At 46.0% G+C, this 63,131-nt stretch overlaps 1 protein-coding gene across 4 annotated transcripts; it reads right to left on the bottom strand.

The window, feature by feature from the left end:
* Positions 1-3,851: 3,851 nt before the first annotated feature.
* ZFYVE1 (zinc finger FYVE-type containing 1) lies at positions 3,852-62,315 on the bottom strand. Of its 4 annotated transcripts, none has more exons than XM_047736065.1 (12): positions 62,067-62,315; positions 59,735-60,680; positions 33,120-33,624; positions 28,376-28,590; positions 14,558-14,664; positions 12,502-12,610; positions 11,875-11,972; positions 11,661-11,778; positions 8,718-8,888; positions 7,785-7,965; positions 7,189-7,302; positions 3,852-5,431 (listed from the first exon to the last, which is right to left on the bottom strand). In XM_047736065.1, the coding sequence occupies exons 2-12, from the start codon at positions 60,245-60,247 to the stop codon at positions 5,199-5,201; spliced, it is 2,364 nt and encodes a 787-aa protein (XP_047592021.1). In that variant the 5' UTR covers positions 60,248-60,680; positions 62,067-62,315; the 3' UTR covers positions 3,852-5,198. The 4 variants fall into 4 exon arrangements, with proteins under 4 accessions (XP_047592021.1, XP_047592022.1, XP_047592024.1 ...); XM_047736066.1 differs by lacking the exon at positions 62,067-62,315 and adding an exon at positions 61,775-61,914; XM_047736068.1 differs by lacking the exons at positions 28,376-28,590; positions 33,120-33,624; positions 59,735-60,680; positions 62,067-62,315 and adding an exon at positions 19,103-19,223.
* Positions 62,316-63,131: the final 816 nt, after the last annotated feature.

The raw sequence follows: 63,131 nt of genomic DNA, 5'->3' as shown, positions 1-63,131 counted from the left end.
AAACGGCAAAATTCTTGATCTCTGGTTAGCAGTCACTTCTAACATCTGGTCTAGGTTGTAAGAAAAGTCAAACTTCGCTAAGAAGCGAGGTTTGCTTTTTAACACAGTGTCCCAAAGATGAGTACGTTACACAGCCTGGATGAAACATTTCTCACCTGCACATCTGTTAGGGCGTTTCGCCCTGTTCACAGGTGACAACAAAATGCAAATGAGCAGGCGATGGGACAGCAGCGCTGACCTATGACGAACTCCTCCCTAAGTGGCCTGATGTTTGCTGGCTTGTAGCCATGTAAACGGCTGAGAGGACAGCAACACTGGTTATCACTGGTTATCACAAATGCCCACAAGATAAACACCCGCTTCACACCATCTTGCTGTGTAACCACCTTAGAATCAGCCGGCCTGACCTACAGAGGCCTCCAGAAGTGTCCCCCGACCAAGTTAGCCCCACTTATCTGTGAGCTCAGGATCTGTCCTGGTCAAAATTTCCCACAACCGTCTCTGGAAACACCTGTAGGCCAAATTCCATCTCTCCTTCCTTCTGTGTCTACTAATGTGTCTGGGCCCATTCCTGTCTGCCTCTTGAGGCTACCCATCGCATGGCCACTGCCATGAGAGCGATCTTCCTGGGTCCCTGTGTTCAGTAGATTGTGCCTCAGAATAAAATGTGTGGCCTCTTGAGATTGGATCATCTGTGCCTTGCCCCTTGTGGACCATTTCCTCCTCCTGCCTGGTCTCAGGACACAAATGTTTCGAGAGCCTTCCTCACCTGAGCCTCAAAGCAAGCCAGACTCTCCTCCTTTCCATCTGTCAAAGTCCCACTGTTAAGTCTGAGAAACCTCCCGAAAGCTTAGCTTTGCCAGCATCATTGCCTTTTCATTCTTACTACCCTGTGAAGTATGTGATGGTCACTCCAATATACTGAAGAAGAAAAAAGGAAAGGGACTGGCCCAGGTCTGCTAGTAAGTGGAAAAGCCAGCAGACTCTCCTGTTCAACTCTGGGATCTGTTAGGCCTTTTGTGCTTGGCAGAATGGGACTTATTTCACTCTGAACTTTAAGGTCTTGGGTTCAGTTTGACATGAATTCTCCCTTCTGTCCTCTTAAAACTAGCCAACTCTGTGTTCTACAAGTGACCTCTGGACTGGTTGGCCTGTCTTTGCTCCATCTCCTGGCTTGTTCCTGCCACCCACCCACGTGCACTCTTGGCTTCACTTGAATTAAAAGCAGCTATAGCAAAAAGGACTTTCTCTGCAGAACCTGTGATATGAGCAAAGGCACCCAGTTATAAACACTGCCAAGGGCCCGGGGCTGCCTGAACCCAGGTGACAGGGCATCTTGGAAATGGAAGCAAGATGTCCAGAGATGGAGGAGCCAGAGCCTTGAGAGCGATTCAGGCTGGAGTTAAGGGTAAGGTCGGGCGGCTGAACCCACAGCAATGCATGAAGTCCCCCAGGACTGGCATTACAGACCGGTGGGCTCCATCAAAGTCCACCAGACCTAGAAAGATACACTCATTGTCTATAAATGGCAGCTTCAAAGATGGCGTTGGTCATATGAGCAGATCCCTAAACTGCAGCTTCTCGAACCCCATGTACCCCCACACCACCTGTGCTTCAGTGCTCCTAAGTCTGAGTTTCCCAGGTATAAAAAAAAGGAAAAAGTTGCACTAGGTGTAATTTAACAGGCGGCCATATGGGTTCAGTCTTCTCCCCCTGGTTGATGGCAGTTCTGAAACTGAAAATGCAAACATGGTGGAAAACATTACCGTGTTTTAACAACCAGAAGCTGAGCTCCAGTGGTACAGGGGAGATCCGCTTGCTTTATCTGTAAGGCAGTCTGTCTGTGACGTTTTAGTGAAAGGGAAGTAGTACTCTACCAGGAGGAGCAGGTATAAAAGCTAAGCCCTCCTGATGTAACAGAGCAGGTACCTTTTCTCTTAGGATAAGGTAAGTGCCATATCTGGAAATGCAGAATTCACAACCCACAGAAATTTACAAGAAGTGCCACCTTGCACTGTCTGGGCAGGGGACAGTGCGGCTTTCAGGCTCACCTGCAGTCAAACCCCAGCTTCAAGTCTCACTGGCCAGGCAGCCCTGGGCTTCCAGAACTTCTCTGAGCCAGTGTCTTCAGCTGTAAAACATGGACACCACTCCCTCCCTTCCAGTGTGGTTGTGAGAATACCAAACATATTCAGTCCCAGCACTGTACCTGGCACCCATGTGTTGGAAGTCAATCCAGCAGAGTGAAACCCAACGGATACGTGAGGGTCCCCCTGGGTCCCATCACTCAGGAGACTGCTTGGTTCTCAGCCAGCTGAAGCCTTCCATCCTAGCCCCCCAAGCACTTCACCAGTGACCTCCTCCACCTTGGAGCAAGTCTTTCAAACTGCAATTTTTTTTTTTTTTTTTTTAAGTAATCTCTATGCCCAACATGGGGCTCAAACTCATGGCCCGGAGATCAAGAGTTGCACGCTCTTCTGAGCCAGCCAGGCGATTTATTAAAGCCTTTACACAGCCACCCCCTTAATCGGGGAGGGAATTAATCTGCACTATTAGATGTCAGAATAGAGGGCTCTCCGTGTGGGGGCCTGTGGGGCAGGCAGTTTCTGGGGTTGCAGTCGTATTCTGTTTCTTCATCTGGGCACTGGTTGATTATAGTTCAATTTCAGAAGATTCATCAAATGGAAATGTGTATTATCATTGTTCAATAGCTTAAGCCATTGTTCTCATCCTCAGTTTAGCTGGTTTTTAGCCCTTTAGTTGAGGCTGGGATTGGATGTGTAGGGCAAGAAAAGCGAACATTTTGTTACTTCCACCCTGGGTCGGTTCTCTTCCTTTACTCTCTTCTTGGTCAGCGTCGTGTCAAGGAAGGGCGTGCAGGCTATTCCGCATCATTCCTATGTGGCCCAGCCGACTCATGCTCAGGGGTGCCGCCACACGACAATGGGACAGACGGCCAGGTCTGACACAGGCCACCACCACGCATGCACCCCTCTGCTCCACTCACCCGAAGAGCAGTTGATAAAGATGAAAGGGATGGGAGCGGGACAGGAAAAGTCAGGGGGGGAAACAGCAAGGAGGAAGGGAAAGGACGAAGACGAGTGTCTGTGCCCACAAGGAGGAGGAGACCATGGAGGACAGTCAAATAGAGAAGGGGTTCAAACAGAAGGCAGAGCAAGGGAATGAAGAGGTCATGGGGGTCAAACAGAGAAGGCAGAGCAAGGGAATGAAGAGGGAACCAACAGATAAAAAGGTAGAGAACAGTTTTTCCAATGGTTCCTCTAGGTCAGTAGCAACACTTAACTCTTCTGTGAGGACTTCCCATGGACTGAGGCAACACAGCTACCCCAGTGACACCGAGCACACAAGTCACCAGGCAGCGGCCGTCTGACACAAGGCAGTCCTACTCAGGGCCAGGCTGACAGGGCTCCCCGGCCCCACAGCCAGTGGCCACACCTGCTGGGGAAAGCTCTGATGAGCCGAAGGGCAGGACCATGGCATGGCCAGGTCCCACTCCATGCATGGAGCCCTCACCACCAGAAAGTTCTGTGAACATCTGTTAGTACCCTCTAAAGGAACAGCCTCCAAGTTCCCAGTTAGCAAACAGCTGGAGTAGGCAATCTAAGAGCTGGGGGAAAACAGCCCAACATCGTGAGATGAAAACCCCATCACAGCTGCTTTTTTCCAAGCTCCTGTTAGGCTAACAGACTGAGGTATTAGAGGTCAAATATTACCACCCCAGAAACATCCCTCTCGCTTGGCTTCTGCTCTGAAAGCCACCAGCTACTTTCCTATTGACTAGAAAGAGGCACGGTCTACTGAGGAAGTTAAAGGAAAGAGCACAGTCTGTATTCAGCAGGAAGATTCCTTTATAATGGCGAATTTGAGAATACACAGTACTGGAGTAGGGCCTGAGTCCCTGGGCCACAGGAGGCAATACGGACGCAGGTCTGCGAGGGACCAATGCGTGCCAGGGCTCCCGACGCACGGACTCTCATGCCAGGACTGACTGCCACACCCCTCCCTGAAGCTCAGCCCACCCACCAGTTCTGCCAAGACCTAGGTCGCATTTAATTCTTCGTGTTTGGCCACTGAATATAAAATCCGCCCCGATGACAGGATCAGCACAACAGTCTCTTTCCAGTCACGAGAGATGGAAGTCCCGGCTCTTGGTGAGAAACCAAAGTTCACTTGACTTCTCTTGCAAGAACCAGAGAGAATTTTTTCTTAATGATCCGTTGAAGTATTTATATGCATTTGAAACAACTAACAGTCCATTCGGTGCGCTGTTTCCCTGGAAGATTCTCATATTGCCCCTCCCGACGGCCAGAGGGGGCGTATATCAGGGAACAAAGAATTAAGACACTTCAAAATAAGCAATAAAAATCCTAGTGCAACACTCAGAAGCAGATGGTGGGCTCGCAAGGGCAGAGAGGAAGGAAGCAGGTGCTCTACTTGGGGGCAGGGGGCGGCCTCCGGGAAAGCCACAGAAGCATCAAGAAATAGGAAACCCAGCTGGGGAAGGCCGGTTTCCTCCTGCGCGCTCCCCAGTACTCGGGGCCAAGGACCCTACCCCTCACCCTCCACCCACTCTGGTGACCTGCACACTAAGTTGGGTAGTCTCTGATATCGGCCTAGGCCTAGGATAGAGACCCTGCCCCAGGGGGCCCCCGGAGGTTCCTTTCCGGCCCTTCCAAGCAAGAGGTACCTGGGAAAAGGCAAGGAAAGGAGAGGCTTCAAAGGCTCACAGAGAAGAAGCAAAAGGTGACTAGCAACACAGTGGCTCTGCTCTGTGCCTGGCTCTGTTCTGTGGGGAAGACCTGCGGCCACGGCCACCTTGTCCCTGTGCTGGGGACAGACTGTGCTAAGTCGTCAGAGCCAGCAGCAGCCTGAATATGCTCCACGTTCCCTTCAGATGTATCTACACGTGTATTCAGATCTTTACTATTTCTAACTGAAATAAATGCAACGGATTCAGGTTCATTCCCCTTTGCTATAAGCTGCTCAGTTCCCCTGCCCTGAGGGGTTCACACCTCCCGCTGCCAGGCTCACCACCCCCTCCCCGAAGCTGGCCACCTGCCCCACCCCTCATGCCAGGAAGAGCAGAGGACACACACTGTGACAGGGGCCCGAGAGGACTTCTGTTTCTAACCCTGAGAACCTAAGGAATTGTGAAGGACGCGGAGAGGGAGCTGGGGTTAAAGGTCACCGGGCTTTTTATTGCAGTTAAAGCAGACTCGGACAGGATGGTCCCAGCCTCGAGAAGGGACAGCCCGGCGGTCATGGGAGCACTCGTCACAGAAGCCCTGTCCACAGGCCCGGCAGTGGTGCTTGGAAAGCTTGATGCTGAACTCCTTCCGGCAGCTGTGGCAGTGCAGGATCTCATGGTCGGGCACCCAGTACGCTGGCCTGGCTGCGTCCTTCACCAGCCCTGTGGTGGAGACAACACCAATGGGCGCACCGCGGGGAGCCGTGCATCCCGAGCCCCCAACCACCACTCCTCGGGCCAAGAAGGCGCCCTCAGACTCTTCACAGGCTCGCGGTCCTACTGCACACACGACTGCCTAAAGGGCTGGTTGGTTTGTGAAGATTCGAGAGCACGTGTGGGGGAAGGAGGCAAAGGGAGAGGGAGAAAGTCTTAAGGAGATGGCACCACCCAGGCACCCCTCACCTACTAAAGCTTTTAAAACATGCATACACCTGGCCTGCACCCCACGCCATGCAGGTCAGGAGATCTGGAGCCGGGGCCTACGTGCTGAGATCTGCGTGTCTATCGAGTTCACAGGCGATCCCAGAGCACAGCTGCATAAACACCACTGGAGTTGGGCCACCTGGCCCACTCAGTTGGTGAAGCAGCTGCCTGCGGCTCAGGTCCAGATCCCAAGGGCCTGGGCTCCCAGCTCCACAGAGGATATGCTTCTCCCTCTCCCTCTGGCACTCCCCCTGCTTGTGCTCACACTCACTCTCTCAAATAAACAAAATCTTAAAAAAAAAAAAAAAAAAAAAAACACTAGAATAATGATAAAGCAGCCCAGACTCTGGGAGTCAGGACATCTCTTCACGCAAATCACGGTTCCACTGAGCACATGCTGATTAGCAGCTACAGGATAGAGAGAGGTTATCTAACTTCTCTGGGCCTTGGCTTCCTCCTCTTCAACAGCTCATGTTCAAGAGCACTTACAGGGATTATAAGAAATAGCATGACAGGTCTAACACACTGACCTGGGACCCAACAGGCGCGAGCGTGGAGCAGGTGAGCCCTTGGTAAGCCCAGGAATCAGGCACCCCTGAGAGCAGATGCAACCTGCGCTTCAAGCCTGGGCAAATCTATTCCTGCACCCTTGAGTCCAAAGTTCATCATCTGTTCACCCTTAAGCCACAAGGATGGTAAATCGGATCCAAGTGATTTTCACCACCAGCCACCCAGGAGCCTCTGGTTGCTCCCCTGTAATGGGCAGAAACACCCCAGGCCCAGCCAACAGTGCCCAAGCCTTCCACAGACTGGTGGGTTTCCCCTCCCCTCCCTCGGGCCCTCCTAGTTACAAGCACCCTTCACATCTAGAGGTGAATAAGAATCGGTGAGTAACAGCGCGGCTGGTATGGTAGATTAAAGACAGCCACAAACTCTCTGACACTCCTGTCCCCTCCTTCAAATGCAGGCAGGCTTTGTGTCTCCGGGAGTCTATAGCATGAGTACCATTTCCAGGCCCAGATCTTCAAGACACTGGTGGCTTCTATTTCCTGTCTCCTGGGATATTAGCTTTTAAGAGTCCTGAGCCCCATGTACCAAATCCAACGACCCCTGGAGAAACCATGTAGAGAGGCCTGAACACATGGAGGGGTGCCCAGCATGTAAGCGAGGTTGGCTTGGCTCCTCGAGACAGGTCAGGCTGCCATACTGGAGTATCAGGTGGTTAACTCCAGCAATGCCCCCTAGACTGGAACAATTACCCTTCCTGACTCAAAGTTGTAAGACATGATAAAATGGCACTATTTCAAGCCTTTACATTTTCAGGAAGCTCCTTATGCAGCAATGGATAGTGTAACAGATGGCCTCCAGGATTAAACATGAAACCGCTAAGGTTTCCAGCAAAAGCAAGCAAATATAAATTTCTGGTCAGCAAGGCTCTGACACAAGGACAGCCCAGGGTACTCTGAAACCCCTCATCCCACATACGCTACACCCACCTAGCGGTATGTCAATGGCTGTCACCACGGCTCCCAAAGTGCTCTGCACGGCCTCGCCCACCTTCCGAGCGATCAGCGTCCCACCTTCATCATCAGCCTGTGCCTCAGTCACATCTGTAGACAGTGAGAAAGGAAAAGCCGTCACCTCTTAGTCATTTCCCAAATGGAAAACTGAGGGGCTGACAGCAGAGTGCTTCTGGATTCTTCTCCCAGGATAACCCGGTGCTTGCTGCCCTGCAATGACAGCAAGGGTCTGGGCTGGGAGTCAGGTCAGACCCTGACACCGAGTAAGCTCTGTCAGTCCTTGACCTCAACCCACTGGAGCCGTTTTATAACCTTCCTTTCAGGGAAAGCCAGAAAGGTTCTAGGAGCGTGACCAAGGACCTTCTCCAGAAAAAAGACCCAGTCTAAGCCATGTCTGCTAACACAGGACTCGCACCCCTAGGACTCTGTTAACAAAGAGCTGGGAGCAGCTGCCCTCATTAGAGTGACTGGGTGAGGAACAGGGTGAGGCATGTGGGAGTCCACTTCCCAGAACCCCGGGCCAAGGAGAGAGGGCACCCTCCACCCCTGCAGGCTCCTGGGCCCCACGTTACCTAACTGAACATTCCTGGCTTCGTAGCAGTTGTCACACACCCGCACGGGCGCAGGGCCCCAGCCCCGCTCGGGCACTGGCCGGGTCTTGGACGAGCAGCTGTCACAGAAGCCCTCCCCACAGGCCCGGCAGTGATGCTTGGTGTCGTTATCTTTAAAGGATGTAGCGCATTTGTTGCAGCTCTGTTCCAAGCCCAAAACAAACAAAGGCAGACGTTATTCGTTTCTATGGACTGAGAAAGCCAGCGAGATCCAGGGGAGGATTCCCCCCTGCCCCCACCAATGCTACTGAGAACGGCAGGACCCCAACAGCAGTCATGGAGAGAACCTGAGGCCTCCCCTCATGAAGAGTGCACCCATGAAGCCCAGCTGTGACCCATTTCTTCCAAGAAGTCTCTGGAAAGCCCCCTCAAGTCTATCTGGCTGAGTCACAGCGTTCTCAGAAAAGACTACGCTAAATCTAGCCAGAACACCAATGAGAATTCACTTTTTTCCATGGCTTCTCGAAAGAGCCTTTGGGAAGTTGATGAGGTGCAAGCTTCCTGTCACAAAGCGTGTGGGCCCAAGCTGGGGGCTCCCTTGCTGTGGCTACTGCAGAGACTCATGTACCAAGACACATGCCCTCTAAATGCCCCTTTTCCTCCAGATTCTATGAATCTACAACCTCAGACATCTGACCAATAAAGAACTAGGCCTCGGAGACAAAGGAACTAGAACCCACCAAAAAGAGATTAAGCACAAAGTAATACAGAAACATCAATGGGAAAGAGAACACTGGCTGCCTCTCGTGCCCCGCCCTTTCTAACGTACTGGGAGCTAACCTGACTGAAAAAGAACTCCCGGGCCTCCCTCACAGAGCAAGCTTAGGACACGGCAAAATGGCACGAGCAGAATAGGCCATGCCAGGGAAGCAGCGGCATCCTGCCGCACTGTACCAGGATCTGGGAGTTGGGCCTCCAGTACGCAGGGGCAATCTGGTCTGTCAGCCAGGAAGTCACGGCCTTGGTGGGCCCAAGGCTAAGCTCAGACACCGACTGGGCCATGAAGTTCATCCCATCCAACAGGCGCTGGGCAGCATTGTTGTTGTCCTTCAGAAATCCATCAGTCTGAAAGGAGAATGCAGGCTCCCATCATGCTCTGAGCGAAGGGAGTAAAGGGGCGGGGGGGTGGTCTCACTCAGGTGAGTTGTACGCTCATCAATGGCCAACTCAGAACCACAAACTCCCTGGCAGAGAAAAAGGGGTACAGACCAAGAATCCCTCCGGCTTCTAGACAGAATCACATCCAACCACACATTACTGACTCACTCCCTTTGAGGCAACCATAAGACCTGGAGCACAACTGTTAATTCAGGCCTTACCTGCCCATAAGTGAGATGTACAATCCAAGAGATACTCGAGTAAAATGGCAGCTCCTTCAGGAAGCCCCCACCCCCCCGCAGGCTGGGTTAGGAGCCCTCCCTCTTGGGTTCCTCTAATACCTATACATTGTCAGGAATCCTGTTTCCATGTGTAAAGACAGTACCTATTTATGTATTCAACTTGCAATTAGACCAAGCTCTCTAAATATAATAACCTACCTTTTTCAATCTTGTATTTTTAAAGCATCAGGTTCAATTCTGGGCATATAGTAATCAACCAATACTTGGCTTGACATAATGACTGAGTGAACGAACAGAAGGGGAGGGGCCTGCATCCCCTAATCCCAAGGACCACAAGAAATGTGGCCTAAAAGGGGTCTAGGATATCACTGCTTTCTTGGACTACACCTATCTAACCACGGAGACAACAGCATTCACACGAAAGAACACAGACCCAAAATCAAATGACATAGTCAGAAAAGGTGTAGAGAGAAAATTATACTAGTCAAGGCCACATTAAGTCCTGGGGACAGGATGGCCTGGCCCACTGTGCCAGCAGGGTGGGCTCCAGAATGAGTCCCGTTGGTGGGACTGGAAACTGGAGAGAAGAACAAAACAATAAGGAACTCCTCAGTTTTGGGTTTGTTTTTTTTTTTTAAGATTTTTATTTATTTGAGAGAAATACAAAGCATGAAAGGGGAAAAACAGACTCCCCTTGGCGCTGGGAGCCCAATGGGGTACTCGATCCCAGGACTCTGGGATCATGACCTGAGCAGAAGGCAGATGCTCAACCAATGAGCCACCCAGGTGCCCTGAACTCTTCAGTTTTATGGGAATTAGTGGCCCCAGAAAAGCTCAAGATGGTTCTGCAGGTAGGCCTGTTGGGCTGACTGCTACCTTTTAGGAGTCACCCAGCAAGGGGAACAGTGCCAAATAAGATAAGTCCCTTCAAGAAAATCACTGCCCTTTTTTCTACAAAGAGAAAAGGTTTGGGGTGTGTTGTGATTTACCAGTAAGAATGAGAGCACCACACTGTGCCTCCAAACAGATTTGTTTTTCCAGTATCTTGAATTCAAAAGTCAAATTAAAAAATTTAAGGGTTGACAGTAATCCCACTTCTTAAATATACGGCAAGAGAATTTTCTGGAACAGAGGCTTTCTCACATGAAGAATGTCACTTGGGGCACCTGGGTGGCTCAGTGGGTTAAGCCGCTGCCTTCGGCTCAGGTCATGATCTCAGAGTCCTGGGATCGAGCCCCGCATCGGGCTCTCTGCTCAGCGGGGAGCCTGCTTCCTCCTCTCTCTCTGCCTGCCTCTCTGCCTGCTTGTCAAATAAATAAATAAAATCTTAAAGAATGTCACTATAGGGGCGCCTGGGTAGCTCAGTGGGTTAAGCCGCTGCTTTTGGCTCAGGTCATGATCTCAGGGTCCTGGGATCGAGCCCCGCATCGGGCTCTCTGCTCAGCGGGGAGCCTGCTTCCTCCTCTCTCTCTGCCTGCCTCTCTGCCTGCTTGTCAAATAAATAAATAAAATCTTAAAGAATGTCACTATAGGGGCGCCTGGGTGGCTCAGTGGGTTAAGCCGCTGCCTTCGGCTCAGGTCATGATCTCAGAGTCCTGGGATCGAGCCCCGCATCGGGCTCTCTGCTCAGCGGGGAGCCTGCTTCCTCCTCTCTCTCTGCCTGCCTCTCTGCCTGCTTGTCAAATAAATAAATAAAATCTTAAAGAATGTCACTATAGGGGCGCCTGGGTGGCTCAGTGGGTTAAGCCGCTGCCTTCGGCTCAGGTCATGATCTCAGAGTCCTGGGATCGAGCCCCGCATCGGGCTCTCTGCTCAGCAGGGAGCCTGCTTCCTCCTCTCTCTCTGCCTGCCTCTCTGCCTGCTTGTGATCTCTGTCAAATAAATAGATAAAATCTTTAAAAAAAAAAAAAAACAAGAATGTCACTATAGCATTTTGATAATAAAAAACCGAAGCAATGTGGAAACTGGAAAAATCTGCGTGTGGAAATGAGAATATGAAAAAATCCTTGTTATAATAGGTCAACTTTTAATTTTATTTAAAGTTGTGCTTCTATGGGGCGCCTGGGTGGCTCAGTGGGTTAAGCCTCTGCCTTCAGCTCAGGTCGTGATCTCAGGGTCCTGGGATCCAGCCCCGCATCAGGCTCTCTGCTCAGCAAGGGGCCTGCTTCCCCCTCCCCGTCTGCCTGCCTCTATGCCTCCGTCTGCCTGCCTCTCTGCCTACTTGTGATTTCTCTGTTAAATAAATAATCTTTAAAAAATAAAATTTTTTTAATTAAAAATAAATAAGTATTTAGTATAAATCTATAAAATAAATCTAGTATTTAGGCAAGAAGAAATAATTAAGGGTCTAGAACAAGAAAAGGCTCTCCAGATCCTGCCTCCCTGAACCACCAAAATATTTTAAAATTCAAGGTTAACCTTAATTCTACACAAGCTCCACTCCTCCACACACACGAATAACTGAATGATACAAGAAGAAAAATGGAGCAGCTCTTACTCCAGGCCACACGTGCACAATCTCCGTCCGGACCACTGTATCCACAGGATCCTGGTTCCCAAACCAGTACTGCCGGCTACGGTAGACCACGCCGCAGTTGGGACACTCGATCACGTACCTACGAGGAAAGTAAACAGATAATGTTACCCGGCCAGGTGCCTGGCAGACCAACACACCGACAACCCTCAGCTACATCGTCACCGTTGAAACTCACCCAGACCAGGCATATTTTGCGAGACCCATCCAGGGGGAGTCAGTGGAAGCAGATGTCTTGGGCACTACGCTGACCTCCTTGCCTCTCTCATAGCAGGCCTGAAACATGGAGCACTCTGCCAGCTTCTTCTCTGTGCACCAGACCCCCTGACCCCTTCGTTACCCTGGCCAGCCCCCTCCCCACAAACCATACCAAGGTTTGCAGACCCTGAGTTCACATCAGAGGAAGGGTCATTTCCCTAAAAAAGCCAGTGCCCTAAAAGATCATGAACTGAATGTGGACCCATCCTGAGACCCGAAACAGAGCTGTAATTTAGGCCCACCACCAAAAATCCATTAGACGGAGTTCCCACAGAGCACTCCTGCTCTGGAGAAGAACGAACAGTCAGTGTACATGCCCCTGGCATACAGGCTCCACAGAATACAGGGAAAATAGGCTGGGAAATTAACAAATGAACCAAGGGGTCCCAGCATGGGGCGTGGGGGTTCCTCTGGTTAGAGCTGGAAAGAAGTCCCAGATACACTCCATCTAAACATCAAATACTTCGGGAAGCGGGAGAGGGTGGCCCCTAGTCTTTCCCAAAAGCAGAGCAGGGCAGCGAGCCACCTGCCGGAGCAGAGCACTCACCTTGCAGGTATAAACGCGGTTGTCATACTGGTGGGCGTATCGACAGCGGCTCTTGGCTTCGTGAGGGACTCCTTCTTTCCCATGATTCATGCTGTTCTTACATCCAGCCCTGAGTGAAGCCCAAAAGCTGACAGTGAGGTGGCTAAAGGAGCCCCTGACACTGACACAGGGGACTGGGACCCTGAGCCCGACACGGAGCCAACACCAGACCTTGGTTATGTACTGGGCCCCAAATCCTGAGCACAGCAGGCGCCGTGTGGGGCTCAGAAATCCACATGCCTCTCTTCTACAAGACCTGGCAGCACTACAGAGACGTGGCCACTATTAACCCTCGTGTGAGGAGAAAGGAGAAGACAGGGAGGACTCTCTTCCTGGGAAAAATCACATGGTCCCACGGCAGAAATGGAGGAGCCAAAAGGCACCACCCCTGACAGGAGAGAAAACCTGAATGGCGCTCAGGAAACCCCCCAATCCAAAAAAGCACAAAATGGGAAGTTTAACCAGAACAGGCTGCCAAGATATAAAACAAAACCAGCCTCCAAAATTTGGCAGTGCATTAAGGGGAGGCTTAAGCTGAACAAGAAAACCTTCCAAATAAACAGTGCGCTCTGCCATCCTGACAACAGAGAGCAAGACTTTAGAATTTCGCTATGATAGAAGGGAAAGTTCTGGAAACCCTGGTGAGGCTGTCAGAATGGAAAAGTAATGATCCAACAAAGCCTAAGCCCCTCATGCTGGGCTGTGGGGTAAACAAAAAAGGAAGGTAAGTAGTCACACTGGCAACTAATATCCCACTTTCCTCTCCAACATAATCCTTAGCTCTCCCCAGCCCAGACCGTAGAATCTAAAAGCCAGAGCCAAGGTGGTGGCAGTTCAGTGCCCAGCAGGTAGCCTGCATATAGGGTTCCATGCAGAAAGACCATTCACAATAAAGGCTCTAGAAGGATACATGTGGACAATGTGGGGCAGTGGTCCTGATTGGAATAAAGACAGTTCAATGGGGGAAGAGGGTTGCAGGGTGGGGAAGTGTCTACAGGACCCGGAGACCGCGATCTCACCGACACACTGCATTTAAGTCTCCTGAACTCCATTAGACAAGCCACCAGATTGTGATTTAATACCGCCAACAGCTCGAATTAATCCAGCGATCCTCATCAAAGTGTGGCCCCAATCAGCAACATCAGCATTACCCGGGAGCATACCAGAAACGCAAACTCACAGGCCCTACATCAGACCCACTGAATCGGAAACTGGCGGGGGCAAGGCCCAATGACGTGTTTTAACATATCCATCAGGGTTTTCTGACACGTGCTCAACGGTGAGAATTGAATTGAGCACCAGCGTCACCAGGAGGTTTGTCAAACTACACAATCACAGCCAGGCCCGCTGATGCAGAACCTGCATTTCACCAAAACCCCAAGGTGATGCACACACAGATTAGGGCTTGAGAAGCACGGCCCTAACTCAATGTCCTCAACACACGAGAATCATATGAGGACCCTTTCAAGGACATCAACACAAGGGCCCGACCCCAGCTCTGTTAAGTGAGCATCCTTGGAACTGAGGTCCCGGCCTTGAGAGTTTTAAAGCTCCCTGGAGAGAATTCTAAAGGTGCTCTAAGAGGCTAACCCTCACAGTGAAAGGAATCACCCAGGACTGCCACCTACCACAGAGCACACTCCAGGCTGGCAAATGTTGAGTAAAGCAAGGGAATGACTACAATTCAAAGTCTTGGTAGGAGAAACGTAGAAAAACAAAGCAACCTAAGGTTTTCTGCAGTAAACACCGCCCAAGCCAGAAGCCAGCCAATTTCATATCTAAACCAGGTCGGGATCTTCAGAGAACACTTCAAAGCCATGTATCCCAGAATCCCTTGCAACCTCGAAGTGTGGTCCCCCGACCACCGGGATCACCTGGGAACTTGTTGGAAATGCACCTTCTCAGACCCCAGCCCATCCGTAATTCAGAATCTGTAACTCTGCCAGACCCTAGGGGATCTGCACACACTGAAGTCTGAAATCTCCGTCTCTGCCCGAGGTGGCCAGGCCTCACTTACCCACAACTGAGGCACAAGGAGGAGCAGGTGAAGTATTCATCTGGGAAAAAGGAGCTGTGTGCCATCTGGTCATCGGGGATCTCACCGCTAAAGCGGTCACTCAGGGCCTGCCGAGGAGGGAAGGCGACACATGAAGGTGCTTGGCAGAGAGCCCCGTGCTCTGCCCCTCCCGCTACTTGCCTAAGTTCCCCTCATCGCTGGCTTCTTTCCTACAGGCTCCACCGCTGGGAGGGGCACCCCAACGCTTCTGCTCCTTACCTGTGACCTTCTTGGCCCAACCTGCACCCATCCTCGCCACAGGAAACCTCAGGAAGAACCAGCCCATTCCCCCGGACGTCAGAGGGAAGCCAGCAACATTACTGTGCTCACTTAATTACCTCGGAGGTTATAAACACCTCACACACTCAGTCTTTCATGCAAAACCACCACAGATAATGACTCATGCCCATTTCATCCTTTGAAGCTGGAACCAAGAATCGGAGAGCAGAGAAGAGGCCTCGTCTTTAAGTCCAAGGGAGGCAGAGCTGAATGGTGAGCTGGGAGTTCCCTGGGCTTCTATCCCAGTTCTAACCACAGGCGCTCTTTGGGGGTTTACTAGGGCCACAGAACTAACTTGATGTAGAAAAAAGTCATCAGCCATAAAACAAGGAAGAATTATTGTAGTGTTTGGCAGTCTTTTATCAACAGTAACCTAAAAGACAGCAAACAGCCAAAATAAATGCCAAGAAGAAAGATAAAGTACTTGCAAAAGCAAACTGAAAATTTTATGTTGAAAGAAAGCTTCCACTTCTAGACCTCTGTTTTCATTCACTACTTTATACACTGAAAGTGTCCTTCAAGCTGATTTCTTCCCAGCAGGCCCTTACTCATATACGGTGGGGAAAAGTTACATAAATTAAAGGGAAATGGCCTTTTCAGGCTTTATATATCAACATATACATGCAAGTTTCAGTCTCCCATTCTGAGGCAGCCACGGGCTATTCAGGGGTAAGAGAAAGTAAAGTGGCCTGTAACAGAAAGACAAGATGTTACTTCCTTTAGTAAAAAGGCAAAAGAAAATTTAAGAGGAGATTTGGAAAAAGAGCAGACTAGGGGTTTTGGGGGTTTTTGTCTTTCAAGATTTTATTTGACAGAGAGAGAGAGAGACAGCGAGAGCGGGAACACAAGCAGGGGGACTAGGAGAGGGAGAAGCAGGGAGCCCGAAGCGGGGCTCGATCTCAGGACCCTGGGATCACGACTTGAGCGGAAGGCAGACACTTAACTGATTGAGCCACGCAGGTGCCCCCAGATGAGGTTTTAAACCTAGGTTCTCAGGCTCTGAAGGGAATTTCACTTAACGAGAACCTGTTAAAGTTCCTTTTCCTTTTCTCAATGAAATCTTAATAGCCCGAGGTGCAAACTCAAGTGTTGACAAAGACACGTGGTCTGAATGATGAGTGAGCTCAGGCGTAAGACAGGAGGAATGGCAAGGAGTGTGTCAAAGTGAGGGTGCGTGACACCCAGGCACGTTCCAACTCAGCTTCTGCATGGGTCACGCACGGGATCTGCCAGCCGTCGCCGGGCAGGTCGCAATCCTTGACTCAGACCAACAAAAAAGGTCTGACAAATAACACATGTAAGTCCTGTCCTCTTGGGGGTATTTTGTGAGGACTAGCTTAGGGAAAACACTGAGGACATACATGAATATACATAGGAATATTAATAATAAATAAGAATGAAAAGCAAGGGGCACCTGGGTGGCTCAGTGGGTTAAACCTCTGCCTTCGGCTCAGGTCATGATCTCAGGGTCCTGGGATTGAGCCCCGCTTTTCCCCCTCTCTCTCCCTGCCTCTCTGCCTACTTGTGATCTCTCTCTGTTTCAAGTAAATAAATAAAATCTTAAAAAAAAAAAAAAGTGAAAAGCAGAATCACTCACTAGCCTATAGTGCCCTCCTCTGTCCTATTTTTTTTTTTTTTAAGATTTATTTATTTGAGATCAAGGGCACACATGCAAGGGTGAGTGTGGAGTTGCAGAGGGAAAGGGAGAGAGACTCAAGCAGACTTGGCACAGTGGTCAATCCCTTGACCCTGATTATCAGACCTGAGCGGAAACCAAGAGTCAGAACCTTCAATGGACTGTGCGACCCAGGTGCCCCAGTCCTATTTCTAAATGACCCATTCCTCCAGGAATTTTTTTGGTCTCACCACTTCCTCGAAGCCTTCCCAACCACTCTAGACATACCACACTCGGCCTTCTCTGAACACTGACTATTCAATACCTGAAGTACGTATTGAGTAATTGGGTAAATGAGGAAGTCATGGCCCAGCTGTACGGATACTACCTCCCAGACAAGATCACACATGCTGTGAAAGTAGTTTCCTACCTCTGTATCCTCCATTGCTCCTAGCAAAGGTCCTAAAACGTTCTCAACTAGGACCCCTGGAATGAAGTGGTCTAGCACCAGCCCCCATGTGCACACCAACCCCACCCTCCCCTCCTCACCTTGGCTCTTGCCTCGGTGCCAAGCTTCACCCCATGTCCACAGACCCTCTCCAATATCGGGCTAGCTGCTCCCTGATTGACCAAATTACTGAGAACTCTTAAGGCTGTAGTTCTCAAACAGGTGGGTGCACAGCTGTCTGGGATGGGCTGGTGGGCAAAGAGAGCATTATCTTCCTAATGCATCAATTTACTGAAAGACGGGACTACGTTTGACAGATACAGATAGAGCAGACATGGTTACAGTACGAAACTGAATGGACAATTTGCATAAATAAAACGTAAGATCCCCACCAAAGTCATTTCAGCTTGTCACTGGCAAGTCTGTACCCTCTGTGCCTCTATCTCATCTGTAACAAGAGGCTGCTAGTAGTACCTTCCTCAGTAGGCATCTTCATGGATTACAAGGCCAAGATCAATGGAACTTACATATGAAGACCACATGGCATAAATTAAGAGCTCAGAAAACATTCACTGCCATTATCAACATCATTTTCATTGGATTTTTATGCTGGTAATTTTATTTTCTTCCTTAGATACCCTCCTACCTAATCAATGTAATACAGGGGATAGGATATTAAGAACCTCTCTCCTTTCCATCCTTCCCACAATAGCTCACTGGTCTTCATAGCTTCCTGCATTTGCTGGTGAATCTTTTTTTTTTTTTTAGTAAATTCTACCTTGGGGCTTGAACTCAGTGGGCGAATATTTAGCTGCAAAAAGATGCTCCCCTGTCGGGACGGCTGGGTGCCACAATCCGTTAAGCGTCCCACTCTCGGTTTTGGCTCAGGTCATAATCTCAAGATCATGAGACCAAGCCCCATGCTGGACTCCACACTCAGCAGAGTCTGCATAAGATTCTCTCTCTCTCTCCCATCTGTGCGCCAGTAGCTCACTCTCTAAAAATAAATCAATCTTGGGACACCTGGGTGGCTCAGTCAGTTAAGCACCTGCCTTCAGCTCAGGTCATGATCCCAGGGTCCTGGGATCGAACCCCACATAGGGCTACTTGCTCACCGGGGAGCCTGCTTCTTCCTCTGCCCGCTACTCCCCCTTCACACACAGGTGCACACACGCACTCTCTGATAAACAAAAAAAATCTTTAAAAAAATAAAAATAAATCTTAAGGGAAAAAAAGATGCTTATGTATCTAATGGGGGAACAGAGGAAGGGAAAAAAGATCACTAAGGAACGTAGAAATTACTAAAAAGGTGTAAGAGAAACAAACCAAAAAAAGAGTATTTTTAGCCCCAGGGTTTTTTCTTTTAAACAGGTAACTGAAAGGCTAACCTAAGTACAAGTCGCCCTTCGGAAACCAGCCCATGTGGCAGGAGGTCACCAGGTGGGCTGAAGACAGGGCAACGGCACTCCCCAGCAAATACACAACTGCAGCCCAGGTACCTTGACGGCTCCAGGTTCTTTCTGCTCCAAGCGGCCTGACTCAATTCTCTGAAAGTTCTCCAGAAAAACGGCAGCAAGGATTTCCAAGCTTGGCCTGGAACAATCTGCAGGCTGAGTCCCATGGCACATGTGCCCACAGAACCCCCGGGGTCGCCCACCCTAGACACATAAGCTGCTGGCTTACACTGGCCAGGGCAGCCATAACCTCTTATGACATCAGCGAGAGAAGAACTCCCAGGCTAACCGGCCTCATCACTCGGACACGGGCGCCCCAGCCTCTCCCCTGCTGGGGAACATAAGCATCTCACTTCCCTCACAAGCCAATAAAGAGCTGGAGGCCGGTAATGACGCCGACCCTAACAGGCCTCAGGAGGACTGACATCAGCCAGAGCATGCGAATGTAACAGTACAACTCTTCACAAAAAGACTCTGATGTTAGTGTGTTTTAGATACAAGGGTAAAGAGAAATTATCCTCCTTCCTTTCCAGTGTAGACACTGCCACCTAATCCACATAGTCTTTGTCTTCCAAAAATTCCAAAGCTCAGGGGCATCTGGTTGGCTCAGTCGGTAGAGCATGGACTCTTGACCTCGGGGTATGGGTTCGAGCCAATGTTAGGTGTAGAGATCACTTAAAAATGCAATGTTTAAGAAAAAAAATCCAAACCTCACATCATTCCCAGTTTTCTTGGGCTCTCCTCCTCCTGAGGTCCCCAAGCTGTTAGAGGCAGGCAAGGACACTCCCTCCACCCCACCAGAGCGAGCTAGGGAGAGCATTTGAGGCAACTCTAGAAAAGGTTGCCTGGAGACCAGATGATCTTGAACTTTAGTTGCCCTGGCAACAGTATGGCCCTTTCTACTGAACCTGTAAGGTTTAGTCCCAGTCACCAAGGGCTAGCAGGGAATTTTCTGATTCAAAATGGAGACTCTTATGTAATCACTGATGCCACCTCTCCCCACAAAATAACGTTATAAATAGATACTTCCTGATGTGACAAAATTGGAAAGTCAGAGTTTCTACATTTAGAGATCAGAGCCTTAAAAAAGGTATTATATAAAACCTATACGAATTTAACTATAAAATGGTTCTCTCATGTATTCAGAACTGTAAATACAGACAACAGTTAAATATATATATATATATATATATATATATATATACATAAAATCAGTATATAACCTGAGCAGCTCTTTAAACAGATTCACCTGCTCAGGGAGGGTATACTCTACTGGTAGGTGTCTGAGCTACTGCTCCCTGGAACCTGAGCAAAGCAGTGAGTGCTCAAGAAGTGGGAGATCATCCTGCTAGCAGAGAGAGGTTGGAGCCTGGACCACAACATGGCTGATTCCACAGTTGACTGGCAGGAAGCACGATGAGGTCAGCATGATCCATCAGGAAACAACTAAGCAGGCCACCAGAGAAGAGGACGGCAGAACGAACTCTCACACACATTCTGCAAACTCTGCCCTCCTTCTCGTCATCACATTTCCTATTCAATAATGAACATGGGAAGTAGCACTTGGGCTCCCTCTGAATCCAACAGTGCTCTCTCAATCAGATGGAACCTTGTAAGTAAGATAACTGCTCATAACTTTTTTAATGTATACTAATGGCATTAAGAATGTAGTGTTTTTCTAAAAGATTTTATTTATTTGAGAGAGAGAGAGGACAGAAGTAGAGGGAGAGGGAGAAGCAGACTCCCACTGAGCAGGGAGCCCAATGAGAGGCTCGATCCCAGGACCCTGAGATCATGACCTGAGCCGAAGGCAGACACTGAACCGAATGAGCTACCCAGGCGCCCCAAGAATGCGGTATGTTTTATGTACTACAACAGAAAGATAACCAAAATGAATAAAACTTTTTTTATTAACATATAACCAAGATACATAATTAAGTGAAAAAAAGCAAGCTGTAGAATTATAGGAATCATATGATCCCATTTAGGAGAAAAATATATACATCACATACATACACTTATATATGCACTTATGTAGGCCCAAAAATTTCTAGAAGCACACACAAGTATTAGCAATGTAGCAAAGTAGCTAATACACAAGTATTAGCAATGGCTATGACCGGGGTGGGGAGGGACCTTTTAACTTGAACCTTACACATTTCTGTACTATTGAACTGTTTATCATGAGCACATACTGCTTAAATAATTTAAAGAATGACTTTTTAAACATTAAAATAACCAAACAAATACAATTTATGGGAATATCCTTTCAAGAGGCAACTGGCAAAATGTATGAGGAACCTTTAAAGATGGCTACGCCCTCGGGCCTTCTCAGAAGTAGAGTAACTACTGAGAAGAAATATATAGCACTGGGTTAAAAGCACAGACTTGGTAGCCAGACTAGCTGGTTCAAATTCTCCGCCACTGACTAAGTGAGTTACAGCAGGCAAATTAATTAACTCCTCTGCACCTCCACATCTTTCCCCCCACCCCAGTCCTGACCTCGTAGAGCGGACACGAGGATTAAGTGAATTCATTATATGTGCAGTGCCAAGCATAGTACATGGCCTACGGTAAGCACTCCATAAACATCAGTCCAAAATAGTACTAGGAGTTGTAGCTGATCCTAAGGAAACAGGCAGAATGTGGACCATTCCTTTAAATACATGGAAAATATAAGCAGGAAAAAATGAAAACCACTACTAAAACAAGGGCATAATTAACTAAATGTAAAAAACGATCCATCCATATAAACAAAAAGCATACAACTACTTTAAAGACATATTTTCATTAAATATTTAATGGCGTGGGAAAAAATGCTAGGCTTCAATATTCCATGAGAAAAGCGAAGTACGTAACTGCACATACGTACACTATGACCCCAATTCTCTTTAAAATTGTGGAGGCCGAGAAAAATCAAGGCCATCCCACCCTCAGGTTTAGCCATAGCTAAGTACAGCCATCTCAGACCCCTGTGCCCAAGGGCTGAACTTTCCTTACTTTACTTTAGTTCCAGGAAGCCCCACCCAACTTTAGTTCTAAAGACCCCCACCCTACTCTAGTTCCAGGAAGCCCCACCCTGCTTTGGTTCCCAGACCCCCAGTCTGCTTTAGTAACAGGAACCAATAAATATCCCTGCCTTAACTAAGCTCAGGGTCCAAGTCCCTACTCCACTGCATTGGGTATATTTGGGTCCAAGCTTAATAAGCATGTCACCTCGGGGTCCAAGTCCCTATTCCACTGTGTCTGGTATACTTGGGCCCAAGCTTAAGCTTGTCGAATAAACCCTCGTGTGATTGCATCGGTGCTTGGCTCCTTGGTGGTATCTCGGACACGAAAACTCAGGCACAACAAAATAAGTAGCAGGGGCGCCTGGGTGGCTCAGTCAGTCAAGCGTCTACCTTCGACTCAGATCATGATCCCAGGGTCCTGGGATCCAGCCCCACATCAGCCCACTGGAGCCTGCTTCTCCCTCTCCCACTCCCCCTGCTTGTGTGCTGGCTGTGTCAAATATATATATAAAAATCTTTAAAAAAAAATAAAAATAAAGTAAGTAGCAAAAAATCACTTAACATCACCATTTATCTACCCATTTTTTACATACTTAGTTTGCATTATTTTACCATTACAAAGAAAACTGCTTTGTAATAATTCCTACTTTAAAAGTCATCACATCCTCATAAAGGTCTCCCTGTGTTCTGGTGGGAGAGTTTCTCTAAGGCTAATTCCCAGAAGTGATTTCGGCTGGAATACATATTATGCATATCTTCACCTACACTAGATATCTCTGAATGGCATTTCAAAGTGGTTGTACTGATCTGAACTTCAACTGGCCGTCTGTAAGAGCTTACAATGCTTCACATCCTTTTTGACATTTTAGCGCCAAACTTATCAACATCTGCTCTCATAGTGCTGGGGCTGTCTTCTGCATTTCTTTGATTACTAGAGAGTTGAGATTTCTTCATTTGTGCATCACAGTTTTGATCAAGCCTCTTAGGTGATTTGTCTCTCCATCTTCCCAAAAGTTTATATACTTTTTCCTGACCGTATTCCTGTATATATTATCTAAAATAAAAAGACAATCATATAGAAAAAAAAAATCTCATTTATCGTATTAGAACATAGCCCTGGCCTTCACAAAGTGTTTTTATTCAGTGAGTTCGTGAGTAATTGGACAAGGCTAAGAATACCAAACAGAGAAAGGAAAAACTGGGAGAAGCAGGAAGCCAAACAAATCAGTTTGTCGCTGATAATTTATCTGTTTATGCCCATCCCCATTCTTCTGTTCCAAAAAGAATTCAATGCTCCTTATAGAAATAAATAAAACAAAGGAAAGCCAAATTAAAAAAAAAAAATCACTGAAAAAAAAGACAGCCATTCTATTCTACACTGCTGTGAACTATGAAAACCTCAGTTAGTGTGTCTGACCAACTACAAAAACTCTAGTGGGTCAATGTGCCTAATGCAGACCTTACAAGTAGTTTTCTATTAAAACGATAACCAAGAAATTAACAAAGTTCTAATTTAAAGAAGAGATTAAAAGCCAAGTGACAACCAAAAAGATAAAAACAAATTTTTCAAAGATGTCAGTAAGTTAGAGAACCCCATAATTCCCTGGGGAGAGCCAAAACGTGCGTTTTGAAATGAGTAACTCCATGGACAGAAGCAGCAGGTCCCGCACCCCAGTCTCCACCCCAGAGGACAGAACTAAATATAGGGTCCAGGGGAAACTCTGGGGACACCAGTTACCAAGAATCATCACAATTCCAGCTGACCAGGCTCCGTGTATTTACAGCAAACTTCATGACTCATACCACCTCATAAGCATAGTGTAACTATTTTTCTCAAAATTGCCTAACAAACTGGCCGGGAGGAGGACATCCAAGTCCCCTGAGGGTAAAATCCCTGAGCACTAATTACTGCCCACAGCACTCCGTGCCCCTGCCAATCTAATTTAAACATTAAGCTGTGTTAGCTTAGAGAAAACCTAAGGAACTCTAGAACCCAGCCACTGGCCTCTTCGTTAAAATTTATACTGATCAGATTCACAGCCCTTGGTATACCACGGTATGGTCTCAGCCTCTTTTGACGATGTCTGCCAAACCGGGGTGTGATCTTCTACTGTGACTATCTTTGAGCCATTTCAAGGACATTTGCCAGAACATCTAAGTATACCTTCACCTCAAATCTAATCAGAAGTATGCATTTCATGAATAATTCAAATACAATCACTTTTCACAAATTTTTTTCTTAATATTCTCCACCCTATTTAATGCTTATGCAACATTTATTATATGCCACATCTTTGTTTCTTCAAGTGTGCCATTCTATTTGGACCTCAGCTCAACTTCATTAGGAACGTTCTCTTATTATTCCTATTCTACAGATGAGGAAAAAGGTTTGAAGAAGGACTAAGAGGAAGACAAAGGTTATGTCTGTCTTGTTCTCTACTGTACTTCCCTGCACCTCAAACTCTACCCAGCACATGGGTGTGCTCTTTTATTTGTTGAATGAATGAACAAATGAAGGAAGTTGCCAAGACCAAGGAACTGGGATTCCAACCAAGTCCGTATGACTCCAGAACCCAAGCTTTTAACCATTGTCTTCAGTCCTTTGAGGCTGCTAAAATAAAACAGCGCAGACCGGATCGCTTCTAAACAGAAATGTGTTTCTCACACATCTGGAGGACGGAAGCCCAAGATCTAGACGCCAACAAGGTCAGGTTCTGGTGAAGGGACTGCTCCCTGGTTTACAGATGGTGCCTCTGCACTATGTGCTCACTGAGTGGACAGGGCAAGGGAGCTCTCTGGGGCTTCTCTCCAAGGGCGTTAATCTCACTCAAAAGGGCTCCATCCTCATGACCCATCACCTCCCAAAGGCCCACTGATACCATCACATTGGGCATTACAGTTTCAACATAGGAATTTTGGGAGGACACAAACATCCAGCCTAAAGCAACCACAATGCAAAACCCACAAGCTTTGTTTAAAGGGTAACTTTTCATTTTGACAGAATTTCAAACTTGTAGAAGAGTTGCAAGAATGGTACAAGGAACTCTCATATGCAATTTACCCAAATTCACTTATTGTGACAGGGTACCCCACTACAAACCTTCTAAAAACCCAAGGGATTGAGCCAATCAGCATATGCCCAAACTCTGTTCTTGCGTGCACCAGAGCCTGCCTCGTCTTATACCAAATCCCCTTCTCCTCTGCTGTCCTTCCTATCCCTCCCAGCCCCAAGTCTCTATCCCCTAGTCCTCACGGCATCCTCATATCCCTAGATCCAATCTTGCCAACATTTCCCAGCCTCTCTCCAGATCCCACATGCCCAGCACTGCCCCAAAGAACCTGCTCCCGTCCTGCTCCTCTGTCCTAAGCCTGCAGGCATGCTAACAAAGCACTGTCCACAAAGCAGACTACAAGAAGGAATTCAAGGGGATCCCTTTGAGGAATTCATTATAAAGAATGCTAAAATAGGGTGCCTGGGTGGCTCAGTGGGTTAAAGCCTCTGCCTTCAGCTCAGGTCATGATCCCAGGCTCCTGGAATTGAGCCCCACATCAGGCTCTCTGCTCAGCAGCAAGCCTGCTTCCTCCTCTCTCTCTGCCTGCCTCTCTGCCTACTTGTGATCTCTATCAAATGGATAAAGTCTTTAAAAAAAAATTTAAAAAAAAAGAATGCTAAAATAAATACATACATAGTAAAGATCAAAGACTGTGTCAAAGTAAAATCCCTGAAATACTAAAAATAGGCAAAACAGAAAAAAAAAGACACCAAATAAGCAAAGTACTTAAATAGGATTCCATGTCCAACTAGTGAAATTACAGAAATGCGATACATACTCACTGTGTGTACACACACACGCACACACACCTCTGACACAATCTACTTCAAGAGAATATAACCCAGAAAAATAATTCCAGGTATAGAAAGAGCTGTCATGATATTTATTCGTGGCATTATTTTTAATAGAGAAATTTTACTTATAATTTCTTGTCCGACAATTGTTATTTGGGTATATTTAGACAATGCAATATTCTGCAGCTATCGAAAACTGTTTATAAAAATCATATAATAATATAGTAAAATGCTGGGGCCACCAGGTGGCTCAGTCAGTTAAGCATCCGACCCTTGGTTTCGGCTCAGATCATGATCTCAGGGTCGTGAGCTCGAGCCCTGCACTGGGCTGCACTGGGTGTGGAGATTAAGATTCCCTCTCTCCCTTTCCCTTTCCCTCTGCCCCTGCCCCGCTCGCTCACTCACTCACTAAAAAACTAATAATAACAATATAGTAAAATGTTTATGAAGTTTCATGGGGAAAGGATTACAAGTTTACATCTTTAATGTGATGACCAGTGACGTTTTGTTTTGTTTTGTTTTTTTAACACTCAGAACACACACTATAAGAGTACATACTAAAATGTTAACAATGGCTATTCCTAGGTGCAAAGACTGTACTTGGTCCTTGTTTTCATTTACTGTAACTCTACTGTAGTAGCCAATGTTTTCTACCCTTAACCTGTATTCCTAATGTAAGCCAGAGGATATGAATTCAGACAAACTGGATCACTGAACAACCTGCCCTAAACTTAGAATTCCTATTCCCCTAAGGATAGCAACAACTTTGACCTTCCTTTTGGGAACCCTCTTCCCAGCTTTTAATGGGCCCAGGGAATGCTTTGACCAATGCACTGTGGTAAGACATCAAGATTTCACTGAGAGTACCCAGTCAATTCTCAAAAGGCAATTTTCAGGGGCGCCTGGGTGGCTCGGCTCATGTCATGATCTCAGGGTCCTGGGATCGAGCCCCACATCGGGCTCTCTGCTTGGCAGGGAGCCTGCTTCCCCCTCTCTCTCTGCTTGCTTCTCTGCCTACTCATGATCTCTCTCTCTGTCAAATAAAAAAATAAAATCTTAAAAAAATTTTTTCTTAAAAAAAAAAGGCAATTTTCAATAATCAGTAATACTTTTTAAGTTATACTTTTCTATTATCCATTCTGTGCCGCCCACCCACTGCTACTGTTTTAGTGATTTCTGGCCTGTTGATGGCTATCATGACACAGCAATGGTAGAGAAGCCATACTGCTATGGGAGGGAAGTGATACCACCTAGCACAGTGATCCCACCTACCCAGATACCTGGGAGGCCTAAGACAAAGAAGGGGCAATGGTTTACGGCTTGAGGGCCCCAGATGGGTTAAACAGCATCCACTGTGGTTGCAGGGCTTGCAGCCCACCCAGGTGCAGGCCCTCTGTTACACAGAACTGAGCACCAACCACCAGGACGGAGGAAATGAAATCTATGCAAAAGCAGGACGCTTTCTAACAGGATTTTACTAGATTATCAAAACAATATATTGACAGTACTGCTGAGATACACAACAAAAACAATTCACCTGATTTTAATTTTTTTTTTTAATTTATTTGACAGAGAAAGATCACAAGTAGGCAGAGAGGCAGGCAGAGAAAGAGAGAGGAGGAAGCAGGTTCTCCGCTGAGCAGAGAGCCCGATGCGGGACTCGATCCCAGGACCCCGAGATCATGACCTGAGCCGAAGGCAGTGGCCTAACCCACTGAGCCACCCAGGCGCCCCAATTCACCTGATTTTAAAAGACAAAGATACGATGCTTGGAGATGCTTCCCAAAAGAAGCCATCACTGGTGTATTCAACATGAATTTTAGGGGCATGGGACGGGCCTTTGGTGGTACAGTGAAGAGCATCAAGCGCCACAGAAGAAATTACTCCTGTTTAAGTTCACTTTCAGAATTTCAGATTCTGTTAAAGAGAAAGTCTCAACTGGGTAATAGCATTATCTTTATCTTCTCCTGAACACTTGCTCATCTCCCTTCTAAATAAAGAAAAAACAAGCTCCAGTCTCAGAACCTTCCATGAACAACAGTCCCTAGAGAGGAAATAGTATGTTATTACATTTGTTGCGAGGCAGAAGATTCTTGCTGGTTAGAAAGAGCTCTAGAGTAAACCAGCCAGGCTTTACCAGCCAGAGCTGCTACTTAGTAACTGTGTGTAACCAATCACTTCTCCTCCCTGTGCCTCGGTGTCCTCACCTGCAAAATGAGGCTGGGAAACAGCAATTAACACATGGAGGGGGTGAGAGAGGATTTTTTTCCTTTTAAGATTTTATTTTTAGGGGCGCCTGGGTGGCTCAGTGGGTTACACATCTGCCTTCGGTTTAGGTCATGATCCTGGGTCCTGGGATTGAGCCCCACATCAGGTTCCCTGCTCGGTGGGAAGCCTGCTTCTCCCTCTCCCACTCCTCCTGCTTGTGTTCCCTCTCTCACTGTGTCTCTCTCTGTCAAATAAATAAATAAAAAATCTTTAAAAAAAATTTTAAGCAATCTCTACACCCAACGTGGGGCTTGAACCTACAACCCCAAGATCAAGAGTTGAATGCTCTACCGACTGAGCCAGCCAGACACACTGCTGGTGTAAGGACTAAATGAACTAATTCATATAGAGTCCTCTGATGGTATATAATAAACACCAATTACTATTATCATGTGTCTGTATTTTCTGTCCTGGGAAATTTCTACCTGTGATACTGGTTCTCCATTTACAGTGATAACAAAAAGTTGTCCTCCTGAACAACCTAATTAATATAGATTTAAAAAAAAAAGAAAGGTGAGGCCTGTTAGGTAACTGAGCCTCAATGCAAGATCAACTCACCAGGGCTGGGCCACACCACACGGAAATGAACGCTTTTCCTACTGTCTGAAAGCCTGGTTTTTCTCCAACACGGGGACCTGTCACTTTTTAACAACAGCCCAAGATCCCTTTGTGCCCTTGTTCGTAGCAGGATAAGCTCTAACTCATTAGGTGTGAACTCCCCTCTGGTGCTTCCTTTCCCTACAATCTTGCTTTCCACCCCAGTTTCCAATCTCCAGCACCAACAAAAGGGGAGCTGAGTGTTCTTACCACCCACTGGTACCCCAGTGGAAAACACTCAGGGCAGGAGCCCCACTGACCTTCAGGGCTTTGAAGATGACCCCCGGGTGCCGGGGAGAACGGGTGGTGTTGTTCTCTAGCTGCTGCTCCAAAGCCCGCCGCAGTCCAGAGAAGTCAGTGGGAGGGTTGTAAGTCCTCGTTCCCTTGTAGTGAATGGAACTGAAGGCTTCAGGGAAGCGGCCCAGCTTCCGGAACCGGTCCTGGATAAGCTTTTCTGGTACCTCTGAGGGGTGATCTGGACAAGGAAACGGGTACAGGAACATGACCTTTCTTGAAAAAAAAAAAAATCTGTCTTGCATTATAAAAGTAATACACAGTCTGACTCTATATAATAAAGTACATAAACAGGCACCACTAATCTATGCTGTTAGAATTCAGGTTACCGTTAACCAGAAGGGAGCATGAGCAGGGCTTCCCCAGGAAGTGGGTGCTGGCATGTCATGTCAGGTTCTGCTACTGCTTTCACAGACTATAAAATTCATCACATTAATACACTTGTGATATGATGTGCACTCTTCTATATGTACACTGTACTTCAAGGGAAAGTCTTTTTTAATCTGCTCATTGTAAAAAAATGCAAACAGGTCAAAGCATTAAAAAAAAAAAAAAGATTTTCTCTACCCCACCCCCCGCACTAAGGAACATTTCAAATAAACAACCACTTCGAACATGCTGGTCTTCTGATGGTGAAGCTATATATAAGCTCCCAATGTATCTGAGGGTAGTTTTACCAATCTTTATGCAGAAATTTGTGGAGTGGTAGTACGGATGATTTCAATAAATATCCTGGAGAGAAATGTTAGAAGGGCTTTTTAATTTCCTTTAGTATTTTAACAACAACCACAAAATCACTCCAATTAATACTGGAGATACGCCCTGCTCAAATTTGAAAGTGCAGTCATCAAAAAGAAGTGCCCAAAATTCTGTAGTTCATCCCTAAATCCATCTCCTCCTGATCTTTTCCTGTGGCAGTGACTTTAGGTCCCAGGGTATCCCAGGATCAATCACCAAGGAGTGACTCCTCCCAATACCACCCAGGTACCAGCTTGGCCACCCTCCATCCCTCCCCAACATCATCTCACAGCTGGTCTCTGAACATACAATCACTGCTCCCTAGTGATTATGGGTTCTATGTTCTCCTCATTTATGAAACAGAGAATTCATTTGCCTACTAACTCCCACCTGGAATCCTCTGTCCAGAAAAAGAACAGGATCAAATAAAATCAGAAAGCAGGACACCTGGATGGCTCGGTCCATTGAACATCGGACTCTTGATTTCAGCTCAGATCATGATCTCATCAGGGATGAGATCCGCCCCACATGGAGCTCCGCCTGCTTAAGATTCTCTCTCTTCCTCTCTCTGCCCCTCCTCACTGCTCACTCACTCTCCTTCTCCCCCAAAAGAAGAAATTAAACAGGAGCGCCTGAGTGGCTCAGTGGGTTAAAGCTTCTGCCTTCAGCTCAGGTCATGATCCCAAGGTCCTGAGATCGAGCCCCGAATCGGGCTCTCTGCTCAGTCGGGAGCCTACTTCCTCCTCTCTCTCTGCCTGCCCCTCTGCCTACTTGTGATCTCTCTCTGTCAAGTAAATAAATAAAATTTTTTAATTAAATAATTAATTTAAACAATATAAAATCAGAAAGTCTGAAACAGAAAACTCAAATTATCAATTTGCCCACAATTCTGGCACCTCTTCTCCTTCCCTGCGTAAACTGGCTGCCTTGGTTCCATCTTCGAGTTTCAAGAAGTAGCAACAGTATTCCAGAAAGAGCTCTGAATTTAGGAGTTAGGAAACCTTATTTTGAGCCCCAATTTTGCAACTATCTGGAAAACTTCTGGTTACATAACTCAAGCTCTCTGAGTGCAGCTTCTTCATCTGTAAAATGGGGCTGCGGTTAACTGGACCGAATAACAAGAATACAGTAAGTTAGCATTTATTTTTTTAAAAACCACCTATCACAGTATATGGTATATAGCACAAAAAAAAAAAAAAAGAAGAAGAAGAAGAAGAAAAGAAAAAAGTTATTTATGACGGGCTCATTATTTCAAAATTCTGAACTAGAAATTAAACCTTCCCCTTACCAAGGTTGTAAAAATCCAAAGTGGCATAAAAATGCAGATCACAGAGGGCACCTGGGGGCTCAGTTGGTTAAGCATCTGCCTTCAGCTCAAGTCATGATCCCAGGGTCTTGGGATTGCGTCCCACAACAGACTCCCTGCTCAGGAGGGAATCAGCTTCTCCCTCTCCCTCTGCCCCGCTCCTGCCTGTGGTCTCACATGCCCTCTCTGTCTCCCATTCTCTCACTCTGAAATAAATAAAATCTTGAAAAAAAAAATGTAGATCACGGAAGGCATCCTCAAGTCAGTACTTCCAACCTTCTCCCCTTACCTCAGAGTCACCTGCTAAGGAGACTCTGCTGGAACATTTAATTTCTCATCCTCCCACGAGAGCCTGGTCTTTCTGATTCTAACTCTTTAATATGGCCCTGGTCTGTCCACTTCCCTTCTGTGTCACTGGCCCAGCTCAGCCCCCATCACTTCTCGTCTAGTGCCATGGTGAATGTCCCAGCTGGTCTCCCTGCCTCCAGGCATGCCTCTGTGGTTCAGCCAGCAACAGGCTGCCGTGCGATCTTTGGAAAATACAGATCCGCTCGTTTAACTCCATGCTTAAAATGCTTCAGGGGCTTCGTCCTATGTGAGAACTGAGTCAAGGCAACCCACAATCTGACCCCCAAGTATCTCCAGCATTCCCTCCCTTACAATGCGTGCTTCAGACACAGCGAGAACCAACAAACCAGAGCGTCAAGCACTTATCCAGGCTCTTTAGACACAGCAGTGAGTAAGATGGGCAAGGTTCCTGCCTTCGTGAGTTCCGGCTGTAATTGAAGAGAAACAAACACAAGCAAGCGAGCACACACAGGAGGACCGCGGACAGTGACAGCGGTCCTGATGCAAACGAACAGAGCCATGCAGAGAGTGTAAACTCAAGGGCAGGAAGGACCACCCTACGGGGAATGATCAGCCAAGGCTCCAAGGGGGACAGAGCAGCATAGGCCAAGGTGGCAACACAGAAAAGGCTGGCGCCATGGCTACCGGACAGGAGTGTACGCAGAGGTGGTGCGCGCCCGCATACGGTGGGGGCACGCGGGGCAATGGGAGGGGAGGAAGCAGGTAACAAGGGAAGGAGGTCAGAGACACAGACAGGACTCAGAGTGGGGACATCATAATGAGTTTGCGGGGAAAGGCACGGACAGCGTACAAGCAGGAGTCCAGCATGATCTAAACGATAAAGCGAGCTTCTGAGTGGAGCACCTGGCTGCTGTGCGGGGCTCGCACGGAGGGGCTGGAAGCGAGTTCCAGAGGCTCTGGCAGGACCACCTGTGGGTTCCTAGACACAACCTGCTCCCCACAAGCCACCAGGGGTTTGCTCCTTCCAGAGCATCCTTCCTCTCTGGCCCTATCAAGCCACATGTCTAGGTTCAAGTCCCACCTCCTGTTTCCCACACCCCCTCAGGAGGTGTGGAGAGTCCCTCTTCTGCACTCCCACAGCTCCTGGACCCACATCCACTCCAGAAGAGAACCCGTGAGGTCTTCCCAACGAGACAGGGAACTATTCGAGGGTGAGAACTGCTTTTTTCTCGGCCCTGTGCCCCAGGACTCAGCACATGGCATTATGCCACTTAAGAAACCTGATTGACTGGGAACCTGGGTGGCTCGGTCTGTTAAGTGACTGCCTTCAGCTCAGGTCATGATCCCAGAGTCCCGAGATCAAGGCCCCTGTCAGGCTTCCCAGCTTAGCAGGAAGTCAGCTTCTCTCTCTCCCTCTGCTCCTCCCTCTGCTCATGCTCTCTCTCTTGCCCACTCTCTCAAATAAATAGGTAAAATCTTAGAAAAGAAAAAAAAAAAAAAGAAAGAAAAAAACTTTGTTAACTGATGGGACGCCCAGGTGGCTCAGTCAGTTAAGCATCTGACTCTTGATTTCGGCTCAGGTCATGATCTCAGGGTTGTGAGATCGAGGCTCATGTGGGGCTCCACACTGAGTGTGGTGCCTGCTTCAGATTCTCTCTCTCTCTGTCCTCCCCACATTATCCTTAAAAAAAAGAAAAAAGGAAGAAACTACATTGACTGAATGAACAGGTAAATGGGACCACTGTGTTAGGAGCTAACACTACTGTCCCCACTGGTGTCCAATCACTGTTGCTGCACTGTGCACTGCTCCCTCATCCTCCCTCAGGTCACAATTTTGCTTCCTACTTCTCTCAGGGATTAGAAACAGTAAGACAATTAATTACGCAACCGTGTCCACACATTCTGCTTTCCCCCCTGTGCTTACGGAGAGACTGTCCATGCTTCTGACACCAACACACCCACATGGGCCTCACCCCAACGGTTCTGCTCTCTTCTAGCCACATTGTTCCCTTCCCTTTGCACTAGCACACAACCATCTACAATACCTCACAGCTTCCATTTAAAGAAGGGGGGTGGAAAAACCCTGCCCACCACCCCTGGGAAACAGGTCCTCTCCGGATCACCAAGGCTCTCCACACTGCCTAAACCAGTCATTAATCCTCAATCCTCAATCCCCATCTTGACCGGATTTTGACACCTGTTGCTCACACCACCCTTCTTCAAACACTCCCTCAGGTCTTGCCCAGGCAGAAACTTTGCTGGGCCATCCCCCTCCTCCACCAAGTTACTACTGCAGCCCAAGGGCTGCCTCCTTGTACCCAGAAAGGTCAATCCATGACAGTCCCCTGTCTACTCACCAGAGCCCAGCAGCTGAGTGTGCACAGTCTCATGGAAAATGATAACAGCAGGGCCCAGGGTGGACAAGGGGACATCCAGCCCACAGCGGGCAGTGGTAGCCTTGAGCTCCTTGGTGAAGTGCTTCAGGTAAGCTTCTGAGGCGTCCCCAAGGAACTTGAAGAGGTCATTATGCAGCCGGTCTGCGTGAGTTCGATAGATGACGAGGTCTGAGATGGCCAGGACCTTAAGCAGCAGCCGTGTTCTCTGGCTGAGATTCACTGTCGCCCCCAAGAGCCCTTCTGTGTCTATCACTGCTACTTTGTGGACCGGGTCATAGGCTGCCCACACCCCCACGGTGCAGGACTCCTGGGCAGGCGAAGTTTTAAAGACTTCACGGCCATAAAAGAAAGTGTGGTTGAGAGTATGAGACTTTCCATCACCAGTATTTCCAAAAATGGAAACCACCTTCAAATGCTGATCAGGTTTACAGTCCAATTTCCTAATAAAGTCCTCTTCATTCGTTACCTTCAAAAAAAAAAGAAGAAGAAGAAAAAGAAAAGAAAAGAAAGAAATATAAACTGCATAACAGAAAACTTGCAAGAAAACTTCCCAAGGTCAAGATCCTTGACTGAACTGTCAAGGTGGCAAAGGAAAGAAGCTCCAGGATGGAGGCTCCCACCCAGCCTTATCCCCAGCAAACAGCTAAGAGGAACTTGCAAAGCTTTAGGCAGTACAATTTAGTGCTCAGGAAAGAGCTACAACTATAAAACTCTTAGAATATGACAAAGGAGGGGGCGCCTGAGTGGCTCAGTTGGTTAAGCAACTGCCTTTGGCTCAGGTCATGATCCCAGAGTCCTGGGATCCAGCCCCACACTGGGCTCCCTGCTTGGCAGGGAAGCTGCTTCTCCCTCTGCTGCTGCCCCCCCCTCCCCCACCACTTGTGCGCATGCCCGCCCTCTCTCTCTCTCTCTCTCTCTCTCTCTCATTCTTGCTCTATCTCAAATAAATAAATCTTTTTTTAAAAAGTTGACATAGGCATGGGGCACCTGGGTGGCTCAGTCAGTTAAGCATCTGCCTTCAGCTCAGGTCATGATCTCAGGGTCCTGGGATTGAGTCCCTCGTCAGGCTCCCTGCTCAGTGGGGAGTCTCCTTCTCTTCCTCCCTCTGGCCCTTCCCCCCATCATGTCCGCTCTCTTGCTCTCAAATAAATCAATAAAATCTTAAAAAAAAAAAGAATAAAGAAAGAACAAAGAAAACAATAATACAGGAGCAAATCTATGTGACCTTGGACTAGGCAAAGGCTTCTCAGATATGACACCAAAAGCAATACAACAAAAGAAATAGACAAAATAGACTTCACCAAAATTAAAAACTTGTATCCTACAAAATATACCATCAGAACAGTGAAAAGAAAGCCCAAAGAATGGGAGAAAATGTCTGCAAATCATTTATCTGATAAGGGACTAGTACTCCAGAGTATGTAAAGAACTCTTTTAACTCTACAAGAAAGAAAAAAAAAAAACCATTAAATATTAAGCCAAAAATTTGAATGGACATTTTCCCAAAGATTTACAAATGGTCAATCAGCACATGAAAAAACACTCACCACCACAGTCATTAAGGAAATGTGAACAAAAACCACAATGAGGTCTCACTTCACACCCACTAGAATGGCTAGGCCAAAAGGATCACAACAACAAAAATCTTCACATAGCTGTAGGGCGCGCCTGGCTGGCTCAGTCCGTGAAGCATGTGACTCTTGATCTCAGAGTTGTGGGCTGGAGCCCTGAGTTGGATGTAGAGATTACTTAAATAAGCTTTTTTAAAAAATAAATAGGATGGGGTGCCTGGGTGGCTCAGTGGGTTTAAAGCCTCTGCCTTCAGCTCTGGTCATGATCCCAGGGTCCTGGGATCAAACCCCACATCGGGCTCTCTGCTCAGCAGGGAGGCTGCTTCCTCCTCTCTCTCTGCCTGCCTGTCTGCCTACTGTGATCTCTGTCTGTCAAATAAATAAATAAATAAATAAAATCTTCAAAAACTAAAATAAAATTAAAAAATAGGGGCGCCTGGGTGGCTCAGTGGGTTAAAGCCTCTGCCTTTAGCTCAGGTCATGATTTCGGGGTCCTGGGATTGAGCCCTACATTGGGCTCTCTGCTCAGCGGGGAGCCTGCTTCCTCCTCTCTCTCTGTCTGCCTCCCTGCCTACTTGTGATCTCTCTCTCTCTCTGTCAAATAAATAAATAGAATCTTAAAAAATAAAAATTAAAAAAATAAAAATAAAAAATAAATAGGAGCCCCTGGGTAAGTTCAGTCAGTGAAGCACCTGCCTATGGCTCAGATCATCCCTGGGGCTGAGCCTGTGGCAGACTCCTTGCTCAGAGGGGACTCTGCTTCTCGCTCCCACTTCACCCTCCCCCACGCTTGTGCTCACACACGCTCCCTGGAGCTCTCTCTAAAAAATAAAATAAAATTTTTAAAAATAAATTAATAATAAAAAGGCTAAAACCTGTTTTAAATGATAATGACAAATGTTAGCGAGAGTATGGAGAAACTGCCATCATGATCACGCACTCCTGAGAATATATACAATGGCACAGCCATTCTGGAAACAGTATGGCAGTTTCTCAAAAAGTTCAGCACAGAGTTACCATGTATCTCAGTAATTCCCCTCCTAGGTGTGTATCCAAGACAAATGAAAAAATGCCCACACAACACAAAATGTGAACACAAATGTTCATGGCACGGAGATCCCTAAGAGCCCAAAGGTGGAAACCACCCACATGTCCTTCAACCGATGACCAGATAAACAAAACGTGGGTCCATACAATGGAGTATTATTCAACCATAAAAAAGAATGAAGCACTGAGGGATGGATGCTACAACATGAACGAACCTTGAAAACATCACACGAAGTGAAGGAAACCAAACACAAAATATGACATATTCTAGGATTCCATTTATGTGAAATATCTGTGACAGGCAAATTCACAGCGACAGAAAGTACATGAGGAGCTGCCAAAGGGTGGGGGAAGGACCAACCAGGGAGTGACTGCTAATGGGTATATGGTTTCTATCCAGGTTGATAAAAATGTTCTAGAATTAGTGCTATGGCTTACACAACTTTATGAATATACTAAAAACACTGAATTATCCACTCTTAAAGGGTAAAATATATGGTATATGAATTACATCTCAATAAAACTGTTACTAAAAAATGGGGAGGGGGGAGGAACATGTGTGTCAGTTAAGCATCTGACTCTTGATCTGGGCTCAGGTCATGATCTCAGGGTCCTAAGACGGAGTCCTACATCAGGATCTGGGCTCTCTCCCTTTGCCTCTAACCCCTTCCCGGGCTTGCACACACTCCCTCTGTGAATAAATAAAATCTTTTTTTTAAAAAATGGCTCTCTTGGGTCTTCACTTCTAAGATGACCAAGAAGGAATAACGGTCATGCCAAAAAGGGCCACGGCCACAGGCGGCCTCCTTGCTGCACCAACTGTGCCTGTTGCGAGCCCAAGAACAAGGCCATTAAGAATTTCGTTATTTGGAACACAGTAGAGGCCACTGCCATCAGGACATTTCCAAAGCAAGTGTCTTCGATGTCTTCGTGCTTCCCAAGCTGCGTGTGAAACATACATTCACAGCAAGGTAGTCCGGAATCGCTCTCATGAAGCATCGTAGGACCAAACACCCCACCCCGATTGAGGGTGCTGTCCCATATCCTCCTACCAAAGCCCATGTAAGAAGCTAAGTCCTTAAGGACTGAAGAAAGACTGTTCTCTGGGAAAAAAATAAAATGGAGATTATACTAAAAAATGCACTGGTCAAGCTTCATCCATCCGTAATGCCTCTATTTATAGTTAAAGAATCCTGCAATTCTTTAAACAGACCAAGCAGGAAGAGAACTGGTACCAGTGAGATCCCAGACTGGACCCCCAGAAAGATGCTCAGGGCCCCTAATCTCAGAATACAGAACGTCAGAGCCAAAGCTCCTAATCCATACAGGCAGTGGTACTACGCCAGCAAGGAGTGATGAACCTTTATACCTAGTCTCCTCCAGCCACAAGAGAAAACAGAGCTTCCTGATTCTCAAGAGTCTGCTAGTTTGATAATGAGCAATCAGGGAAATGCAGACAGACCCTGGGTATGAAAACATAAATCCTCATTTCCCAAAACCTCATCAAGATAGTAGACTACTCGTGATCCTATTAATAACATCACTGCTGTTGCATTATTAATGGCCTTAATATTAATGACAATGCTCATAATTTACTCAAAGCCCACAACATTTCGTAACAGTGCTTTTGCTAGATCGCTGAGGACAGAACCTAGTCTATCTTATCTTTTCATTCCTAGCATTTGGGACACAACCCGAACAGAGGAAAAGCTCAGTATCTAGTTACCAAATGAATAAATGAACCAACGAATGAATGTCATGCATGTTGCTAGGTGCCTTAATCACTTTCTCCATCCTGTATCCTCCACAGGGCTTCACATACAGCAGCATTCAAGAAAACCGGTGATGGGCTCACTGTCCCAGACAACTGAGAGGAACCAGAAGTTACATGCAACAGCCCATTTAGGACAGGTGTCACTCACTGGTCCCCAAGAGGTAGGTTAGCCACCAGAGAAAGAAAAGCTCATTAAAGCTCTCCGGGTGAGGAGTCAGATAAGGTGGGAGTGGCAGCGAGAGCCAGCCCCTTCTCACACAGTCCTGGGGAAGACGACAAGGCCCAGAGGTTTCTTCCCTGGAAATCTACTCTGCCGGGAATCTGTCGGCGCACAGAGCTACAGCTGTTCTCCGGGCTACATCAGGAGTGGGCACCCGCTGGGGCACCTGGGTGGTTCAGTTGTTAAGCATCTGCCTAAGCGTCTGCCTTCGGTTCAGGTCATGATCCCAGGGTCCTGGAATCCAGCCCCGCGTCAGGCTCTCTGCTCGGCAGGAAGCCTGCTTCTCCCTCTCTCACTCTCCCTGCTGTGTTCCCTCTCTCGTTGTGTCCCTATCAAATAAATAAAATCTTAAAAAAAAAAAAAAAAAAGCAGGCACCCAGGACAGGGGCCCATGGGGGCCTTTCGGTACACAACTGTGTCAGGATCCATATGAAGTACCCACCAGGCGATGTACGTAACATATATCAAGAAACAACTCTTTCGGGATAAAAATAAAACACTCCCTGTCGGCATCGGGGGGATTCCGGCACCCAGTGTCCTGGGGTAGGTGGAACATACTTGTTCCCGTGCTGGGCATCCGCCTGTGAATCCAGGCGAAGAATTCTAGGTGGAAGGGCTCAAAGCCCTAGCCTGCTTTATCTACAGACAAGCCCCGGTAATCATTTAACACGCACTGATTATGTTGTTGTTCACATGTAAAGTAAGGACAGAACCTCCATCACCTCCCCTGACTGGGTGGGTGTTGCTAGTCCAGTAAAGAGATAAACAAGAGAAAATGCCTCCTAACCCAACACTGTCAGTTATTCACTTTTCCTTCTTCCGCCTTCCACATTATTTTGCTCCCTGTTAACGCTACTCGACCCATCCTCATCTGTGGGCCTTTTCCCCTGAGCCAGAAAGGAGAGAGCAGCCTAGGCAGCAACGAGAGACTGACTTCCAGCCAGGGGAGGAAAAGGTAAAAGAAAAGAAGATTCCCTTTGATGAGGGAGGGAAGGAGCCAGAAGGGAACAGAAGCGCTCTACCCGTTCTGCCAGTTTGCCATCAACGACCCCACTCTGCCCCATTCCTGGAGGGAAAATCAGCTCCTTGACTCTGCGCCCAGCTCCGTATGTCTGAAATGCTTCTGGGCCCTTACACAACAACAAAGCCTCCCCTCCCCAGCTTCCTTCCACCTTCTGCTCTCCCCGAGCTCACCAGACCACCTCTTGGGACGTCAGACAAGCGGAAACACCCAAATTCCACTGCCGGCTTTGCCACTGCCTGGCCTTGAAAAAGTGACGTCACTACCCAGGTGTCAGGGAAACAGACAGTAAGTGTCCGCAAGCTCTACTGATCCGGAGGAGGATACAGCAGGGAAAGGACACAACACACTGCGTGACACACAGTAAGCACTCACTAAATTGTACCCCTTCTTATCTGAAGACCAGTCCATAGCAAACACTTCCAGGGGCAAAACAGCATCGGGCCTGGCTTGCCCCCCCCCCCCCCCCCCCGCGCCCGGGGCCCAGAAGTTGCTCGTGCAGGGACTAAATCACCCATGTGCTAAGATCTAAACTGATTTCCACCTGAAAATGTAAGAACTCGCTGAGCCGCTCTGATCTCCCTCTCATCACAACATGGTATTAATACTGGCTTTACAGCTGACTCTTAGTAAAGGTCGTCTGAACCTACAGCTTTTAAGAAACCAAACAGTACACCTCTCTATCTCACCCACAAAGCTTTTTCCCCTCGTAAAGAGTTCCAAGCAGGGTTTCTAAAATGAAATATTGACAGTATTCTGTGATCTCCATTGTTCCAACTCAGAATTCAGAGCGGTTGATGGCAGTGCGATGGGTCCGTCCAGCAACCAACCTCTGACCCAAGCAAGCAATGGGAATGATGACAACCTCCAGCAAGAAATTCCTTCTTAGCCCTTAGAGAATCATTCCAGAAAGAAGAACCATATAAGCTTTGTTCTGAGGGAAAACAGCTTTGTTCCCTGCAAAGGGAAAAAGCTGAGATGAGGAAGGAACTGAAGTAAAGAGCCTTGGAAGGAGGAAAGTGCAAGAGAGACCACAGAAGCGAAATCCCAACGGCTCCCGAAAACACTACAGACGAAAAACAGCTCAGCACTGAGGTCCTTTCAGTTCTGGCCTCTAGAGACAAAAAGGATCTAATCTGTGCCAACTAAAATCACTCAGTCCTTTAAATTTTTGTAACGATGTTCCCTGTGGCTGAAGGCAAAAACCAGCTCCTTTCCTCAAGTCATAGAAAGAGCTAAGAAAAGCTTGGTGGCTCCTACCAACCCACCACAACCCAATGTTTGTAACAGATCCCAGCCGTGAACCAAAGATTATTTTCTACCTCCCCACCAAGATCCTAAAACCTGCCTAGTTCAACAGTTACTGCCAGAGGGAACTTCCTACTAATTACTTTAACATGTTGGTCTCTGATTGATCTTACTTTTACTTGATTTTTAGCTGGGTTCAGAGGAAAAGACAGAACCCAAAGAAACCAAACCAGATTCTCACTCTCACCAGAACTGGGACCACCATCCCAAAAGGAAACTAGAACTTGATTGCTTCTTCTCATCAACAGACACGTACGGAGCATCACCCAGTGTCTGCCACTGACCTGATGATGTTAGACCAGACAGTTAAAGAACTCAGGTAACATTTTCCTTCTCCTGAGAAGGTAAAGGGGAAGTGGAAGGTGAGAGAACTCTTCCTAGAAAAAGTCAGAGCTGGGGCGCTTGAGTGGCTCAGTCCGTTAAGTCCCCAACTCTTGATTTCGATTCAGGTTATATGATCTCAGGGTAGGGAGATCAAGCCTCGTGTAGGGCTCTGTGCTGGGAAAGGAGCCTATTTAAGATTCTCTCTTTCTCCCTCTCACTCTGCCCCCTCCCCATTCTCTCTGATAAAAACAAACAAACAAAAAACAAAAACAAAAACAGGGGCACATGTGTGGTTCAGACGGTTAAGCTCAGGTCATGACTCTGGGGTCCTGGGATAGTCAGGTTCCCTGCTCAGCAGGGAGTCTGCTTCTCCATCTCTCTGGCCCTGCTCATGTGTGCTTTCTCGCTCACTCTCCTAAATCTAATTTAGAAATTAGATTTTAAAGTAATTAAAATTAATTAAAATTAATTTTAAATTTATTAGAGAAATTTAATAAATAAATAAAAATTTTAAAATTTAATTTAAATTTTTAATTTGGTTTTAAATTTTTAATTTAAATTTAAATTTTAAAAAATTAGTTTTTAAAATTTTTAAATTTAAATTTTTAAACCTTAAATTTTTAAATTTTTTAAATTTTAAAAATTAAAAAAAAAAAAATCCAGAGCCACTTTCATCATGTTGAAAAAAACTCCAGGCAATGATTTATTTTTTTGATTTAAGATTTTATTTATTTATTTGAAAGAGAGAGTGAGAGACCATAAGATGGGAAAGGGTGGGAGGTAGAAGCAGTCTCCCCACTGAGCAGGGAGCCCAGTATAGGACTCCATCCCAGGACTCTGGGATAATGACCAGAGCCAAAAGCAGTTGCTTAACCAACTGAGCCACCCAGGTGCCCTCCAGGCAATGATTTAAATCCATGGTCTAATTATCAGACAAGATTTTACTAAAACAATATCGAACAGATCAGGAGCCTGTCTGTTTCTACAATACAAATGATAAGGAGGTTCCATTCCAAGAGCAAACCCTGATGTCAGAAAGTTCTAGTAAACCTGTTTCTCCAACCCAGCAAGTCCAAAAAATCGACTTTCGTTCTATCCTAAAAGGAGTGTGTAACTTTGTGTTTATCCACGTATGTGTCCACAGAATTTCATACAAAAACACAACTGTTTCTCAATCAGATGTTTTCTTAAGACCACTGAAGTCATGAGATTAGCTTCACAAACACATTGAGCACATTTGGTAAGGGCAAAGATCACTTTCTTCCACTCCACTGTACCCAAAGTGTTCCATGACTTGAGAGGTCAGGAATTCTCCTCCCTTGTCTTTAAAACCACCAGCCATGCTTCTGACACAGAGCCTCCCAGACTCGGCCTGTAGCTGCCCTCATACTCCAGCAAGAAAGAAAGTGTCTGTATGGAGAAATGATCCACAAAATGAATTCTCTGAAGAGAATCATTTTTAGCTCCATGATTGGCTTCTTTGACCTCACCCAACTCAACCTGTTCAGCTCTCCTTTTGTATATGTACAAAAAGCTTTCCAAAAGCAAAGCTGAAATCTGAGGACAGACAGGAAATACCGAGTCATCCTCAAGACCCACATCATCCTAAAGACTCTTTCAAGGAGCTTCCAGATGGGAGATCCAGGCCCCTCCTAAGTGCCATGGCATACCTATATTTGGCCAGCAAAAAAACAGACATAAACTCTGGTAAAGTTTGGGACTTAGCAATAAATGTACCACACCAGAAAGAAGACAAGAGAGCTAAGTTCGGGTCCACCTCTAGCTGGATGAGACCACGGGCAATTTACTCAACCCTTCTGCTCAAAGTCTGCATTCCCCACCCGCCATCTTTTTTTACCATTTTCATGTTCTTCCTGGTTCTGAGCTTCCCAACTGTAACATATTCCTTGCTGGCCAAGGTCTGTTCTGTGTTGTTCACCACTGTAACCCTAGCCCAGGGACTGAGACATAACAGGAAATCAATATATATGTGTTAAATAAATGAATGAATATCTAAATGCTATATTCTCTCTGGGGAAGGGAACATATAGATTTACCATGAAGAGTTCAACCAACCTGCCTTGATAACACTCGCTGTTTTTAGAATAACTTTAAAGAAGTTATTTAACTTCCCTGTGCCTCAGTTTTCTCACCTGTAAAATGGGAATAACACGGTCTACTTCAGAGGATTGCTCTAAGGCCTAAACGAGATCACTGCACCCCCAGCACTCTGCACGGTGCCATCAGGCAGTTAATGCTAGAAGAGCTGGCTGACATCATCCCTGTAGTTACACTGTTTGCCTCTAGGCCAGAGTCATCACTGCCACCACAGACTTTCATTCCATTATCCCAAGTAAAAACCCTTCCCAGGGAAGGCTTCCAGTGCACTCTCATTAAAGAATTAGAGCTACTGGAACAAGATCCTCACTCAGTACTTACTGTTCCCTCCCTCAAAAGGATCTGTCTTTTCAATTAAAGAAAAAGCTGTATGAGATCACATAAAACATGCATTATGCATAAGAAGGCATTGCATTCAGCCTTCCGAAGAATGTGACGTGATTGCAAGAATTATGATACCACAGATTCACTAAAAATGCTCTTCTCATACTTTATCTCAAAGATCTTAACAGTTGACACAGACTTACAAGGAGATCTTTGGTATCTGGGGCGGAGACTGAAAGAGGCCTGTTTTCTATGCTACACAGAACGCAACAGCGGAGCCCTTAGTAAGTTAACAACATAGCTAGAACTCGTTAAAGTCAGTAATAGGAAGAATTAATACCTGTTCTTCTGAAACTGTTTCAAAAATCAGAAACGGAGGGAAAACTTCCAAACTCTTTCAATGAAGCCAGCATTACCTTGATCCCAAAGCCAGGCGAAGAACCCCAAAAAGGAGAATTACAGACCAATATCCATGATGAACATGGGTGTCAAAACTCCCACCAAGATACCAGCCAACGGATCCAACAGTACAGTAAAAGGATCATTCACCACGATCAAGTGGGATTTATCCCTGGGCTGCAAGTGTGGTTCAAATCCGCAAATCAATCCATGTGACACACTATACTAATGACAGAAAGGACAAGAACCATAGGATCTTCTCAAAAGATGCAGGAAAAGCATTTGACAATATACAGCATCCTTTCTTGATTAAAACTCTTCACAATGTAGGAATAGAGGGAACATACTTCAGTATCATAAAAGCCATATATGAAAAGCCACAGCAATATCATTTTTTTATTTTTATTTTATTTATTTACTTGACAGAGAGAAAGACAGCAAGAGAGGGAACACAGACAAGGGGACTGGGAGAGGGAAGAGCAGACTTCCCGCTGAGCAGGGAGCCCGATGAGGGGCTCGATCCTAGGACTCTGGGACCATGACCTGAGCTGAAGGCAGACACTTAATGGCTGAGCCACCCAGGTGCCCCAAATATCATTCTCAATGGGGAAAAACTGACAGCTCTTCCCCTAAGGTCAAGAACACAACAGACATCTGTCCATCCACTCTGACCACTGTTGTTCAACATAGTACTAGAAGTCCTAGTCCCAGCAATCAGACAACAAAATAAATAAAAGGCATCTGAAACAGCAAAGAAGTCAAACTCCCACTCTTCACAGATGACGTAATACTCTATGCAGAAAAAAACAAAATTGCTAGAACTCATACAGGAATTAAGCAAAGTGACAAGATATAAAATCAATGCACAGAAATCTGCTGCATTTCTATACACTAACAATGAGACAGAAGAAAAAGAAATAAAGGAGTGGATCCCATATACAATTGTATCAAAAACCGCAAGATACCTAGGAATAAATCTAACCAAAGAGCAAAGGACCTGTACTCAGAAAACTATAGAATGCTCATGAAAGAAACTGAGGAAGACACAAAGAAGTGGATAAATGTTCCATGCTCATGAACTGAAGAACAAATATTGTTAAAATATCTATGCTACCTAGAGCAATCTAGACATTCAATGCAATCCCTATCAAAATACCATCAACATTTTTCACAGAGCTGGAACAAATAATCCTAAAATGTGTATGGAAACATTAAAGACCCCAAATAGCCAAATAAATGTTAAAAAAGAAAACCAAAGCTGATGGCCTCACAATTCTGGACTTCACACTCTATTACAAAGCTGTAATCATCAAGATAGTATGGTACTAGCACAAAAACAGAACAGAGATCAATGGAACAGAATAGAGAACCCACAAATGGACCCTCAACTCTATGGTCAGAACTAATCTTCAACAAAGCAGGAAAGACGAACCAATGGGAAAAACACAATCTCTTCAACAAATGATGTTGGGAAAATTGGACAGCCACTTGCAGAACAATGAAACTGGACCATTTCCTTACACCATTCACAAAGGTAAACTCAAAATGGATGAAAGACCTCAATGTGAGACGAGAATCCATCAAAATCCTAAAGGAGAACACGGCAGCAACCTTTGTGACCTCAGCCACAGTAACTTCTTGCTAGACGCATGGCCAAAGGCAAGGGAAGGAAGGGCAAAAATGAACTATTGGGACTTCATCAAGATCAAAAGCTTTTGCACAGCAAAGGAAACAGTTGACAAAACCAAAGGACAGAAGGGGAAAGCTATGGGTGCCTGGGTGGCTCAGTGTCTTAAGCCTCTGCCTTCGGCTCAGGCCCTGGTCTCAGGGTCCTGGGATCCAGTCCTGCATCAGGCTCTCTGCTTGGCGGGGAGCCTGTTTCCCCCCTCCTCTCTGTCTCTCTGCCTGCCTCTCTGCCTACTTGTGATCTCTCCCCGTGTCAAATAAATAAATAAAAATCTTAAAAAAAAAAAAAAAAAAAGGAATGGGAGAAGATACTTGCAAATGTCTTATCAGATAAAGAGCTAGTTTCCAAAATCTGTAAAAACCTTATCAAACTCAACACCCAAAGAACAAATAATCCAATCAAGAAAGCACAAGACAACAACCAACATATCTCTGAAGACAGACAGACAAATAACCCACAGACACATGAAAAAATGCTCAACATTACTCAGCATAAGGGAAATACAAATCAAAACCACAATGAGAAACCATTTCACACCAGTCAAAATGGCAATACATTAACAAGTCAGGACACGACATATGTTGGCAAGAATGCAGAGACAGGGAACCCTCTTACACTACTGGTAAGAATGCAAACTGGTGCAGCCACTCTGGAAAACAGTATGGAGGTTCCTCAAATTAAAAATAGAGCCACCCTATGACCCAGCAATTGCACTACTAGGCATTTACCCCGAAGATATAAGTCTGTGATCCGATGGGGCACCTGCACCCCAATGTTTATATCAATGTCCACAACAGCTGAACTACGGAAAGAGCCCAGATGCCCATCTATATAGATATAGAATAGAAAATACTACCAAAAAAAACCGAAATCTTGCCATTTACAACAAGGTGGATGGAACTAGAGAGTATTATGCCAAGTGAAATAAGTCAATCAGAGAAAGACAATCATCATTCGATTTTATTCATATGTGGAATTTAAGAAACAAAACAGGACGGGCAGCTCTTTCTGCCCCTGGGTCCTGTCCTGGGCTTTAATAAAATCACTTTTTGCACCCAAAAAAAAAAAGAAAGAAAGAAAGAAAGAAAAAGAAAAAAAAGAAACAAACAAACAAAACATGATCATAGGGGAAGAGAGAAAAAATAAAACAAGATGAAATCAGAGAGGGAGACAAACCGTAAGAAATTCTTAATTATAGGAAACAAACTGAGAGTTGCTCAAGGGGAGGGGGCAGAGGGGATGGGGTAACTCGGTTACAGACATTAAGGAGGGCACGTCATGTAACCAGCACTGGGTGTTATGTAAGACTGAGGGGGCACCTGAGTGGCTCAGTCAGTTAAGTGTCTTGTCTGGCCTCTACTCAGGTCATGATGTCCAGGTCCTGGGATGGAGCCCCCATCAATGGGGAGTCTGCTTCTCTCTCTCCCTCGAGCTCTTCTCTCTCAAATAAATAAAGTCTTTAAAAAAGAAAAAAAAAAAAAAAAGACTGATCACTGACCTCTACTTCTGAAGTAATGATACCTTATGTTAACTGAATTTAAATTAAAAAAGGAAAAATCACTCCAAGTTCTTACTAAGTTTAGCAATATCACAAGATACAAAGTCAAAATACAAATAATAATTGTTAATTTTTCACGCCAGAAGCAATGTATTAGGGGTGCCTGTGTGGCTGCCTTCTGCTCAGGTCATGATGCCGGGGTCCTGGTATCAAGCCCCACATCGGGCTCCCTGTTGAGCTGAGCAGGAAGCCTGCTTCTCCCTCTCCCACTCCCCCTGCTTGTGTTCCTGCTTTCACTATGTCTCTCTCTGTCAAATTAAAATAAAATGATAAAATAAAAAAATTTAAAAAGAAGCAATGTATTAGAAAACAAAATACAATGTAAAAAAAATTAAATATAAAAACAAAGTCAATAATAGTAACCCCTCCAGCAGTAGCCCCCTTCTCTGAATTTCTAGAACATCCTCTCTATACCACTCTGACATCATCCATCTTATTTCCACGTATTTGTCTTCTGTCACCAATGGACTATCCTCTCCCCGAGGACAAGCTCAGTATCTGAGTGTCACTTTCTACTGGCCTCAGTTGTTAGCACACAAGAGGCACTTATTAAATGTTTACTGAATTAATGATTAAACTGATTTATTCTCATGAGTGCATTTCATTCGTTCACAAATATCAAGTACCTACTACGTGCCAAACACTGTTCTAAATGCTGATGAACAGAAGAGGCAAAAATCACTGCCTGACGAAAATGTGGGTTTTTTTTAATTTTCTGAAAGTGACTGTGGTGATGGTTGTACATAACCATGAATATACTAAAAGACAATTAACTATATACTTTAAATGGGTAAATCATATAATATGTGAATCATATCAATAAAACTGTTTTGTTGGGGCACCTGGGTAGCTCAGTGAGTTAAAGCCTCTGCCTTCAACTCAGGTCATGATCTCAGGGTCCTGGGATCAAGCCCCGCATCCGGCTCTCTGCTCAGCAAGGAGTCTGCTTCCCCCTCTCTCTTTCTGCCTGCCTCTCTGCCTACTTGTGATCTCTGTCAAATAAATAAATAAACTCTTTTAAAAAAATACATTAAAAAAAAAAAAACAACGTTTTGTTTTGGTTTTTGTAAGTAGGCTCCAAGCCCTGTGTGGAGCCCAATGCAGGGTTTGAACTCATGACCTTGAGATCAAGAGTCGGATGCCTAACCCAATGAGCCACCCAGGCATCCCTTAATAGAACTGCTTTTTAAAAAGGTAAATGCAACATTAAAAAGAAGATAGCAATGACATTCTTTTATTGTAAAATTAAGGTAAAATTCTATACTTTTCTGTAGTTCTGTATTTTCAGTATTTTATTGTGCAGCCTACCACTTTTATAACTGGAAAATTTAAAAAGTTGTATTTAAAAGAGACCAAAAAAGTCATCTTCCTGGAACAAACTGCTTAACGTACAGAAGGTTTTCACTCGGGATGATGAAAATGTCTGAGAACTAGACAGAGTGATGGCACACAAAAAACTGTGAATATACTAAATGCCACCAACTCGTTCGCTTTCCCGTGGTTCATTTCGTGAGATGCGAATTACACCTCAATAAAAAAATAACTAACTGCCTTCGTGGAGCCTGTATTCTTATGGGGAAGAAAGACCATATTCAAACAATTAAAAACTATATAGCACACCCACCAAAAATCAAACCAACAGATGAACAAACTGGTAGATCCACGTAACAGAATACTACCCGGCAGTAAAAAGTGGTGACCTGGGACATGCAAAGGCAAGATCCCCTGCTCCAAAACACGACTGTGAGTGAAAGCGACCACACCCAAGACAGCACTCCACGATTCTATTCAGGGGAAAACCAAATCCACAGTGATAGAAAACAGATCAGCGACGGCTGAGGAAACTTTCTGGAGGATGGCAATGTTCTTTATCTTGACTGTGGTGGTGGTTGTACATGTGGATTTACACTTACTAAAACCCATAGAACCAGGCGCCTGGGTGGCTCAGTTGGTTAAGCGACTGCCTCCAGCTCAGGTCATGATCCTGGAGTCCCGAGATGGAGTCCCACATCAGGCTCCCTGCTTGGCGGGGAGTCTGCTTCTCCCGCTGACCCCTCTCCTCTCATACTCTCTCTCTCTCATTTTCTCTTTCTCTCAAAAAAATAAAATCTAAAAAAAAAAAAAAAAAAAAAAGCCCTGTAGAACCTCACACTTAAAATGCCCATATTATACCATGTATGAACTGTACCACAACAGAGCTGCTCTTTAAAAGTACATATTAGGGGAGCCCAGGTGGCTCAGTCAGCTAGGCATCCAGCTCAAGGCTTTGGCTGGGGTCATGATCTCAGGGTCATGAGATGGGAGTCCCACATGGGGCTCCACACTCAGCTCCACACTCTCTCCCTCTCCCTCTGCCCCTCCTCCCACTCCCATGCACGTGGGCACTGCGCCTCTCTCTAAACTATGTAAATCGCAAAAATAAATAAATAAATAAAAGTACATGATATGTCAAATGGTTGTAAGCGGTGCGAAAGGAGAATCAGGAGAGAAGATGAGAACTATGAGGCCAGGAAAGGGGTTGCTCTTTTAAATATGGTGCTCAAGGAAGGCTGCACTATGGAGCCAAAGCCTTTTTAGGTCAATTCTTTTAAAAACAGTGTAGCATGGGATGTCTGGGTGGCTCAGTCATTAAACATCTACCTTCGGCTCAGGTCATGATCCCAGGGTCCTAGGATCCAGCCCTGCATTGGGCTCCCTGCTCAGCAGGAAGCCTGCTTCTCCCTCTCCCACTTCCCCTGCTCGTGTTCCCTCTTTCTCGCTGTGTCTGTCTCTGTCAAATAAAAAAAATAAAATCTTAAAAAAAAAAAGTGTAACAAATGCAATTTTCTGTGGTAATGAAAATGGAAGAGGAATGTCATGAACAATCCAAAACAGAACATAAACCTAAAATATTTCTATTTAGTTCTAGAAAGAAAACTCTTCTACCCTGGCAATGGCAGATTTAACTTCTTAATTCATGAAGGGGGCGGGGGGTGGGGGGAGTAAGGGAAGAAGAAGGAAAAGAGAGGGAGAGAATGATGAGGGAACGGAAGAAGGAAGGAAAGGCAAGGGGGAGGGGAGGAAAAGGGGAGAGAGAAGGAAGGAAGAACAAGGAGAGGGAGGGAAGGGAGAGCTAGGGAGGAGACAGGGTAGGAGAAAAAGAAGACAGAGAAGACAGAAAAAGAAAGGCAGGCAAGCAGGCTGTCTGCCTGTCCATCTGTCCATCACTCATAGTCCAGATCTGATCAACAGAGTTGACTGAGAGAGATATGAGGGCAAAAAGCCTACGCAGTCACCTAGACCTATGACCGCAAACTAAAGTCATGGTCACCAGGGCAGGACCAGAGAGGGTGTACAAAAAGAATTATGGGGTCCTCAAACAGCGTCCACTCACAGAGAAGTACAAAAGAGAGCTAAGCTTTCGTGGGAATGAAGCCCTCTGCCATCTCCTCCCCTCACCCGCCAGACTCACTCAACCTCTAAATTTCCATTTTAAAACATTTTCCATAGAGATTACTCAAACTAGTAAGGCACATAATTGACGTTCGCTAAATGTTTGACTGTGGCTGAGTGATACAGATGAAATGAACTGAGCACTTTGAAAGAAAAGGTTATGAGAGATTATGGAAAACAAGTTTAGCCATCTGGATGACACTCACCAGGCAGAAAGGACTGGGCTAGAGAGCAGAGGAATTTCTAGAATACTCTATGACTGCTGAATTGCTCAGGTTTATGCTGTCTCTTAACTTTAGAATTTAGGATGTCTGTGACTACGTGCAGGAACCAGGCAGTCAGTTCTTTTCTAGGATTCTAGCATCTAGACTCAAATTCCCTGGGAAAGAGAGCAATAATTCAGTCTCAAATGGAAGGAAACTGGGAAGTGAAAAAAAATTCCAGAAGCTACCAGAAAAGTAGAATCATCCTCCAGTGAGGTCAAGCCAGAGGTTAGGCGCTTTTGCAGGGCTCGTATACCTACTTCTCTGCCCAAGAACTCGAGTCACCACCAAGCTGACCACAAAAACCAGTCAAAGAGAGTCTCTTAACTGCTAGACAAAAGCCACTGGAAAAATGGGGAAATGAACAAAACAGCCTCCCAGGAAACATCCATGCTCTCCTGCCTCCAGAAGTCCCTCTGCATCCCTTCTCATAGGTCCTTCCAATTCTTTCTTGCCTGGAACTTTCTATATCCTCGTGAGGTTTTTTTGGGTTTTTGTAAAGACTTTATTTATTTATCCGAGATAAAGAGAACATGAGTGAGGGGAGGGGCAGAGCGAGAAAGAGAGAGAGAGAGAGAGGCAAGCAGACTCACTGCTAAGCTGGGAGCGTAATGGGGGGCTCGATCCCAGGACCCTGAGATCATAACCTGAGCCAAAGTCAGGCGCTCAATCGACTGAGCCACCCAGGTGCCCCCCTATACCTTTGTTTTCTTTCTCTTCTACATCAATACATTGAGCAGTTCTAACCTCAGAAACAGTCTCACGGGAGCTCCTCCCAAAGCAGGCACCATCCCACCCCCCAGGGAAGTTTAACCAGCCGTCAGAAGCACTTTGTGCTACGCCATCTCCAGGATAAACTCAAGGATGCTGCGGGGAGAGGAGATGCATCCACAGGAAAAACATTTAAGGTCAACTTAATAAGAAATCTGCCTGTTGTATTAACCCTGGCTCGAAAAGCCAAATATTTGCCCAATTCCAGAGAAATCAATCACTTCAAGGGAGTAACAGACCAGAAAAAAAGAGAATCACACTAACAGAAGATAATCTGAAATAGTTAAAGACAAGTTCCCTGAGAAGCTGACTCACAGTGGTTTTGATGGCTTATATGGGTCAAGTTTTAAAAAGCCCTGTATTAAACAAAACAGCCTCCCAAGTTAAAAGCCAGGGGCCTCTTAGAACTGAATGAGCCCAAGGCTGAGAAAGCTCAGAAGATGCTGAGCGGAAACTGGAGGCACATAATAGAGGCCCTTTCCTCCTTGTGTTTGCCTGAGTCATCCTCAACCCTGCATTTCCCAGTAATTCCATTCAATGCCTTCCCCTGACTACTATTACCAAGCGAAAGGGGCTTGTCATTGGGTTTCTAGGAGTAAAAAGCAGCGATGGGGGTGGGAGCCTCTGCTACTCAGCCCATTATTACTTGTGATTTTGACAGCTCCTAAGCAGATCTGGTTTTTTGGTTCTATTTTCTTATATGGCACCCAAGAATACTGCAGCAAATATATCCACGTACTGACCAGAACTTGCCAAAGGCTAACCAGCCACACCAACAAAACTAGTCCTTACACTGTAATGGTTCCACCATGGGCAGGGCAAAAATGGAGAAGTTCCACAATTTAGACTGATTCCCCTGCCTCATGACCTATTGGCCAGAATTAAGTCCTCAAGGGTTTCTGCCAGCCTGTCTGTAAGACCAAGCCCCAACAAGGTACCCTGGACCAGAAACCAGAGGATAAGGCCACAGGGGTCACTGGCAGATTAAGTCTAAGACACAAGGGGTACAAAAATGGGGCAGACCAGCAGAGCCAGTTTGTGGTCAAGGGTTCCCATAGAGTATGAAAACATGCTCTGATGGTTTCCACTCCAGAATCTCACAAGAATGATGTCTCCTTTAGCCAATTAAAAAAAAAAAAAAAAGCCAAGTCCCAGTATTTTGAGCCACACTATTCTGGGACTGTAAACAAGTGAGGCAGCCAAGCAACGTGATGGGTCTTCTTAAAGGAACGGTCTCCGTGAGAGGAAGTCCTATGCCTCAGAGGGAATGAAGACGACACACTCTGGCCTCCCATTCCGGAGTGCGTCAAGACTGCAGATTTCTGAGTCAAGGAAGGCCTGCCCCGGTGGACACTTTCTTCGCTTCTCATGGACTCTTCCTGGGTCCCTGGGCCTTCTCATCACCTTGCAGGCTCAGCGTGAGAGGACTCCACTTGGCATGAGAAGCTCCTAAGCTCTCATGTCCTGGAGTCAAGGGTCAGTGATCATGAAGGAGAAACAGGTGAAATTTCTCATTAATTTGCTGCTCTACTTTCTGGAGAAGAAGACAATCACAGAAGTTTGTAGAAAAGGGACAAAGAAGATAATGGGGTGGTTATGAAAAAAAGAAAAACTTACATGGGTTTTAAAGATATGCATACAAGGGCACCTGGGTGGCTCCGCTGGGTGACTGCCTTTGGCTCAGGTCATGATCCTGGAGACCCAGGATCAAGTCCCACATCAGGCTCCCTGCTCCGCAGGTAGTCTCTTCTCCCCCTGACCTCCCCCCTTTCTCATTCTCATTCTCTCTCTCTCTCAAATAAATTATTTTTTTAAAGATTTTTTTATTTATTTATTTGACAGAGAGAGATCACAAGTAGGCAGAGAGGCAGGCAGAGAGAGAGGAAGGGAAGCAGGCTTCCTGCCGAGCAGCGAGCCCGACGCGGGACTCGATCCCAGGACTCCGGGATCATGACCTGAGCCGAAGACAGCGGCTTAACCCACTGAGCCACCCAGGCGCCCCTCAAATAAATTATTTTTTAAAAATAAAGATATGCATACAAAAAAAAAAAGACTTAATTGTTCACTTTTTTCTCTGACCAGTAAACATTCAGGTAAGACATGTCTGAATCCCCCACAAGACACAACAGATAGGAAAATACTATCCTCTTCCTCCACTGAGAAAACCAATTGTCAGAACTTTATTCTTCTAACCTTTGACTTATTTGCTAAGGGTGTTGTCTCTAAGTTCAAGAGCGTATGAATGACTTATAAGTGTGGATCATTTACTTACTATGGACTCTAAATAATGGACCCTCGAGTCCTCTGGTTTTCCTAGCACAGTTCCACTGAGGCCTAGAAAAATCAATGAAAACTACACAAAAGTCTAAGCATGTCACTGGAGAGGTTGCAAGTATGCCAAAAAGAGAATACTGATTTCAGCTACATTACTTCTGGGGAGCAAACAGAACCAAGAGAGGGAGGCAAAACTGGTGTATAGGTTAAATTTTTGTCCCTGGTATGTTTGCCATGTCACCAGATTACAGATCTCCTATTAGATCAAACCTTCATCCGTTAGATCAATTTCTCAATCACAGCACAACTGACGTTTTGTACCAGATCATTCTTTTTGTGGGGGGCTGCCCTATGTGTTGTAACATATTTACCAACACCCTGGCCTCTACCCATTAGCCAGTAGCACATCCCCCAGTTGTGACAACCAAAGATGTCTCTCAACATTGCCAAATGCCCTCTGGGAGACTGAAATCACTCCTGGTTGAGAACCACTGCGTTAGATAATACCAAATGAGATTAATTTAACTCCTTATTGTACAAATCAGGTTCTTAAAAGACTTTTAGTGTTCGCAAATCAATAAAATACAGGGTATTAAGCCCGTGAGATCTGCACAAAGGAAATGCCAAGGAGTCACCACTGCGAGTTCTCTCATTCCTCACCCTCCACTCTGTAAGAGCATTCCTCTTTTACATCCAAATTTTGGCCCAAATTCGTCAGTCTTTCTTTTATTTCTTTTTAATACTTACCAGTTTATTAAAGGATATGATAAAGGATACAAATCAATGGCCAGATGGAGAGATGCGTAGGGAGAGGTATGGGGAAAGGGTGAGGAGCTTCCGTGCACTCTCTCTGCCTACTTGTGATCTCTGTCAAATAAATGAATAAAATCTTTAAAAAAAAAAAAAATACTACACCTGAACCATCTTTTTTTTTTTTTTTTTTTTTTAATTTGACAGAGAGAGATCACAAGTAGATGGAGAGGCAGGCAGAGAGAGAGAGAGGGAGGGAAGCAGGCTCCCTGCCGAGCAGAGAGCCTGATGCGGGACTCAATCCCAGGACTCTGAGATCATGACCTGAGCCGAAGGCAGAGGCTTAACCCACTGAGCCACCCAGGCGCCCCGTGAACCATCTTTTTATGTGTTTTACATGGGTGAACTCTGCTTTCTCTGCTTGAATGGTAAGTCTACGATGGCATGGACCGGTCCTATCACCCAAGTATCCCTGGAACCTCGAAAGAGCCCGGCACACAATGTGAGCTCAGTAATAATGATCGATCAGTGAATGCTTTTGGGTAACAGACTAAAAGTCCGTTTAAGAGCCACAAATGAATTCTTGCTTCTGAAACCAAAAGCCAGTCTCTCCTTAAATTTAACACTACAGTGCACATGCAAATGACAAGGTAATGATAAAATTCACACTTCTAAAAGGAACTTGTTTGTTTCTAAAAGGAACTTTCAGGTTTTCCAAAAGAAACCGAGTAATACTCAAACCGTAAGCAACAAATCTTAGGGGATTCTAGGCCAAAGAATTTGAAAAAAACCACACACCAGTTATAGCCTACAAGCTTCTAAAATAATTCCTATGTACAAAACTGAAAATGGTCAAAACCCACAAATGCTAGAAACATAAAAGGAAAAACAAAGATGGGGCCTACCTCACAGAATCTTTACTATTGTAGTAAACAGTTCTTCAGTAACCCTGCCTTCCCGAACGCCGGGGTGGCTCAGTCGGTTAAGAGTCTGCCTTCAGGGGCGCCTGGGTGGCTCAGTGGGTTAAGCCTCTGCCTTCGGCTCAGGTCATGGTCCCAGGGTCCTGGGATCGAGCCCCACGTCGGGCTCTCTGCTCAGCAGGGAGCCTGCTTCCTCCTCTCTCTCTCTGCCTGCCTCTCTGCCTACTTGTGATCTTTCTGTCAAATAAATAAATAAAATCTTTAAAAAAAAAAAAAAAAGAGTCTGCCTTCAGCTCAGGTCATGATCCCAGGGTCCTGGGATCAAGTCCCCCACATCAGGCTCCTTGCTCAGCAGGGAGCCTGCTTCCCCCTCTGCCTGCTCAGCCTGCCACTTCCCCTGCTTGTGCGCATGCGCTCTCTCTCTCTCTCTCTCTCTGACAAATAAATAAATTGAATATTTTTAAATTTTTTTTCATTTTTAAAATTTACAATAATTTTTAGTAACAATAATAATCCTGTCTTGCATTTATACAAAGCCATGCTTTATTTGCTCTGCACAGCAGCCCTGAGGAAGAACTGGTGGGCTGATGCTACGGGCCATATAAAGCTTAATCAGAAAGCTTAACTGCCTTGGTCAGAGACAACTGGAGTGTCACGTCACAGCAAGCATTTCAGAGCCAGACGCTTGTGTTCAAATCCTCTGCCACTTACTGTAACTTGACCCTGGTAAGTTACTTCATCTCTGTTCTTCAGTGTCCTCACTTACAAAACACAATGTTATAAATGAAATGTTTGTGTCCCCCCAAAATTCAGGTTCAAATCTAATCCCTAATATGATGGTATGGGGTGGGGGGGAGGGGGGCTGGGAGGTTGATTAGGTCATGAAGTGAGGTCTTCATGAGTAAGATTAATGCCCTTATAAAACAAGATTCCAGAACTCCCTTCCACCAACTGAGGACACAGGGAGAAGATAAGATGACTGTCTATGAGTCAGGAAGTCAGGCATCTCCAGACACTGAATCATCCAGTACCTTGATCCTGGACCTCCTAGCCTCCAGAAAACTGCAAGAAATAAACTTCTGTTGTTCATATGCTACTGCATGGTATATAAGATAACAGCATACGGCATTCTATCACACAGAGCAGCCCAAACTGACTACAACTTACTTCACAGGGTGTGGTAGGCTGAAACTGCACCCCCTCCCACCAACTCCTAATCCCTGAGACCTGTGAATATCTCACTTTATGTAGCAAAAGGAACTTTACAGATGCGACTGCATTAAACACCTTTAGAGGAGACAGTGCTGGATTATCCAAGTCGGTCCAATGGAATCACAGTGTCCTTGTAAGGGGGGAGGCAGGAGGGCCAAGGAGATAGGACAAGAGAAGCAGAGAGACAGAGAGAGGGATTGGAAGATGTTACATTGCTGTCTTTAAAGCTGGATGATGGGGCCACGAGCCAAAGAATGTAGGCAGCCTCCTGAAGCTAGAAAAGACAAAGAAATCCTCCCCTAGAGTCCCACAAGGAACACAGCCATTCAGACCCATTTTAGGACTTCTGATCTCCAAACTATAAGAAAATAAATTTGTGTTGTTTTAAACTATTTTTTTTTAATTTTTTTTTTTAAGATTTTTTTTTTATTTATTTGTCAGAGAGAGAGGGAGAGAGAGCGAGCACAGGCAGACAGAATGGCAGGCAGAGGCAGAGGGAGAAGCAGGCTCCCCGCCAAGCAAGGAGCCCGATGCGGGACTCGATCCCAGGACGCTGGGATCATGACCTGAGCCGAAGGCAGCTGCTCAACCAACTGAGCCACCCAGGCGTCCCAAATTTGTGTTGTTTTAAGCCACTAAATGTGTGGGAATTTGCAACAGCAACAATAAGAAACTAATACATAGTTATTACCAGGATTAAATGAGCTTCTACATGCAAAGTGCTAAGGACAGTTCCTAACAACCATAGTAAGAGCGCTTTAAATGTTAGCTATTATGAGTCAAGATCAGAACCCAGGGGACTCACTGAAGTACTTCAGAGGGTAAGAAAATGAGGTTTAGAAACCTGGTAATACCTGTCCAAATTTAAAACGCACACATCAGAGGTAGCTCAGTCAGCTAAGCATCTGCCTTTAGCTCATATCATCATCTCCAGGTGCTGGAATCAAGCCCTGTATCGTCATTAGGCTCCCTGCTCACTGGGGAGTCTGTTTCTCCCCTCCCTCTGTCTACCCCCTTGCTCATGTGCATGTGTGCTCTCTGTAATACATAAAATCTTTTAAAAAATAAAAATAAAATATATAAAATAAAATGTATACATACATCATTTGACAAAGAGATTCCATTTCTAAATAGATTCACAGGATATTCAACATATCCTTGTTTGTAACTACTCAAATATCCACTAACAGGCTCAAATTATAGAAAATCCTTTCAACAAAATAGTAGGCAGCCTTTAAATATGAGGTAGACCTCAATGTACTGATAAGATGTACTGATACATCAATAAGATGTATCCTTTAGTGAAAAAAAGCTCAGGGCCTGAAAAGTGTATCAGATCTCATTTCTGTTTAAAAATAAAAAGGATACATACATATGTTAATAAGCACATATCAAAAAATTCTAAAAGGGCAGGTAGTTCGTTGTTCATGGGGACTGTTCTAAAGGAGAGTAGGGGAATGGAGTAGAAGGGAAACTCTTGCTATCATATACCCTTTGTTGTTATTTTAGGTTTTAACTAGAAATGTGCATAATCCCCGGTTTTTAAAAGCTGAAGTTGAGATGTGACATCCCTGACCTATCAAAGGTATTTATGCCCAATGTGCCTACCACTGCTCATGACACGGGGCCTAAGACCCAGTCCTGCTCTCCAGGAGTTCACATGCTGGCTGAATTTATAATCTACGTTTGTATTAGACAATCATCTAATTGTCTTGGACATTCACATCAGAAAACAGAACCAGACATTCTCACAAAGTATTTTTCCACTGTGACTCTGGGAGAACAAGTCACCACCCAAAAAGAATACATTCTATGTCTAGTCCATTAGTCCCAACCAGTGCTGCTTAAGCTTCAGAAACTGTTACTTCCTGGACAGTGGTCAGTGTTTAAGGAAAGCAAAGCAGGAGGAATCTTCACAATCAACTCAGTCACATATATTACTACACACTGCAAGAAAAAAGATGAACAAGTTATCTATCTCTGGGTAGTGGATTTGTCTTCTTCATTACACTTCCAGAAAATTTTCCTAATTCTCTTAAGGAACATGTATCAGTGGCACAAAAAGAAAAAATACACATCCTCCTCCCATCAGAAAATATAATTTTTGGTGCTAAAACTGATCTGTGAGATTACTGGTTCGTACCAAATCTCCCTCTCGCTTTACAGAAGTGACAGCCATCCAAACTATGACTTTCCATAGGCTGAACTGATGGCAAAACCAACAAGAATCACCCAAGCCCAAGTGTTCCATTTATAAAATATTCACTCCACACTGTCACCCAATTAGAGCATAACCATGATGAAGACATTACTGCTAACAAGGGAGGCAGACTGGGATCTGGGTCACTCTTCCCATAACTCCATTAGTCCCTCTCAGCCAATAAAGAAGTCTGTGTTAGCAAAATATTTAGCTGACAATGGAATCATGATGTAATGCATTTCTATAACCTTACCAAGGAGGAAAGAGACAGAGCTGAAAAATTCCTAGTGGGCAACTGGAGAGTTGTGGAACAGCAATTTACAAAGGTTATTCCCCAACCTGGAGACCTGAGGAGTCATCACAGCTGAAAAGTACCAAGTCCATTTACCACAAATACCTCATGACACCCACAGAAACAAGGAGCTGGTACTGGACACTATGTGCCAGGCCCTGTGATAAGGGCCCTTCCATTTCCATTCCTTTCTCTCTGAATCTTCTGAACTACTACTGGGAAGTACAAGCAAGAAGGCACGAAGCTTACACCACTCTCCACGGTTACACAGTCAGAAGGGGGGACGTGAGCGTGGAATTCGAGCGGTCTTCACTCAAAAGCATGCACATTATACTACTGTCACTGGAAAGTATAAGCGTTACACCACCCCTTCCCTAGTCACCCCTAACTGTCACATGCCGCCATCTCCCCAGCTTGCTCCCACCACACGCTACACTTGCCCCAACTCAGAAGTGGATCAGGTATTCTCCTTCTGTAATGGCAGGTACCCTCCCTGGCTTTTCCTGATCAGCCTGTACAGGAAAAGAAGAGGCCATCTGGGCAGAATGCTATCCTTCTCTAAAGCCACTTTGTGAGGACCACCCCCGTCTCTAAATTTAAGCTAGCAGGTTTTTGACTTGCTGCCTAGCACTCCTAGGGGACCCACTGTGTCTGCCACCCTGCACACACAGCCCGTATCAGCTCCATTTATTCACCACTCGCCAAGCGCTCACTCCAAAAGCTCATCTAAGTCAGGGCTCCCTCGCAATAACCCCAATAGCGATAATGACAACGGCGACCGTGTTGTGAGCATCTGTTATGCAACAGGCTTTAGAAACACGGTACCACTTCATCCTCACAACTGCCTGGTGAAGTAGGTAGGCACTGCCTCCAATTTACAGATGACAAAACTAAGGCAGGCAGAGAAAGTAATTCAGCCGGAGGTCACACGACCGGTAAGTGACTGGTAAGTGACGAAATCTGACTCCGTGCAACTTAAGCTTTCCTGGGTCTCGCCCCTGAACCATCAAAACGTGAGCTCTTCTTGGACTTTTCCTTTCAAGAGCTCCCTTCCAACAAGAGCTCCGCGGCTCGACCACAGGACTCCCACTTCACCCACAGGCTCGCTCACCTGAATTTCTTCATTTTCATCTACTAGGAGGAAACTCACAACCTTCTCAGTCATCTTCTTCCTCCTGGTCTCCTCATCCAGCTCGTCCTCCTCCAGTAAGCCCTGGACCTTAGTGACATGGTACACAGTAACGGGGTGTCTCCTTTTGTTACCCCCGGAATGAGTCCGCTTCTGGCACTCCAGGCACAAGTTGATTTTACAGGTCTGGCACCTCACGGCTGCCCTCTGCCTAACACCCGGCGAGTGCCCATTGGTGCCCTTGCAGGGATCGCAGTAAGGGACGTGGCCAGGTTTGAGTCTTATCCGCTCATGGTTTCTCAGGCGCTCCTGCCGGTGGAGCTCCTCCTCACAGCGGAGACACTGCAAACTGCAGCACTCATCACACTCAAAGACGGCTTCGTCAGTCCCGCTGCAGGCGTAACTCTCCTGGCACATCAGCCCCGGATTCAGGCCCTTCTCTGCTGGGGAAGTCTGAGCACTCATACTCAGGTTGGCAAGGAAATCACCCACCATATAATGGTCCCTGGGCTTGCCCGAGGAGTGAAGACAGAGGCTTTGAGCCTGAGGACCGCAGAGAACTTTCACAGGATTCTGAACACCTTTAGTAGAAAAAAAAAAAAAAAAAAAAAAAAAAACTTTCGGTGTCCTATCAGAATTCTTCACCTGCTCACAAATGTTCAGATTTTTAATTTTCTGCCTCCAAGATTCCCGGATCAGCAGCAATGTTGATTCGGTTTGATGGTTTTCTCCTCCATAAAGTGCAACCAAAGTTGTGGTCAAAATTAACTTGCAAGGGTCTCTTATGGCTATCTGAGAGAGATCCAGTAGGTTCACCAAGGTGGGCACCTCATGGGCTGGGCCTCAGCCACAAGGTTTTGGTAGGGAAGGAGAGTGGTCAGGAGCTTTGCAATTTAATCCAACCTCAAGTCAGTATTTCAGGGGATACCTAGAATAGAGGAAGGAAAAGGATTTCACTAATCTAAAAATGGAAGTACACCTTAAAAAGAAAGGAAGAAAAAAAAAAAAAAAGATTGTGATTAAATAAGACGCCAGAACTCCTGAGAGAAATCTCATTTTTGCTTGTAAAACTTATACAGGCCACTTCTGACCCCAGAAATTTCTTCTGAAAATCATGGGCAAGACTCCTCCCTTTGAACACTGCCACTGTCTCTAGGCTCAAGGCATCTCAGAGACTGTGTATTCATTTCACAGACTGAAATTCTCTCTTCATCCAGTTATTAAATTCAGAATCAAAATCATGAAGCCAACAGTCCTTGGAAGGGCAACCCTCTGCATTCCCCTAACCCACAACACACACTTGTGAGGTGAATAAAGAAGCCTGTAAAAAACCTGAAGAAATGACAATAATGTAGACTTTAGCTTCACCAAAGTCTTTGGCAGGTCTAGTTAGGTTGTCTCAACTCTAGACAAATGTCTATTAAGGACCTTAAACCTGGAAACAAAAGCCACCATGTCATGTTTAAAAACAATAAAAGACAATTACTGTACTTCCTTTTGTCCCTTCTCTAACTACAAAAAAAAGGGGGGGGAGGGAGCAACAGGAGACAGAATTCCTCCTCTAAGGCCCACTGCAAAGCCAGGCCTGCATGAGTTAAAACAAATGATTTTTCTGTCACTCAAAAACGAACTTAAAAATAACTTCAAAAAAGAAAATAAAGGGGAGAAAAAAGATAACTGGGGCAGGAAAGAGGCTTTTGTCACTTCCACAATTATATTCTTAACCCCTCTTAGCCTTGACCTCCATTCTAATACCCTAACGAAATGCAAAATCCTCCTTACAAATATTCACTCCTCCCTCTAGTAATCAATCTATCAATCTTATTTTTAGACAAACAGAAAGGCAAGGGAGTGACTAGGAGACCTTATTTACCCCCTAACCTCAGCCATGCCCACCCAGCTCCCGCAACAGAAACAAAAATCGAAATTAGCCACAATTTATAAAAATATAAAATCAACCTCCAAAAGAACACCCCACCGCCGGACGGGCCAAGCAAACAATCTGCCCCCTCGGGCCCCCACCTCGACACCTCTCTCCAACCGGGGATTCCTCACCCTTCCTTTCTCCCGGGCAACACCACCACAACCCGAGGGGCACGAGCAGAGTCTAAACAAAGAAGGTCCCCCAAAATCCACCCCCACGCTAGCAGAGGCCACAGCCGAATCCATTGTTTATACCACCCCACCCCCACCCCAGCCGCACCCGCCCCCCCCCTCCGCCCCCGGGGGCAGCGGGAGCTCCAGGACTATCGCTCGCCCGGCGCTGGGCCGTGCCCTTCCCTCCCCGCCCGCGGCGGCCCGGGGATCCCACTACCCAGCAGCTCCGCCGCGGCGAGGTGGCGTCGGGGGACCGCAGGGCGCCGGCGGGGGCGGGAGCTGTTCCTCAGGGCACCGGGGGATCCATCCTCATCTCCATCTCCGCCCCCCCTCCTCCTTCTCTGCCTCCGGGCTTCCTCCTCGCCTGTTGTCAGTTGGGATCAGCTGATCGGAGTGAACTTCTCCCAGCTCAGACTACCAGGAAGGCGTGAGCAGTGCAGTCCAGGGAGAGAGGAGAGGGAGGAGGTGGAGTCCTACGCCGGCGAGGGCGGAGAAGGGCGCGCACAGCTTCCTGGGAAATGTAGTCTCCTGGACGTGGGTCCCTCCCCACATCCCGGAAGTCAAGGCTCTAAATGACTACAACTCCCAGGACGAAAAAGGCTGCTCCTGTGAGGAGGCGGTAAAGACAGGCGGTGGAGCATTTCGGGACTTGGAGTTTTTGCATTACTGCGGTGGTCGGAGGTTTCAGCGCGTTGTTTTGGGTAGTGGCCGGAAAGGGAATGGCGCTAAATTAGACGAGTGATGTAATGTGTAGTATAGTTGACGCAAATAACTCGATTTCCCGAACCCATATTGCACACCATTCCTTCAAAAATGTGTAAAAACAAGCCATCTCCTCTTCCCTGATTTCACCTTGCCCAAGTTAGGAAATGACCAGAAAGAACTGATAAAAGAATATAACTACTGTTGGAGTTTTGTTTTCCCTTTATGGGTATTCAAGCCGAATTTTTTTTCCTTACCTTTTACTTTTCGACCTTTTCTTACATAGTTTTAGAGCTTTTGAATTTTAAATCGTCTTTAAGGTAGACGGGGTTCATTTTCAGACAAGCTTGCCGGCTACGGTACAGGCTAATGGTTAACATTGTTATCTGGCTTTTCTAAAAAGCCGTATATTTGTTTTGGGTTTTGTTTGTTTGTTTGTTTCTTGGAACGACACTGAAAGAAAGCCTGCTGTGATAAAAAGAGCACTAGTGTGAGATGCCAGAGACTGAATGCTCCTTCTAGAAAGCTCCTGGGTAAGTCACTCAACCCCTCCATGAAATAAAGGCGTTATACTTTATCA

This window comes from Lutra lutra, chromosome 7 (assembly GCF_902655055.1).
Source record: "Lutra lutra chromosome 7, mLutLut1.2, whole genome shotgun sequence".
Lineage (NCBI taxonomy): Eukaryota > Metazoa > Chordata > Mammalia > Carnivora > Mustelidae > Lutra > Lutra lutra.
This window is presented reverse-complemented; position numbering and strand designations above follow the sequence as displayed.

What these genes read in the sequence shown, in the direction of transcription:
- ZFYVE1 (XM_047736065.1), bottom strand. Translation starts at nt 60,247, where the DNA reads ATGGTGGGTGATTTCCTTGCCAACCTGAGTATGAGTGCTCAGACTTCC. An exon ending in GGCCCAACTCCCAGATCCTG is followed by an intron (nt 7,966 to 8,717) that starts GTACAGTGCGGC and finishes GGCTTGGAACAG; the next exon opens with AGCTGCAACAAATGCGCTAC. An exon ending in AGCCAGGAATGTTCAGTTAG is followed by an intron (nt 7,303 to 7,784) that starts GTAACGTGGGGC and finishes CACTGTCTACAG; the next exon opens with ATGTGACTGAGGCACAGGCT.